The 72,089-nt window shown below is 44.4% G+C and overlaps 1 pseudogene; it reads right to left on the bottom strand.

Annotated features, from left to right (window-relative positions):
• Positions 1–15,029: 15,029 nt before the first annotated feature.
• On the bottom strand, positions 15,030–30,999 carry LOC123153541 (uncharacterized; annotated as a pseudogene).
• Between the last annotated feature and the right edge of the window lie 41,090 nt (positions 31,000–72,089).

The following is a 72,089-nucleotide window of genomic DNA, read 5'->3' on the forward strand; positions in this document are numbered from 1 at the left end:
AATTATAAACTTTCTCTTAGTGCCATTAGTTTTCAAATTTGAATAGTTAAAATTTGAATTCTTTGAAATTTGTGTGAATCACAAGTTTGTGATTAACTTTACTATAAAAATAGTTTTTTTCCTGTTTTCTTGTTTTGTTTTTTATTATTTATTTTCTTTTGTTTTTTGCTTTATTTTTTAATTCTTTTTGCTTTTAGGTCAGAAAAATTATAAACTTTCTGTTAGTGCCATCAGTTTTAGAAAAAATTATAAACTTTCTATTAGTGCCATTAGTTTTCAAATTTGGATAATTTAAATTTGAATAATGGTATTATGAGGGCCGAACCATAAGACATTAAAGCATTTCAAATGAACTCTGAAAAAGTTGAAAGTTGGCATGGTATCATAATTTCACCCACATAGCATATGCATGTACAAAACGGACAATGGTAGCATACTCGTGTGTTACAAAGTTGGCATGGTATCATCATAATAGTTGCGGGAGAAAGTCTTCACTTTTTATTCGCTTGTGTCATTTGCTTATTGCGCCATAACCATGGATAATCTTCATCGTTTATCAGTATGCTTGGGTCAGCCTTGACATTGAAGGGAGGAATTTCATGAAACTTTTCATAATCTTCAGACATGTCTATCTTGCTGTCCACTCCCAGGATGTCCCTTTTTCCTGAAAGAACTATGTGGCACTTTGGCTCATCGTATGATGTATTCGCTTCCTTATCTTTTCTTTTTCTCGGTTTGGTAGACATGTCCTTCACATAGATAACCTGTGCCACATCATTGGCTAGGACGAACAGTTTGTCAGTGTACCCAAGATTTTTCAGATCCACTGTTGTCATTCCGTACTGTGGGTCTACCTGTACCCCGCCGCCTGACAGATTGACCCATTTGCACTTAAACAAAGGGACCTTAAAATCAGGTCCGTAGTCAAGTTCCCATATGTCCACTATGTAACCATAATAAGTGTCCTTTCCGCTCTCGGTTGCTGCATCAAAGCGGACACCGCTGTTTTGGTTGGTGCTCTTTTGATCTTGGGCGATCGTGTAAAATGTATTCCCATTTATCTCGTATCCTTTGTAAGTCAATTCAGTCAAAGATGGTCCCCTAGACAACAAGTACAACTCATCACAAACAGTGTTGTCACCTCTGAGACGTGTTTCCAACCAACTGCTGAAAGTCCTGATGTGTTCACATGTAATCCAGTCGTTGCACTGCTCCGGGTGTTTGGAGCGCAGACTGTTCTTGTGTTCATCGACATACGGGGTCACCAAGGTAGAGTTCTTTAGAACTGTGTAGTGTGCTTGAGACCAAGAATATCCGTCCCTGCATATTATTGAGTCACTTCCAAGAGTGCCTTTTCCAACCAGTCTCCCCCCATACCGCGATTTAGGGAGACCTATCTTCTTAAGGCCAGGAATGAAGTCAACACAAAACCCGATAACATCCTCTGTTTGATGGCCCAGGGAGATGCTTCCTTCTGGCCTAGCGCGGTTACGGACATATTTTTTAAGGACTCCCATGAACCTCTCAAAGGGGAACATATTGTGTAGAAATACGGGCCCCAGGATGACAATCTCGTCGACTAGATGAACTAGGACGTGCGTCATGATATTGAAGAAGGATGGTGGGAACACCAGCTCGAAACTGACAAGACATTGCGCCACATCACTCCTTAGCCTTGGTACGATTTTTGGATCGATCACCTTCTGAGAGATTGCATTGAGGAATGCACATAGCTTCACAATGGCTAATCGGACGTTTTCCGGTAGAAGCCCGCTCAATGCAACCGGAAGCAGTTGCGTCATAATCACGTGGCAGTCATGAGACTTTAGGTTCTGAAACTTTTTCTCTGGCATATTTATTATTCCCTTTATATTCGATGAGAAGCCAGTTGTGACCTTCATACTGAGCAGGCATTCAAAGAAGATTTCTTTCTCTTCTTTCGTAAGAGCGTAGCTGGCAGGACCTTTATACTGCTTCGGAGGCATGCCGTCTTTTTCGTGCAAACGTTGTAGGTCCTCTCGTGCCTTAGGTGTATCTTTTGTCTTCCCATACACGCCCAAGAAGCCTAGCAGGTTCACGCAAAGGTTCTTCGTCACGTGCATCACGTTGATTGAAGAGCGGACCTCTAGGTGTTTCCAGTAGGGTAGGTCCCAAAATATGATTTCTTGTTCCACATGGGTGCGTGTCCCTCAGCGTCATTCGGAACAGCTAGTCCACCGGGACCCTTTCCAAAGATTACGTGTAAATCATTGACCATAGCAAGTACATGATCAGCGGTACGCATGGCGGGCTCCTTCCGGTGATCTGCCTCGCCTTTGAAATGCTTGCCTTTCTTTCAACATTGATGGTTGGTCAAAAGAAATCGACGATGGACCAGGTACATATTCTTCCTGCATTTGTCCAGGTATATACTTTCAGTGTCATCTAAACAGTGCGTGCATGTGTGGTATCCTTTGTTTGTCTGTCCTGAAAGGTTACTGAGAGCGGGCCAATCGTTGATGGTCACGAACAGCAACGCCTTAAGGTTAAATTCCTCCTGTCTGTGCTCATCCCACGTACGTACACCATTTCCATTCCACAACTGTAAAAGTTCTTCAACTAATGGCCTTAGGTACACATCAATGTCGTTGCCGGGTTGCTTAGGGCCTTGGATGAGAACTGGCATCATAATGAACTTCCGCTTCATGCACATCCAAGGAGGAAGGTTATACATACATAGAGTCACGGGCCAGGTGCTGTGATTGCTGCTCTGCTCCCCGAAAGGAGTAATGCCATCCACGCTTAAAGCAAACCATACATTCCTTGGGTCCTTTGCAAACTCATCCCAGTACTTTCTCTCAATTTTTCTCCACTAGGCCCCGTCAGCGGGTGCTCTCAACTTCCCATCTTTATTTTGGTTCTCACTGTGCCATCACATCAACTTGGCATGCTATTCGTTTCTGAACAGACGTTTTAACCGTGGTATTATAGGAGCATACCACATCACCTTCGCAGGAATCCTCTTCCTATGGGCTCGCCGTCAACATCACTAGGGTCATCTCGTCTGATCTTATACCGCAATGCACCGCATACCGGGCATGCGTTAAAATCCTTGTATGCACCGTGGTAGAGGATGCAGTCATTAGGGCATGCATGTATCTTCTCCACCTCCAATCCTAGAGGGCATACAACCTTCTTTGCTGCATATGTACTGTCGGGCAATTCGTTATCCTTTGGAAGCTTCTTCTTCAATATTTTCAGTAGCTTCTCAAATCCTTTGTCAGCCACAGCATTCTCTGCCTTCCACTGCAGCAATTCCAGTACGATACCGAGCTTTGTGTTGCCATCTTCGCAATTGGGGTACAACCCTTTTTTGTGATCCTCTAACATGCGATTGAACTTCAGCTTGTCCTTTTGACTTTCGCATTGCGTCCTTGCATCGACAATGACCCGGCGGAGATCATCATCATCGGGCACATCGTATGGTTCCTCTTGATCTTCAGCAGCTTCACCCGTTGCATCATCATTGGGCACATCTTCTGGTTCCTCTTGATCTTCACCAGCTCCCCCCGTTGCAGCATCACCGTATTCAGGGGGCACATAGTTTTCATCGTACTCTTCTTCTTCACCGTCTTCCATCATAACCCCTATTTCTCCGTGCCTCGTCCAAACATTATAGTGTGGCATGAAACCCTTGTAAAGTAGGTGGGAGTGAAGGATTTTTCGGTTAGAGTAAGACCTCGTATTCCCACATTCAGTGCATGGACAACACATAAAACCATTCTGCTTGTTTGCCTCAGCCGCATCGAGAAACTCATGCACGCCCTTAATGTACTCGCAGGTGTGTCTGTCACTGTAAGTGCATCTAGTGCCACCGCTAGTTGGTTTTGGAGTATTGACGACAAACCTAGTTGAGGGACTAATGTGTTTGTCAGAATTGCAGGATAACACAGGTAGAAGTCCCTCATTGATTCGGTTTTCCTACCAGAGATGACCCCTAAAAATGTATGAAGACATTGAAGTCAAAGGTGGTAAGTGAAGACATTCACCTTGAAGACTATGACAAGAGAAGACATCGCATGAAGACTATGGAGCGCGAAGACTTAGATCTTTCGTACTTCTTTTTCTTCTTTGTTGAGTCATAGGAACCACCGTACTGTTAAGTGGGGTCCAAGAAAACCAGTCAGAATGACTGAAGTGATGCTTAACCAAAATCCTATGTCTTCGAGTGAAGACTATGAGAGGGAATCTTGTTCAGAGTTGGACAAGTCAGCTTTGCTTGTAGCCCAAGTAAAGTTGCCGTGTGTGTTTGAAATCTGACCGTTGGAACACGTGTCAGTTCCTTAGTGACCCAGGGTCATTTCGGACAAATCAGGTCGGGTTGCCTAGTGGCTATAAATAGCCCACCCCCTACAACCATAAACGGTTGGCTGCTCAGAGTTAAAGTACGGCTTTTGTCGTTTGAGAGCAACCCACCTCGAAGCCTTTGAGAGAGAATTCCTTGAGAGGATAAAGCCCTAACCACCCAGAGCCAAAGAGTGTTAGGCATCACTTAAGTCTTCTTGTCTGTGTGATCTGAAGACTTATTACACTTGAGGACTGTGAATCCTCTAGCCGGTTAGGCGTCGCGTTCTGAGCATCCAAGAGTCATTGTGGATCGCCGGTGAACAAAGTCTGTGAAGGTTTGGAAGTTTACCTTGAAGACTTACCAGAGTGATTGGGCGAGGTCTGTGTGACCTTAGCTCAAGGGGAATACGGAGAGGACTAAGTGTTCTGAGCTGTGTGCTCAGGACTAAGTGTACGGGACTGAGTTTCCTCGGGTTTAAATACCTATCCGCCCTAACCAGACGTACAACTGTCACAGCAGTTGGAACTGGTCTACCAAACCTTTGTGTTCATCATGCACACTGGTTCTATCCTTCTCATCTCTTTATTTACAGTTGGCTCTTGTAATGTCAGTGCCTATTTGCTTTATCTATTTGTCTTCACTGTGTACCTGATCCTTACTGCCTAGCTACTATTAGTCAGTGTGGTTTCACTTCATTGAATGCTTGACTATTGTCTGTCTAGTGTAGTCTATCTTCCGCTGCATGGAAATAGGTTCATTTCTATCATTTGTCTTTGAAACTTCCATGTTTTGAAGACTTTCATAAAAATCGCCTATTCACCCCCCTCTAGTCGATATAACACACTTTCAATTGATATCAGAGCAAGGTACTCCCTTGTTCTGTGTGATTTTGGTTTAACCGCCTGGAGTTTTAGTTATGTCGACCACATGTATGAAGACTGTGTCTTGCCGCATCTTTGACGGTCACGAGTATCCCAAGTGGAAGGCCATGATGAAGAAGCGCCTCATGGCAACAAACAGCAAGCTGTGGACCGTCACTGAGATTTGTCTGACTGATCTGTGCAAAATGGCGGAAGCTGATGACATTCGCAAGTACACTCTTCTCAACCTCACGGCGAAGGACGTCATCTGCTCCTGTCTATCTCAAAATCAGTTTAGGAATGTCATGCATCTCGATCATGCAAAGCTCATCTGGGACCGTCTCTTGGAGGTCTATGAGGATCATCGAACTCGTCACGATCCTTGGTTCGAGGACTTTAAGGAGTCACTCAAAGCGATGACTTTCGAACCAGAATCATCATCTTCTGCATCATGCCTTATGGCAAATGATGCTAAGGTAATTGAATGCTATCTATCTGAATCCAGTGATGATGAATCTGGTGATGAATTTGGACCCAGCTATGCAAAACTTGCTTCCCTTGTCACTAAACAACAGAAAGCTATGGAACATATTCAAAAACTGTTAGACAAAAGCGATGACTTGTTGGACGCTGAAATGACTCGATCTCAGTCCTTAATTGAAGACATAAAAAATCTTCATATTAAGTATGAGGAGCTTGAAAGTCGTCATGAAACGCTCTCAACAACTCATGAAGAACTCGAGAAATTGAGAGCGGCTCATGAAGATCTTCAAAAGGAAAATGAGTCACTTCGCGCCGAACAGATCAGTTCAGCTCAGGAAGGATTTGAACCACCATGTCTTAAATGCATTGAGCGTGATAACGCTACTTCCTGTTGCTGAATGTTCTACTGCTGCTACTGTTGCAATATCTTCAACTGTTGATGTGGAAACTAACCCCTCTGCTGAGGACACCACTGCTATTGCTGATGAGAATGCTAGGTTGAAGACACTGCTTGAAACAGGGATGTACAAAAGTCTCAAAGGGCATCAGACACTATGTGATGTCCTCAAAAGGCAGATCCTGAACCGAAACCCTAGGAAAGAGGGTGTTGGGTTCGTAAGGAAAATGAATGCTGATGGCTCTTACTGGAAACCTGAGCAGTACCCCAAAACCACATGGGTTGCTGCAAAGGAACCTTCAGCAGATCCATCCACTCTATCTGGCTTCACTTGTGCTAACCCCATTGTTATTGATGAATCCTTTGATGCAAACTATAAACTGTTTAAGAATCAGAATGGTGAAGTGTTTGCCAGGTATATTGGTACTAACTGCAGGAATGGACCGCCTATGAAGAAGATCTGGGTGCCGAAAAGGTGTTTGGAGAATCTTCCTGTGAATGTCATCATGACACCACAGGTGAAGAAGACAAACCCCAGACCACAGGCCTCATACGGTCCAAAGGCTTCATACAGACAGAGGACTCACCTGAGTCACACTAACGCAAATGTTTTGCAGGGAAGCCATACTCAGGCCTATGAATATGAGCGCGGTTCATCAAACCGCCATGTTCATAAGACCAAGAACTATTCTGCTTATTCTTATGAATACTATTGTCCACCTGCAAGACTTTTTGCTAGGGCTCCAAAGCCAAAGTTCTCAGATGCTGCACTTAGACTTATTGCTTCGAAGCCACCCCTGAAGATGTGGGTGGCTAAGAAAGCTTAACTCTCTTTTGCAGGGAAAGGTCTCCAGCCGAAAACCAAAATCGTCTGACACTATTGCTGGGGACCTTAAACATCTTGTAGGGCGCAAGATCAAATGCCCAAATGGTCTTACTATGTACTTTGTTTCTGAATCGCTTGCAACTTGCCCTATCAGTCCTAATCTCGATCTAAGCTTTAATAATCCACTGGTTCGTCAAATGTTTTTGCTTCACAATTCTCTTCGTGAAGCCTATCCCCCTAACTGCACTGTAGGGTACGACACCAGCTGCTTCAGAATGGATTATTGATAGTGGGTGTACAAATCACATGACTGGCAAGCGAAGCCTTCTCATGGACTCAACTTTACGTCCATCAGACAAAAGTCACATCACATTTGCTGACACTGGTAAAAGCAAGGTATTGGGTCTAGGTAGAGTTGCAATCTCAAAGGATCAACACATGGATAAAGTCATGCTTGTTGAATCCCTTGGTTTCAACTTAATGTCTGTCTCAATGCTTTGTGATTTAAACATGATTGTGATGTTTGGAAAATATCGTTGCCTTGTACTAATGGAATCTGACAAGTCTCTAGTGTTTGAAGGGTATCGAAAAGATGATTTGTATGTTGTAGATTTCTCAGCAGGACCACAACTTGCAGTATGTCTTCTAGCAAAAGCTTCTGAATGCTGGCTCTGGCATCGAAGGCTAGGGCATGCTGGCATGAGGAACCTCCACACCCTTGCAAGGAAGAAGCATGTCATAGGCATCGAGGGCGTCAAGTTCAAGAAGGATCACTTATGCGGTGCCTGTGAAGCAGGAAAGATGACGAGGGCCAAGCATCCCTCGAAGACAATCATGACAACGACTCAACCCTTCGAACTGCTACACATGGATCTTTTCGGTCCCACTCATTACTCAACTCTTACTACTACTGCTTGTCTCTATGGCTTTGTCATTGTTGATGATTATTCAAGATATACTTGGGTGCATATAATCCTTTACAAGACTGAAGTGCAGGATGTCTTCAGACGCTTCGCCAATCGAGCAATGAACAACTATGGCGCCAAGATAAAGCACATCAGAAGTGACAATGGCACTGAATTCAAGAACACTGGCCTAGATACATATCTTGATACTTTGGGCATCACACATGAATTCTCAGCTCCGTACACGCCACAGCAGAATGGCGTCGTCGAACGCAAGAACAGAACACTTATTGAGATGGCTCGGACGATGCTTGATGAATACAAGACTCCAAGAAAATTCTGGCCTGAAGCCATTGACACTGCATGCCATATCATCAACCGTGTTTATCTTCACAAGCTTCTGAACAAGACATCCTATGAGCTCCTTACTGGCAAGAAGCCAAATGTCAGTTACTTCAGAGTATTTGGCGCCAAGTGCTGGATCAAGGATCCACATCACACTTCAAAATTTGCACCAAAAGCACATGAGGGTTTTATGCTTGGATATGGAAAGGATTCGCACTCCTACAGAGTCTTCAATCTCTTTCATTACAAAGTGGTTGAAACAGTGGATGTGCGGTTCGATGAAACTAACGGCTCACAAAGAGAGCACTTGCCAAATGTGCTAGATGAAGTTCCATCCAGTGAATCAATCAAACTTATGGGAACTGGAGAAATCATACCTTCTGAAGCTCAACCTGAAGAAGAACTTATCATCTCCGCACCTGATCAACCTGAAGACAATGCTCAGCCTGAAGACAATCCCTCTAACAATGACAATGATCAGCAAGAGCAAAATCTTCGTCCTGTACATCCTCGTGTTGCAAATGAAGTGCAGATTGAGAGAATAATCGATAGCATCAATGCACCAGGTCCACTCACTCGTTCAAGGGCAACACAGCTAGCAAATTTCTGTGGGCACTTCGCATTCGTCTCAATAACAGAACCCAAGAAAGTTGAAGAAGCCTTCATGGAACCTGAATGGATTCAAGCTATGCAAGAAGAGCTTCAACAGTTTGAGCTGAATAATGTATGGGAACTGGTTAAGCGTCCTGATCCTCGGAAGCACAATATAATAGGCACCAAATGGATATATCGCAACAAGCAAGATGAGCATGGTCAAGTTGTCAGAAACAAAGCTCGTCTCGTTGCTCAAGGATACACTCAAGTTGAAGGGATTGACTTCGATGAAACATTTGCTCCTGTGGCTAGACTTGAAGCCATACGCATACTGCTGGCCTATGCAAATCATCACAACATACTTCTATATCAAATGGATGTGAAGAGCGCTTTTCTCAATGGCAAGATTGAAGAAGAAGTGTATGTTGCACAACCGCCTGGCTTTGAAGATCCAAAACATCCTGACATGGTATACAAGCTCAACAAGGCACTGTATGGCCTCAAACAAGCCCCTCGGGCTTGGTATGACACACTCAAAGACTTCCTGAAGAGCAAAGGCTTCAAATCTGGTTCCCTCGACCCCACTCTCTTCACGAAGACATATGATGGTGAACTGTTTGTGTGCCAAATATATGTGGATGACATTATCTTCGGCTGCACCAATCAGAAATACAGTGAAGAGTTTGGATATATGATGCAAGAGCAATATCAGATGTCCATGATGGGTGAGCTGAAGTTCTTCCTTGGTCTTCAAATACGTCAGCAACGCAACGCATCTTTATATCTCAAGAGAAGTATCTCAAAGATTGCCTGAAGAAGTTTGGTATGCAAGACTGCAAAGGCTTCACGACGCCAATGCCAGCCAAACATCATCTGGGTCCCGACGACAATGGTAAAGAGTTCGATCAAAAGGTATACCGCTCCATGATTGGTTCTTTACTTTATCTATGTGCATCTAGGCCAGATATTATGCTTAGTGTTTGCATGTGTGCTCGATTCCAAGCGGCACCAAAGGAATCGCATCACTTAGCTGTGAAGCGAATTCTTCGATATTTGGCTTACACCCCAACTCTAGGATTATGGTATCCAAAGGGCTCAGAGTTTGATCTGGTTGGATTCTCGGATGCTGATTATGCTGGTGACAAGGTGGATCGCAAGTCTACATCAGGCACATGTCATTTTCTGGGACGATCACTTGTATGTTGGTCTTCAAAGAAGCAGAACTGTGTATCTCTCTCCACTGCTGAATCTGAATACATTGCTGCTGGATCTTGCTGCGCTCAGCTTCTGTGGATGAAGCAAACACTCAAAGACTATGGCATTCATCTGAAGCAAGTGCCACTCTACTGCGACAACGAAAGCGCCATCAAGATTGCCAACAACCCAGTTCAGCACTCGAAGACAAAGCACATTGAAATTCGTCATCACTTTCTCAGAGATCATGTTGTGAAGGAAGATATTGATATCATACACGTCAACACTGAAGAGCAATTGGCAGATATCTTCACCAAGCCCTTGGATGAGAAGAGATTTTGCAAGTTACGGTGTGAGCTAAATATCTTGGAATCCTCAAATGTCCTGTGATCAGGCACACATCCTAACACTTATGCATATTGATGACTTAGATGTGCAACACACGAAGTAAAGTATATCTTCAATCAATGAAGACATACATTCTAAGTGTGAATACATTAATGTGGAATTTGACTTCGGAGCGCCACGATAATTGTGCGCCGTGTCTGGGTCTAATACTTCCTATACGGTGGGTAACGCCACCACAAAATTCGTCTGTTTGAAGTGTTTTACCCATGGTGTTACATTTGCTGTGTCTTCACATTTGGTTTGGCTTCAATCTCAACATGTCTTCATGATTATCTTCATTATGTTGATCATATATATATACTAGTGTTCTGTCCTCTACAGCATTCACTTATAGCTATGTCTTCTTGTTGAATCTTTTGAACTAAGTGAATGTGATCGGACCCTAACCTCTCTATGCTTTCTATCTCAAACTCTATCTCTCCAAATCATATGCATTCTATTGAAACTGTCGAATATCTTCTCTGCGTCCTTGTCAGCAGAAGATACAGAGACAAACATTAAGTCCGTTTTCAATGCTAATTCCTTCACCTGAAACCCGGAGAAGTGGGAACGACCACCCGACAATCCAGGCGTGCGTGGGAACGTGGAACAACCTCCGATATGTTGCATGATGGCCATGTGTTCTTCAGATGTGAATCGCCAGGTGCACCTGTGTAATAACGCGGTGCCATCCCTGTCCCTATAAATACACGCCTTACCACAGTCATTATCCTTTCTTCCACTCTCGCACGAACCCTAGAGCCACCGCTAGCCCTTGACGATGCTGGCGACGAAGCGCTTAGCTGCCGCGACCTCTCCGACGCCGTCTTCACGCCGGCCGCGGACATCGTCTTCTCCGCCGTCGCCGTAGGTGTCCTCCGTCGCCAAGTTAGGGCACGGACGATCGAACTGCTCGGCCTCCTCTTCCACTCCGTCTAGCAGTTCCTTGTGTGGTAAATAAAACTTCCTTTTTACGGCCCCTTTGATCCTTTAGATTCTTCACTTTCTACCACAAGCAGTTTCTGTTCACACAAGTTGGATCCACTTCATACTGCATCTCATATTATGCCTAGTATGTTCACTTATGCTTCACAAAGTAGTTAGATTCCTCACTTGTACTGATCTGTGGATTCGTACAAATCTGGAACCAACTCCTTATCTATGAGTGAATGTCTTCGCACGATGAGGTCAATGTCTTCTAAACTGATTTATCTTCAAAATCTTCTGAGAATGCATATGACCTCTTCCCCTTCCCTCGCACCTTAATGCTGTCACAGGTACATGTCCGTGGGAGAATCCCTTGGTTCTCATAGTCTGCATTCATTTGCAGAATTCTTACAGCATCATATAAATTCTCCCGAAGCCAGTTCCTGTTTGTCCAGCAAGCGAAAGCCCTTGAAGCCTTTGAACGTATTGAAGCCATTCAGTTTAAAGTTCATGGCTGCAGAGAAATCAGCAAGGAAGGGTGGCAGAAAGCGTCGAGGTGAAACATCAAGAGATCTGCCCGATGACCTCTCAGAACTGTACAAGACAGATCCAGAAGAGGATTACAATCAGCGCAAGACACGAATCCAATGGATTCGACGATATTGGGCAGAACAGTGGTTCAAGTACAGGTTTGTGACAAAGGAATATGCTGAGAAGAATGCCATCAAGCGACCATGGGGAGACATCCTATATAGAAATCTTCAACCCAGGTCCAGAGATGAAGCCATTGAACAAGGCTTCTATCCCTGCATGGTCCGTGGACCACAGCCTGCGGATGCTGACCCATCATCACTGCTATGGTGTCGTGAAGACCATCTATTCAAGCGCAACTACCAGTTTGCCCAGAATTCGGCGAAGCAGAATAAGAAGTCATTGGGACTAGACTTCAACCCTAGTCCCTCTGCTCCCCGTGCCGATGGCACCCGCGAAGCTGAACCCAATCTTGTTGGGCCCTTCTATAACCTGGATGGCCTCATCACTCACATCTCAGTTCAAGGTGCCAAAGTGGATCATTCTGATGATGATGCTGACACTAATGAAGCCCCGGCTCCTACTCCAAAGCCGCAGAAGCCAAAGCTGCCTAAAGCTTCAAAGCCTGCCTCAGCACCAAAAATCTCACGGGCGAAGCCACTGGCTACTGCACCTCCTGAAGACAGTGTGCAGTCTGAAGATCTGTCACGCATCTCCAAGCCTCCGAGAGTCAAGATGCCTCTGCCACATACCAGCCAAGAACTGACTGCTGCTGCTATTCTGCGCAACGATGCCATTGATCTGTCTAGTGATGAAGATCTTGCAGATGACGCTCTTGAGCAACTGATCAAGAGCAAAGAAGAAGCAGAAATCTTCAACAATTTGCCTCTCTTCGACGTGGCAATCATCCACGACTTCATCGATGAGTGGTTTGACACGCCCAACCTCAGCTTTGAAGATCTGCAACTTCCCATTGGCCTCAGTGTTGCCTTCCATGGCGCCATTACTTCAGAGTTAGCTATAGCCCAGCGCATCGTTGAACTGAAGCAGAAGATTGACTTTGAGAAAGCTCAATTCAAGAAGCATATGGCCAAGCTCAGCGTGCAAGAGGTCAAGAACTTCAAGATCATGCTACACGGGCTCAAAAAAGCCTTTCTCAAGAAGTGTGAAGAAGCTCAAGGTTCTCGTGAGCGCATGAAGAGCCTGGCTGACAAGTGTGTGCAAGCCTACAATGAGGCTGAGAAGCGCAAGGCCCTTGGGCATCCTAGCATCGACCCCAGGATGGCTGCAAAGCAGCAGAAGAAGAAGCCCGCTATGGCTGATCCCGACGCACCAAGGCAGGAAGCACATCCCATTGTCTTCCCAACCAGCATGACTGGCTCGAAGCCAAAAGCCAGGTCTACCGCTTCAGAACTGAAGAAGACAAGGACTGCTGAGGCTGAAGCCAAAAAAAGGAAACATCCTGAAGCCTCTACTGCTTCTCCCTCCAAGAAGAAGCGGAAAGCCAAGAAGGAACGGGCTGCTCCCACAGAGCCCTTAATTGTTGAACCTATCTCCATGGTTCACCCTGCCGCTGAACATCAAGAGCGCCAACTGACTGTCCATGAGCCTGCTTTCACAGAGGCTCATGAAGCTGAAGACATTCCAGCAGCTGATCCCACCGCTGCTGAAGACATTGGCCACCATGACAATGTTGACGATGATGTAGTTCTTCCTCTGATCGAGCACCAACAGGTATCATCGCCTGTGCTTACGCACAGCGAACTCATCAGCATTGGTCATCCTCTGACGCCAATTGCTCAGGATGCATCATGGGCTGATCACCCACAACAACGAGTCACACCACCCCGGCAAGAAGAAGAAGATGACTTTGAGACCCATCCAACTCCATCTCCAAAAGCGTCACCAGCGTTACGCAGGCTTCGCAAAGGACCAAGGTCTCAAGTCAGCGAGTCTGAGGCTAAAGCTGCTGAAGACATTCCGGCTGCATCAGCCGATGACACCCAAGAATAAGAACGTGTCCCTACTCCCCCAACTACTGAAGAAGCTGTTCTCGAGGAGAACATGTCTGTGCCCGACCCTCCAGCTCATCAAGTGGAGGTAGAAAATCTTGAGGCTGCCACCACCAACACCAATGAAGCCACTGACGTTGTCATGGTTGAAGCAAATGTGGAGCCTACACCAACCCAAGAACCAAAAGTCAGCAAAGCCAATGATGCTACTCCTTCTGTTCCTGCACCTGCTGCTGGTCCTTAGTTTGACTATCATATTGAGCATAGGCCTCAGGTACAGAAGCCAATGCCAAGGTTGCCCAGGTTTCCAGGTCCTGCAACAGTACCTAGATCCTTCAATGTCAACGGCTTCAAAGCAGACAACACCTTCTTCAATAGCTCCAAGAACCCCTACTGAAGGGAATGAATATCTTCTGATCGGTTCTGGAGCTATCCGCAGTGAAGCTATTACTCCTGCATTCTGTACAATCAAGGTCGCATCTTCCCACATATGCGTCTTGACACCGAAGCAATAGCTGGTCTGCCCTGTTTGGAAGAAGCTCTGGATTGCTTCAAAGAGGTTGGATTGTTGCCTTTCATAACCAACCAAGAGCACTGGAACGAAGAGTTGCTGCTCCAATTTTATGCCACACTTCACATACGTGGTTACAACAGAGATCCGAAGACTTGGGTCCTTGAGTGGATGACAGGAAATGTTCATCACAAAGCCAAAGCCTTTGATATTATTGAGCTCACTGGTCTGCCCACTCCTAGAGATCTCTATGAACCTGGATGTCAACTTCACAGTGAGGCTATGGAGAGCATCTTTCAGAAAATAACTGCACCGAGCAATTTACTTCATGATTAAGCAAGCAAGTCGACATGGCATCAAGTCGAACACAAACATAAAAGATCTATCAATCTGCATCATCAGTAGAGCTACACTACAGCAGGGCATTTCAGCATTATTTAACCCTTCAAATATTTTGTCAGAGTACATGCCATGAGTCTACACTCTATAGTAAACACAGCTATAGCACAAATCTGGGGTACCAACCGTTCAAAAGGACAACAGAACCTCATCTAAACAGTAGGGTTCCAGAAATCACAATACAAAATTGTGCATCTCACAGCTAACTCACACATATTTAATCTCAATAAAACTGGACTAACTACCCAATAATCAACCTCTTTAGCTCCAGCATTTTCAAACTGACCAATTTAGCTCCAATAACTAACAAGAGGTACAATCTTGGCTCAATTTAGCTCCATATTTTCTCCAGTGGGACAGGCACAATTTGCAGAGTGTGCTCAAACAAGAGGTAGTTATTCATCTCATCAGCTACAATCTTGGCCACCTGATATACCAAGAACTAACGGTTGGTACCGCAACTCTCTCGGACGAGTACTAACTAGAAAGAGCACCGTGGGGACGGGGAGGGTTGGATGGAAATCTCACCAGGATGAGGTCGAAGATGAACCAGGAGGTGCCGAAGAGGAACACGGACAGGGACAGCAGGAACGGCATGAACTCTAGCCCTCTTCGACCAACCTCTGCACAAGCACAACCACACGCATGGCTCATGGCTCAGTAGTCAGCGCGTACACCAAACTGTTGACTGTGGATTTCAGACATGTGTGCGTGCGTACCGTGAAGACGGTGATCCGTGAAGCTGATCGAGACGTCGATGCAGGGCACGGCGATGGCGCCAAGCCGCGATGCCGCCGCCAAGGACGACGAGGGAGAGGACCAGGACCCCCGCTCGCAGTTGGTGGTGGCGACCATGTCCACAACGGCCTCCGTCTCAGGCCGCGGGATGAGCACGCCGTCCCGGACAGTGACCACCAGGTCCTTCCAGTGCTTGTTCCCGAGCGGTGCGCTGGACGGGGAAGGGGCGAAGGCGTCGACGAGGACCCAACGGAGATGGCGGTGGAGGTGCGGCGCCGAGGGTGGGACGAGCGCGGCGGCCCTGCGGCGGAGGGCGCCGACTGAGGCCTCCGGGACAGGCGGAGGAAGAGCGGCGGACGTCCTCCGGGAGGCGACGAGGAGCGGGTGGTGGCGCGCGGGCGCGGGCGGCGGGGTCGGATCTGAATCGGGATGTCACAGCCCTAGAATATTGTTTGTAAATAGTTGCATCTTCATCCAGGCATCATATTTAAATTTCTGAAACTTGAACTGAGGAATTTTGGAAGCCTCAAAAACCTAAATAAAAGAGGGGCAAAGAACCCTGGAAAATGCATTCAATGTTTTCAAAATGGCCTTAAATAATGTTGGTTATATTTTGGCAAGGGTTTTGCACCAAACCAAAAATAATGAACATTTTTGAGGAATATTTTGAGCACTGAATTTAAATCATTACTTTATTTGCATTTGGAACTATATTCATAACTTGTATAGAATATATTTCCAAATACCCTGAAACATTTTATGTGCTTTTGGAAAAGTCCATTAAGCAGCATAAATATTTTCAGAGGAGTTTTTGGCATTGTTTGAATTATTTTTAAATTCAAAATAGTGGCAAAACAGATTAAATAAAAGAAAACAGAACTGAAATAGAAATAAAAGAAAGAGAGAGAAGGAAGTTACCTGGCGCTTACCTGTCCAGCCAGCCGGCCCAGCTCCCCCACCTGGCCGGCCCAGCCCACCTCCTCCCCCTTGTCATCTTCCTCCTCGCGCCATGATCCGTTTCCCCCTATTACCGCACTCGATAGCGCTCCATAGTCGCGTATGTCGCCGAGCCCGAAAGCTCACCGCCGCCGGCCATGTCGCCGTCGTGGCTACAGACGCCGTAGCTCGTGCCTGGGCGCGTCATAGTACTCGGTTTGCTCCCAGGAGATGACCCCGACCACCAGCTGGACCTGCCATGCACCAGAACTCCGAACCCGCGCTCGCCCGAACTCCGGTCGCCGCCGCGGGCCCCGTTCCGGTGAGCTCGGGCCACCTCAGCCCCTGCCGTTTGCACAGATGGATACGGGCGACTCCCAGCTCCACGTAGACGCCCTCATCCGCCCCTTTGGTCGCCGGAGATGCAAACCCGAGCGTCTCCGCCGCTCTACTTGGTCGTCGGCGGCTAGCCGCCGGTGTGTCCGACGTGGCCGCGTAATTAGTGTTAATTACGGCCAGCTACCCCCCCCCCCCCAGAGCCACTGACAGCCGGGCCCCACGGCCTAACCAACCGGCTAACTAAAATAGATTAGGGTTAATCTAATTGCAGTGGCCCCACGCGTCAGTTTTGACCGCGCTGACGTGGCCGTTGACTGGGCCCACATGTCAGCGACACAAACCAGTCTGAGACACTGACGTGTGGACCCCACTAGCCAGGTTTGACCTGGACCAGCCACGTTGACCTGCTGACGTCACTAATACGTCATGCTGACGCAGTATTTGTTTCTGGAATTAAAATAAATCAAAAATGATTTATAAATTTCAGATAATAACCAAAACTTCTAAAATTCATAGAAAATTAACCGTAACTCCAAATTAAATAAATTATATATGAAAAATTATCAGAAAAATTCAAGGAATCCATCTGTACCATTTTCATGCATGTTAGAACAACTTATAGATGCTGTTTAGCACAAATCAATTAAATGGCATTTAAATAATCACATATGGAGTTTGAATTTGAATCTTGTATTCAAACCAACTTCATTTAATCTGTTGCTAGTTGCATTAGCTCAAAACACATTCATTTTGCCATGTCATGATCATGCATCATATTGTGCATTGCATTGATTGTGTTCCCTTCTGTGTTGCCGGTATTTGTCCCCTCTCGATAGACGTGATACCGATGATGTGATCGTTGACACTGATGAAGACTCAATGTTATCTTCAGAAGTGCCAGGCAAGCAAAACCCCCTTGTTCATTCCGATAAAATCCCACTCTCTCGCTCCTGCTCTCTTTTACTGCATTAGGACAACACCGATTCATCTGTTACTTGCTGCGGTAGCTGAACCCCTTTATCCTTTGCATGACCTGTCATTGCCACAGTAAATAGATGAAACCCACTAGCATGAGTAGGAGTTGTTTGAGCCCTGATTGTGCCTACTCATTCATGCTTGTTTGTCATGCCTGCTACTGCTTAGAGTTGAGTCAGGTCTGATTCATCGGGGATGAATCAGAGGTGTGTGAACATGTCCTACTGTGTGTGAGCTAAGTGTGTGAACACGATTTGGTAAAGGTAGCGGTGAGAGGCCATGTAGGAGTACATGGTGGGTTGTCTCATTGCAGCCGTCCTCAGGAACTGAGTTCTGTGTTTGTGATCCATGATTCAGCTACTACCACGCATTGGGCCCGAAACCAATGGACCCTCTCGGCTTCTTAATCACCCTTGTCCTCTGTCCAGGAGTTGCAAGTAGTTTCTGGTGTTTGTAGTATGCTGGAGGCCGTGCGCAGCGCTGACCGTAGGGGTGGGCTGTGATGCGGTAGGCACGTGGCCGGGTAACCGGGCGCCCGTTTGGTGTCACGGAACCCTGTTCACATCGTTTGGGGCTGTGAGCGAAACTCCGGCCGGATCTCCTCATGGATGGAACCCGAATAGGCGATAAACCTGGACTAGAGACTTGAGTGTTTAGGTAGGCCGTGGCCGACACCCACGTTGGGCTTCCGCTTGAAGGTTGCCGAGTACATGTCGTGTAAACGGCGGTAAGTGGTGAGAGCGTGTGTGAAGAAGTACACCCCTGCAGGGTTAACATCATCTATTCGAATAGCCGTGTCCGCGGAAAAGGACTTCTGGGTTGCTTATATCAGTTCATAGACAAGTGAAAGTGGATACTCTAAAATACGCAAGATAAGCGTGAGTGCTATGGATGGCGTTCTCGTAGGGAGACGGGAGCGGATCCATAGTGGTGTATTGATATGGTGAATATGTGGACTCGTGTGCGCCACCTCAAAAGAGTTACTTGCAGTCGTAGTTCAGGATAGCCACCGAGTCAAAGCTGGCTTGCTGCAGTTAAACCCCACCATCCCCTTTGTTGATAATGATGCATATGTAGTTAGTTCTGATGTAAGTCTTGCTGGGTACATTTGTACTCACGTTTGCCTATTTTATGTTTTTGCAGAGAGACTTCGGTCTCACTAGTAGTTCCGCGTGGACTTCGACGTTTAGCTTGTTACCTCAGCTACGATCTTGTGCCCTCGGCAGGATCTGGTAGATAGTCAGGCTTCTCAGCCTTTTTCATTTATAGATGTCTGTACTCAGACATGATAGCTTCCGCTTGTGCTTTGATTTGTATGCTCTGATTGTTGGGTCATGAGACCCATGTTTGTAATATCTCGCTCCTCGGAGCCTATTGAATAAATTACTTGAGTCGTAGAGTCATGTTGTGATGCCATGTTGTATTTGCACATATCGAGCATATTGTGTGTATGTTATTGAAATGCTTGGTATGTGTGGGATCTGACCATCTAGTTGTTTATCTTTAGTAGCCTCTCTTACCGGGAAATGTCTCCTAGTGTTTCCACTGAGCCATGGTAGCTTGCTACTGCTCCGGAACACTTAGGCTGGCCGGCATGTGTCCTTCTTCGTTCCTGTGTCTGTCCCTTCGGGGAAATGTCACGCGATGAATACCGGAGTCCTGTTAGCCCGCTACAGCCCGGTTCACCGGAGTCCTGCTAGCCCAGTGCTACAGCCTGGATTCACTCGCTGATGACCGACACGTTCGATGCTGGGTCATGGATGCCTGTCCCTGTAAGTCTGTGCCACTTTGGGTTTACGACTAGCCATGTCAGCCCGGGCTCCTTATCATATGGATGCTAGCGACACTGTCATATACGTGTGCCAAAAGGCGCAAACGGTCCCGGGCAAAGGTAAGGCGACACCCGTGGGAATACCGTGCGTGAGGCCGCAAAGTGATATGAGGTGTTACATGCTAGATCGATGTGGCATTGAGTCGGGGTCCTGACAACGTTGGTATCAGAGCTTGACTGCCTGTAGGATTACCAAGCCAAACTGGTCGAAGTTGAGTCTAGAAAGTCTTAGTTATATAAGGGAATTGATTGTGGGATGGAACGTAAGGCTCTTTTTACTCCTTATACCTCATGCCTTCTGATCTGAGTCATCATCTTCTCTTCTACGGGGATTAAGAACTAGGCTATCTCTTCTTTCTATTAGGATCACGTGTTACTAATCAGTGGACTTATAAGATTGTTGGAGTTAAGTCTCAGCTCAGTTCCTACTACTTCCGTATGTTAATTGTTGATCTCTTAACCTTGATATTGTGCTTCTGAGTGGTTATGCCACCATTTTTGAGAATGTATCAAACCTTTTCTGAGCATTTACAGCTGTTATGCTGTCCGAGTCATCCCGGGTTTCTAAGTAGTCTGATGCATTTGCAAATCCTTTCGTCCCGTTTCAATGTTCCCATGGGCCAGATTAACCACACTAATCAGTGAGTTGAGGTACTCCGTTACCCTGACATATATGTTGGAGATATTATTATAACCCTAGGTGTCTTAGGGGATCATCTAGTAATTTAGCCATGATTTCTGTTCCCAGTGTGATGATTCTGGCCATCATTCTCGGAAGCATCCCGTGATGCTACTTAGTAATAGGTATTCTGTTCCTGGGTTCTTGAACCCGAGATTCACTCTACCTACTTCATGTTGATAGTAGTTGCTAGTGCCTTTAGGATATTAGTAACCTTTGCGATAGTCCTTGAAGTCCGTGGTATCTTCTTCTTCCAAATACCATGAACTACTTATGGCAGAAGTTCCTCGTTGAACTGAAATATCACAACAGGATTATTCTTGATGAGTTCTCCATTATATATTGTGGCTCTGCTAGTTCTACCTTTCTGCATGGGTTATCTGGAAGAAATATGTTGAACTTCGTTCGACATGCTAATCTATGCATCCACAACTCAGAAAATTATATGTTCCTTTGAGTTGTCCCTCTTTAGTTGCCTACTGACCTTCGTCTATCAATTGATAGTCAAGAGTATGCATGCATTCGTTTATCAATGCCTATTACTCATGTGGTCCGACAAGCCATTCTGTCCTGAATGACTTGGAGAAACAAACTCCAGTACCTCATCCATATCTAGGATTGGGTCAAAGTAGTTGTATTCCGCAGATCAAATGCCAATCCAGCTTTTGGTTCTGTTCTACCTTGGAGTATTACCCCCTTTATGTCAGGATTTTCATGAGGATTGCACCGGCTCTTGAGAATTCTTGATGTAGTGATACTTCTCGCCATCATTATTCATCCCTCGGTTCCGTGTTGTCGCAACCGGAATGTCGACAAGTGAATCGTGATGTGTGAAATCAATACTCCTAGCAACCTTGTTGCTTGGTAGATAAATGGACAATAACCTCATTCTTAACGTGTTTGTTCTTGAATCATCATTCTAAGATTTATCGTGCTACCTTGTCCATCTTCCTGGTGCACATTTCGATTGATGAGTTAGGATTTTGTCAAGTCCTCGCTCATTTGATCATATCGTCTTGCCCTGAAAGGCAAGATTGTTCTCGAGCTTAGTAACATACCGGTGGTTCGTGACTTTCCAAATATCTTCTTGGAAGCGTTACCGGGTTATTTCCTGACTGTTATGTTGGGCTTGTGATCAAGTTGGTTTCTTGTGAACCACCCTTTCTCCAAGAATCTGTGTTGGATATCCCGGAGCTAGTTGGTTAAGCTAGACAACAACTTGGAGAGTTGGAAGATAAAAGCTTGCCTGACTTAGTTCATTCCAAAGGGATATTTTAGTGTAGTGTGTGTTGAAGAACGATGATATCTTCCTCGATTGGTCCCTATGATCAGTTGCTGGACCTATTGTCTTATCAATCCTTTGATTTGAGTGTGGGCTATCGTCAAATCAAATCAGTACCAATGATGCTCGTAATGTTGTCTTATTCGTGGTTGATCCCTCGAGCATACACCATTACATCTTTGGCCTGACCAATGCTATCACTTGTTCACTTAACTATGGAATTCCTTTTAAAAGGAAACCCAGATGAATTGTTGTTGAGCCCATTGACAACATCCTTATCTCCTCCATGATTTTGTTGGACATTAAGCTAGTGTTGGAAACTTTTGAAGCATTTTCTTCATGCTAGCTCATGAAGTATTTGTTTGATGAAAGGAGTGACTTCCTCTTATACACGTGCATTTGGTGAAAGTTGCCGCCGTGAATTTGAGAAAGTTAGTTTTGCTTCCTCTGGGATCATCCCAAGTCAGTCATGCATATGTGCGAAGTATTCTATGGTTTGGAGACTTGCAACCTTCATTCCATATGTGTTCCGAGCACACCAAGCCACTGATTGAGTTGTTCAAGGATAAAGGAGTCTGTCCAAGGTGAACTCTTTGGACTTCCACGCGTGGAGACTTCGATGTCATTAATGATGGTTCCCCACCTGAACTTGGTAGTGTTTTGTTGTAAGACTACCATGTGATAATGTTTGTCTGGGACAACATGTTCACATGTGTGTAGCAGAACCAGCTCATGTTTTGGAGCCTGCTATCGTAGTTCGCTCCCCGAGAATCTCGCGACGTCATCTCATCGATTTGTGTTGCAAACTTTCATTTTTCTTCCTAGACTCGATGAGTCTGGAATATCCTGACACCAACCAGATCTGAATCTCAGGCAGATATGATGGTTGGAACATTTCCCAAGAACTATAATATTGGTCCCTCGATAACCGGTAAGGTGGATGTCGTGGCCAACACACCCAGCCGGAAGACCTGTTATTATAACATCATGATTGAGGAAGTTGGCCACCTCCCCATGAGGACTTCGTAGGATTTACCTCCGTAGTTATTCCTTATGGATTCCTGTGTTCCCGAAGTCCGACCTTTTTTTACTTGATGTTCTAGATATCAAACCATATCTATGAATGGGTTACACTAGCACATCAAGGAGAACATTAGAAGCGGAGTGCTAAATGTCTCTCGGTCGATCATCCAGATTTTTTTCCCTTGGCCTCGCTAAGGTGAAATCTGAGAAAGTGTTATCCTCCTTTGCATCTGCATCGCCCATCGCTATTCATCATGGTAGTAAGTTGTGTTGCCAGGATCCTTGACACGGATATTGGTAAAACCTTGATGAATGTGGAAATGCTCAAGTTCTTGAGAGCACGCACAAGCGCTACGTGTTATCATCGGCACTAACTGGGTTTGCTCTCAGTTTCCTCGGCAATGCTATGACCTTTTCAAACAGTGAATTCACTCTCTATTGTTGAGCCTCTCCCCAGTTACCAGAATCATTCCCAGCATTTGCATTTTGTTCCCAGCTTGCACCGCCAATGTGCCATTCTACCATGGGTCTCTTCCATTTCCGGTGATAAGCAAAAATCATCCATTACGTTGTCTTCAACAAGGTAATCCACATCATCCAAGTCCGAGTATGCCATTCTACTGACCCCCTACAAACGATCGCTCGAGAATTGCCTTAGGCTGGCTTAAAGAGTTTCATAGATCTTTGAATCAAAGGTAATTCTTTTTGCCACTTAAGGGGATATTTCTACGAGTCACCTTCCCTAAGGTGCATCGTTATGGTATCATGGCAACTCAACTCCTCGCTACGTTGGCAATCGTTTACCACCTTCTTAGGTGTGGAATTGTTGTCTACCTAGTGAACCCTCGTCATCTGTTCCACTCCATCCCTCTAGAGGTGTGCTTCCTGTCTCAGCTCGAGAGATGTTGTTATGTCTCATTCCGTGGGTTAATCCTGAGTTGTTCGACCTTCGAGAAGAACAATTCTTTAGGGTCTTTCCTTTCCTCTCGTTGTCATGATAGTTGGAGTTCTCAAGGCAAGACTTCAAGACAATGATGGTGATCGAATCAACGTTTCTATGAAGTGCAACCTGGATCGTGAAGATTGTACTAGTTGCGTTCCCCTTTCACCTTACCCTACGCTTGAATCTCGGGACGAGATTTTTGTTTAGTGGGGGTGAGTTGTCACAGCCCTAGAATATTGTTTGTAAATAGTTGCATCTTCATCCAGGCATCATATTTAAATTTCTGAAACTTGAACTGAGGAATTTTGGAAGCCTCAAAAACCTAAATAAAAGAGGGGCAAAGAACCCTGGAAAATGCATTCAATGTTTTCAAAATGGCCTTAAATAATGTTGGTTATATTTTGGCAAGGGTTTTGCACCAAACCAAAAATAATGAACATTTTTGAGGAATATTTTGAGCACTGAATTTAAATCATTACTTTATTTGCATTTGGAACTATATTCATAACTTGTATAGAATATATTTCCAAATACCCTGAAACATTTTATGTGCTTTTGGAAAAGTCCATTAAGCAGCATAAATATTTTCAGAGGAGTTTTTGGCATTGTTTGAATTATTTTTAAATTCAAAATAGTGGCAAAACAAATTAAATAAAAGAAAACAGAACTGAAATAGAAATAAAAAAGAGAGAAGGACTTACCTGGCGCTTACCTGTCCAGCCCAGCCGGCCCAGCTCCCCCACCTGGCCGGCCCAGCCCACCTCCTCCCCCTTGTCATCTTCCTCCTCGCGCCAGTAGGCGCAGGCGCGTGGCCGGAGCGCGCGCGCACGCGCCCGAGCCACCTCCTGCTTGCCGCCCCGCCCCGGATCGGCTAAGGATGCCACGACACCCCCCTGGAACCCCCTCGTCCGCTCCCTTGCCTCCCTGCTCTCTCCCTCTCACTCCCCTGCTCTTTTCCCCTCATGGCCGAAGCCGCCATGGCCACTCCGCTGAGAAACACCGCGGCCAGCCACTCCCTCGCTCCCTCTCCGTGTTCCCGAGATCCGTATCGCCTCCAGCGTCATCCTCGCCAAACCAAGCATCACCGGAAGCCCTGCAATGCCGGCGCCATCATCTTCTTCTTCCTCGGGCACCGAAGGCCGTCATCGTCGATTCGTCGCCGTCGTCGCTTCCCCGAGCTCGTTGACCATCTCGACGTGACCACTGTGAGCTCATGATCCGTTTCCCCCTATTACCGCACTCGATAGCGCTCTATAGTCGCGTATGTCGCCGAGCCCGAAAGCTCACCGCCGCCGGCCATGTCGCCGTCGTGGCTACAGACGCCGTAGCTCGTGCCTGGGCGCGTCATAGTACTCGGTTTGCTCCCAGGAGATGACCCCGACCACCAGCTGGACCTGCCATGCACCAGAACTCCGAACCCGCGCTCGCCCGAACTCCGGTCGCCGCCGCGGGCCCCGTTCCGGTGAGCTCGGGCCACCTCAGCCCCTGCCGTTTGCACAGATGGATACGGGCGACTCCCAGCTCCACGTAGACGCCCTCATCCGCCCCTTTGGTCGCCGGAGATGCAAACCCGAGCGTCTCCGCCGCTCTGCTTGGTCGTCGGCGGCTAGCCGCCGGTGTGTCCGACGTGGCCGCGTGATTAGTGTTAATTACGGCCAGCTAACCCCCCCCCCCAGAGCCACTGACAGCCGGGCCCCACGGCCTAACCAACCGGCTAACTAAAATAGATTAGGGTTAATCTAATTGCAGTGGCCCCACGCGTCAGTTTTGACCGCGCTGACGTGGCCGTTGACTGGGCCCACATGTCAGCGACACAAACCAGTCTGAGACACTGACGTGTGGACCCTACTGGCCAGGTTTGACCTGGACCAGCCACGTTGACCTGCTGACGTCACTAATACGTCATGCTGACGCAGTATTTGTTTCTGGAATTAAAATAAATCAAAAATGATTTATAAATTTCAGATAATAACCAAAACTTCTAAAATTCATAGAAAATTAACCGTAACTCCAAATTAAATAATTATATATGAAAAATTATCAGAAAAATTCAAGGAATCCATCTGTACCATTTTCATGCATGTTAGAACAACTTATAGATGCTGTTTAGCACAAATCAATTAAAGGGCATTTAAATAATCACATATGGAGTTTGAATTTGAATCTTGTATTCAAACCAACTTCATTTAATCTGTTGCTAGTTGCATTAGCTCAAAACACATTCATTTTGCCATGTCATGATCATGCATCATATTGTGCATTGCATTGATTGTGTTCCCTTCTGTGTTGCCGGTATTTGTCCCCTCTCGATAGACGTGATACCGATGATGTGATCGTTGACACTGATGAAGACTCAATGTTATCTTCAGAAGTGCCAGGCAAGCAAAACCCCCTTGTTCATTCCGATAAAATCCCACTCTCTCGCTCCTGCTCTCTTTTACTGCATTAGGACAACACGATTCATCTGTTACTTGCTGCGGTAGCTGAACCCCTTTATCCTCTGCATGACCTGTCATTGCCACAGTAAATAGATGAAACCCACTAGCATGAGTAGGAGTTGTTTGAGCCCTGTTGTGCCTACTCATTCATGCTTGTTTGTCATGCCTGCTACTGCTTAGAGTTGAGTCAGGTCTGATTCATCGGGGATGAATCAGAGGTGTGTGAACATGTCCTACTGTGTGTGAGCTAAGTGTGTGAACACGATTTGGTAAAGGTAGCGGTGAGAGGCCATGTAGGAGTACATGGTGGGTTGTCTCATTGCAGCCGTCCTCAGGAACTGAGTTCTGTGTTTGTGATCCATGATTCAGCTACTACCACGCATTGGGCCCGAAACCAATGGACCCTCTCGGCTTCTTGATCACCCTTGTCCTCTGTCCAGGAGTTGCAAGTAGTTTCTGGTGTTTGTAGTATGCTGGAGGCCGTGCGCAGCGCTGACCGTAGGGGTGGGCTGTGATGCGGTAGGCACGTGGCCGGGTAAACCGGGCGCCCGTTTGGTGTCACGGAACCCTGTACACATCGTTTGGGGCTGTGAGCGAAACTCCGGCCGGATCTCCTCATGGATGGAACCCGAATAGGCGATAAACCTGGACTAGAGACTTGAGTGTTTAGGTAGGCCGTGGCCGACACCCACGTTGGGCTTCCGCTTGAAGGTTGCCGAGTACATGTCGTGTAAACGGCGGTAAGTGGTGAGAGCGTGTGTGAAGAAGTACACCCCTGCAGGGTTAACATCATCTATTCGAATAGCCGTGTCCGCGGAAAAGGACTTCTGGGTTGCTTATATCAGTTCATAGACAAGTGAAAGTGGATACTCTAAAATACGCAAGATAAGCGTGAGTGCTATGGATGGCGTTCTCGTAGGGAGACGGGAGCGGATCCATAGTGGTGTATTGATATGGTGAATATGTGGACTCGTGTGCGCCACCTCAAAAGAGTTACTTGCAGTCGTAGTTCAGGATAGCCACCGAGTCAAAGCTGGCTTGCTGCAGTTAAACCCCACCATCCCCTTTGTTGATAATGATGCATATGTAGTTAGTTCTGATGTAAGTCTTGCTGGGTACATTTGTACTCACGTTTGCCTATTTTATGTTTTTGCAGAGAGACTTCGGTCTCACTAGTAGTTCCGCGTGGACTTCGACGTTTAGCTTGTTACCTCAGCTACGATCTTGTGCCCTCGGCAGGATCTGGTAGATAGTCAGGCTTCTCAGCCTTTTTCATTTATAGATGTCTGTACTCAGACATGATAGCTTCCGCTTGTGCTTTGATTTGTATGCTCTGATTGTTGGGTCATGAGACCCATGTTTGTAATATCTCGCTCCTCGGAGCCTATTGAATAAATTACTTGAGTCGTAGAGTCATGTTGTGATGCCATGTTGTATTTGCACATATCGAGCATATTGTGTGTATGTTATTGAAATGCTTGGTATGTGTGGGATCTGACCATCTAGTTGTTTATCTTTAGTAGCCTCTCTTACGGGGAAATGTCTCCTAGTGTTTCACTGAGCCATGGTAGCTTGCTACTGCTCCGGAACACTTAGGCTGGCCGGCATGTGTCCTTCTTCGTTCCTGTGTCTGTCCCTTCGGGGAAATGTCACGCGATGAATACCGGAGTCCTGTTAGCCCGCTACAGCCCGGTTCACCGGAGTCCTGCTAGCCCAGTGCTACAGCCTGGATTCACTCGCTGATGACCGACACGTTCGATGCTGGGTCATGGATGCCTGTCCCTGTAAGTCTGTGCCACTTTGGGTTTACGACTAGCCATGTCAGCCCGGGCTCCTTATCATATGGATGCTAGCGACACTGTCATATACGTGTGCCAAAAGGCGCAAACGGTCCCGGGGAAAGGTAAGGCGACACCCGTGGGGATACCGTGCGTGAGGCCGCAAAGTGATATGATGTGTTACATGCTAGATCGATGTGGTACTGAGTCGGGGTCCTGACACGGGAGGGATGGGATCGGCAGGGTGGCGGCGGCGATGTGGGAGACGAGGGGAGGTATGGGGGAGAGGGAGCGCTAGGGTTCGTGGGGTGAGAGGGTGAGGGAGTTTTCTCTTTTCTTTTTTTGAGACAAAGATGGGGAGGGGGTGAGGGAGAAAGGGCTGCCGTCGGATCCGAGAGCATCCGACGGCGTTTGAGCACGATCCGCGTGACATGTCCATGGACCAATTAGAACCCAGTAGACGTTATGACCTTCTAAATTGGTCGTAATCGACTAAAAATAAGGTGTTGAGCCATATTTTTTCAAAAAAGGTGTTGAATCATATAAACAATTATATGATATGAGAAATTCAAAAAGAAACATTTTCATTGTGTCACCAAATGTTACATAGTTTTTATGAAAACTAACAAACTTGGAATTGGAATAAGACAAATATCTTTTAAAAATTGTTATGAGAAATGAGTTTTTAGGGGGGCAATCATTTTCTATTTTCGGAGTGCAAAAAATGTTTACAGCACCACTCCATTTTCCAAAACTATAAGACAACATTTTATGTACAGTTGACCTAATCTTTAGATGTAAAATGCTTTCGATCCACCTCTCATCAAAAAGACAAATTGTGTTTCAAAAAAGCATGTACCTCGACATTCTTTTGTTTTTCTTCTACTTTTTCACATGAAAAATTCAAATAAATGATCTTATATTGAGCAAAATGGTGCATCTTGGAATGGCAAACAATGTTACCTAAGAATGTTTTCATTTTCTTTGCACGGAAAATTCATTTTTCATTTTTCGAGTGCCCGAAAAGAGGCTTTTTTGTGAAGGACCTGCCAAATATTTGTTGCAAAATTGGACCAAATCATTTTTTAAAATACTAGGCCATATTTAATGCACAATTGACCAAATGGTTGGGTGTAAAAAGTTTTGATCCAGCTCTCATGAAAAAGACAAATGTTCGCCGATTCAGCTGGAAGCGGGTCAAATTTGAACTGTAGCTGCCTTGTAGTTTGCTCTTTATTTTTTTCAAAAATAATTTCTAGGTATATAAGTATCTATTTAATCAGAGAAACATCAAAAGGTTTCCAAGATTTAACCACTAGCTAGGAACCTTCATTCCCGCCGGTTTGACCGCATTTTGAAACGGGCATAAAAAATTCAAAAAAAAATCAAAAAATTCTGAAACGTTCGCATTGTGTCATTATATGTGGCCAAGTTCCCAGGAAAAATAATAAACTTGCAATACGGCAATTATTTTAAAAAAGTGTTCTCTGAAACAATATTGTGCAAATGATCAATGGCTTTCAAGGCAAATGATCAATCTTATGGCCACATTCTTGGCATAGTTTGTTTAAATGATCTCATATTGTGCAAAAGGGTGCATTTTGGAATGGCAAACAATATTTCCTAAGGAAGTTCTCATTTTCTTTGGACGAAAAAACCATTTTTCCATTTTTCGAGTGCCCGAAATGAGGTTTTTTTGTGAAGGAACTACCAAATAAATTTTGTAAAAATGGACAAAATCGATTTTATAAAATACTAGGACATGTTTAATGCACAATTGACACAATGGTTGGGTGTAAAAAGCCTTGATTCACCTCTAGTGAAAAAGACAAATTTCCGCTGATTCAGCTGGAAGCGGGTCAAATTTGAACTGTAGCTGCCTCGTAGTTTGCTCTTTATTTTTTTCGAAAATCATTTCTAGGTACATAAGTATCTATTTAATCATAGAAACGCCAAAAAAATTCCAAGATTCAACCACTAGCTAGGAACGGTCAAGCCCGCCGTTTTGACCGCATTTTGAAACGGGCGTAAAAAATTCAAATTTTTTTTGGAAAACCTTCACATTGCATCATTATATGTGACCAAGTTACCAGGAAAAATAATAAACTTGTAATACGACAATTATTTTAAAAAAGTGTTCTCAGAAACAAGCTATCTAGTGTGAAGATTCATGGCTTTCAAGCCAAATGATCAATCTTATGGCCACATTCATGGCAAAGTTTGTACAAATGATATCATATTGTGCACAATGTTGCATCTTGGAATTCTAAACAATGTTGCCTAAGGGAGTTTTCATTTTCTTTGCACGGAAAATACATTTTCCATTTTCCGAGTGCCCGAAATGAGTTTTTTTGTGAAGGACCTACCATATATTTGTTGCAAAATTGGACCAAATCGATTTTCTAAAATACTAGGACATATTTAATGCACAATTGACAAAATGGTTGGGTGTAAAAAGTTTTGATCCTCCTCTCGTGAAAAAGACAAATTTCCGTCGATTCAGTAGGAAGCGGGTCAAATTTGAACTGCAGCTGCCTCATAGTTTGCTATTTATTTTTTCCAAAAATCATTTCTAGTTACATAAGTACCTATTTAATCAGAGAAACACCAAAAAAACCCAAGATTCAACCACTAGCTAGGAACGGTCATTCTCGCCGTTTTGACCGCATTTTGAAACGGGCATAAAAAATTCAAAAAAAATCAAAAAATTGGGAAACCTTCGCATTGTGTCATTATTTGTGGCCAAGTTCCCAGGAAAAATAACAAACTTGTAATATGGCAATTATTTTAAAAAAGTGTTCTCAGAAACGAGCTATCACGTGTGGAGATCAATGGCTTTCAAGCCAAATGATCAATCTTATGGCCACATTCATGGCAAAGTTTGTTCAAATGATCTCATATTGTGCACAAGGGTGCATATTGGAATGGCAAACAATGTTGCCTAAGGAAGTTTTCATTTTCGTTGGACGAAAAAACCATTTTCCATTTTTTGAGTGCCCGAAAGGAGGTTTTTTCGTGAAGGAACTACCAAATAATTGTTGCAAAATTGGACCAAATCATTTTTATAAAATACTAGGCCATATTTAATGCACAATTGACAAAATGGTTGGGTGTAAATTTTTTTGATCCACCTCTTGTGAAAAAGACAAATTTCCACCGATTCAGTTGGAAGCGGGTCAAATTTGAACTGCAGCTGCCTCATAGTTTGCTATTTATTTTTTACAAAAATCATTTCTAGTTACATAAGGACCTATTTAATCATAAATACATGGTTTGGTGGCGATACGTCAAGGTTTGGGCGGTGGCCGAGGGCCTCAACTCTAGAGCGCGTAAACTCGCATGCCCGTCGCGTGGTCACCGCGTGACCGTAATGTTGCCATGTGTTCTGGGCGGCCTAGGCATGTCTAGTGGGCTGGGCACTCCCCAGGTTGGTGCTAGGAAGAAAATTACAACATAAGATTCTCACGAGGAGACCGATCGATGCTCAAACATGAATTAGCAGCCAAGTGTTTGATTAGCGGTACGGGAAATGCACATTGCCAATGGGCGTGAGTTTTGGCTGAGGATGATCATCTACTAAGGAGAATGTCTTCACAAATTTTTAGCTCAAAAGGAGGATCCTAGGTGGTACTTGCTTTGCAAAGTACCACGCTGGACTAAAATATGAATGTTGAAGCTGGGCTCAAAATAATGAATGGAGTGAGCTAAAATTTTGTGGAGGATGTTTATTTGGGCATAGGAAAGCATTGTAGAAAATTTATACCATTTGGACATGCCAAAGTAGTACTTCCTTCACAATGCTCTTCTATGGACAAAAACTTGGGAAAACTAGTGAGAGAGATTGGATGAATGAAATGAGCTCAAAATTGGTGTAGGTAAGTTACTTAGGTATGGTCATGCGCTGGTAAATTTTCAGATCATTTGGGTAAGCCTAGCTAGTACTTACTTGACAAAGCTTCTCTCGAGGTAGAAACTTTGGAAATTTCCCGAGAAAGATTTACTAGGAAAATTGAGCTGAATATTATCATGTGGCAATGATTTGGCTATGGAAGAGTGCCCGAAAAGTTTGAGGGTAATAGGAGGGGTCTATATAACACTTGCTTTGCAACGTGCCAATTTGGCCATAAAATATAAATTGAACCTGGGCTCACATAGATGATTTAACTGAGCTGCAATTTGGAGGAGGGTGATAATTTGGGCATATGAAGGAACTGTATAAATTTCATGTCATTTAGAGATATAAAAAAGGTACTTCACAATGCTTCTAGGTGGACAAAAACTTTGGAAATTTGCGGAGGAAGATTTGCCTGGCAAATGGAGCTGAATTTTGTCATGCGGTAATGATTTGGATAGGAAAGAGTGCCCAAAAATTCCGAGGGCAATCAATAATATATAAATAGCACTTCCTTCATAAAGTGTTGTTGTGAACAAAATAGGAAAATGAATATTGTTGAATTAGTTTTGAACTAGGTAAGGAAGTATTTTTACATATTTGATGAAGATATGCCCCAATGAATTTATGAGATTTTTTTGGGAATTTTGGCAATGATAGAAATATAGGTTGCTTCACAACCTAGGGCAAAAACTGCCACATGGACATGACACATAGGCAAAACAGATGAGATGGCGCCTAGTCATCACAACCCACCAAAATCTACAAGGCTATGACCATCTATATTGGTCATTAACAACTAGAAATAAGGCAGCGGACTAGCACTGTTTGCTTTGTGACCATTTCGTATAAGGAAATTACGACCTTTCTGACCAAAATGGTCGCAATGGTTTAGGGTTTGGAGCCCCCTGAACAGCATTTGACCAATTGGTCTAAAATGGTCATAAATTTATGACCAATTCTTCGAAGGTCATAAGTTGACATATTTCTTGTAGTGTCACTGGTCTGCCCACTCCTGGAGATCTCTATGAACCTGGCTGTCAGCTTCACAGTGAAGCTATGGAGAGCATCTTTCAGAAGCCTGAACCGAACATGAGTCAGATGCTCAGTATGATGAAGCCTTTGCCACAAGACGCTGCATATCCTAAGGAGTTCTTTGTTGAAGACCTGGAGTATCTTCCAAGGACCATCTATCACATTATAAGGCGAACTCTCTGGCCCATCAAAGGACATTCTCCACATGCAAAGCTGGAAGGTGCAATGAAGACTTTGGTCTTCTATATTCTTCATGGCAAATGCTTCAATGCACAAGACTTCTTCATCCGCCAACTTGCTGCATCAGGATCTGATCTTTTTGGCTTGAAGTTCTAAGCTCCACGGATAATGCGGCTGATTAAACTCCACTCAGCTATCTCATATCAGCCATCTGCTCGCAATCATCGGATCTTTCTGCCTTATGTGGATATGTCCGTTGAAGCCATTTATCCAGAGCCTGCCAAGGAACCTCTAAGTCTTCAGAATGCGGAGCATCAAAGTTTCACTCAGAACATTGAAGGAGTTGAAACAGTCACTCGTGTTTATCCTCTAGCTGGTACTACACATGCACCTCATCGTGCTCTTACTGAAGCCACTGAAAGCACTATTGCCCAACGACCCAAGAAGCGATCTCGTGTTCTCAATGACCGAGAGCTTCTGGTTGCTCTTCATCAGAAACAGGATAAGCATCATGACTGGATGAAGCGCCAAATGCAAAGCATCTTGGTGGATGTCAACCGCATTCGCAATCTTGCCACCAAGAATGCCTTTGTTGCCCATGAAACCTGTCGGCGTACATGGAAAGGGATGACGCTTATGTGTTCTCAGGATGATCTTCAAGAGGATGGCTTCTCTGAATGTTTCAAGTTTGACTCCACACCTCCTCGAAGGGCTGTGCTGCGACGAACTCCATCTCTTGAAGACTCTGAGTTCTCTTCCTCCACGGCAACTGTGAACCAGAGTGATCGAGGACGAAGATGATGCCACTTCACCGCCCCCTACTTCTGCACGTCTCGACACTGCCCCAAGTTCTTCTGCACCGCCGAACACCACCGACGACCCTGCTGCTTCACCTACTCTTCATGGAAACCAGTAGATGCTCTATGTCTTCAAACCTTTTTGGTCCTCACTGACAAAAAGGGGAGAAGCAAATGAGTTTGATAGTCTTCAAGCGGGTCCATATGGGCGGTTACTTTATGTTTTGCGTAGTGTTTACAACTCTCGTTTTGATACATTTGGTTCTTTCAGTTGTAACACTTAAACTCGATTGTCGTCTGCTACTTATTTGCTATTTTGTGATGCGATGATAAATCCCGCATGTGCGACGATAAATTCCGCACTTAGATCATTTTGCAGACGTCCATTTTTCATTATGCATGTCATTATATTCACATACCTTTCATGCATGATGAATTGTCATCATAAGTTGAAGAGGATCTCCACAAGTACAACCTGCCATGTGCATTTGCATTCCAAAAGCAAATTACTTATATGCACATCTTCAGGGGGAGCCCTTGCAGCTTATGAAGACAATTCCTTATCCTTTACAATTTCACATATTATATTCCCCGTTGAAAACTTCAACTAGTTTGTCATCAATCACCAAAAAGGGGGAGATTGTAAGTGCATCTAGTGCCACCCCTAGTTGGTTTTGGAGTATTGACGAAATACCTAGTTGAGGGACTAATGTGTTTGTGAGAATTACAGGATAACACAGGTAGAAGTCCCTCATTGATTCGGTTTTCCTACCAGAGATGACCCCTAAAAATGTATGAAGACATTGAAGTCAAAGGTGGTAAGTGAAGACATTCACCTTGAAGACTATGACAAGAGAAGACATTGCATGAAGACTATGGAGTACGAAGACTTAGATCTTTCGTAGTTCTTTTTCTTCTTTGTTGAGTCATAGGAACCACCGTACTGTTAAGTGGGGGTCCAAGAAAACCAGTCAGAATGACTGAAGTGATGCTTAACCAAAATCCTATGTCTTCGAGTGAAGACTATGAGAGGGAATCTTGTTCAGAGTTGGACAAGTCAGCTTTGCTTGTAGCCCAAGTAAAGTTGCCGTGTGTGTTTGAAATCTGACCATTGGAACACGTGTCAGTTCCTTAGTGACCTAGGGTCATTTTGGGCAAATCAGGTCGAGTTGCCTAGTGGCTATAAATAGCCCACCCCCTACAACCATAAACGGTTGGCTGCTCAGAGTTAAAGTACGGCTTTTGTGGTTCGAGAGCAACCCACCTCGAAGCCTTTGAGAGAGAATTCCTTGAGAGGATAAAGTCCTAACCACCCAGAGCCAAAGAGTGTTAGGCATCACTTAAGTCTTCTTGTCTATGTGATATGAAGACTTATTACACTTGAGGACTGTGAACCCTCCAGCCGGTTAGGCGTCGCGTTCTGAGCATCCAATAGTCATTGTGCATCGCCGGTGAACGAAGTCTGTGAAGGTTTGGAAGTTTACCTTGAAGACTTACCAGAGTGATTGGGCAAGGTCTATGTGACCTTAGCTCAAGGGGAATACGGAGAGGACTAAGTGTTCTGAGCTGTGTGCTCAGGACTAAGTGTCCGGGACTGAGTGTCCTCAGGTTTAAATACCTATCCGCCCTAACCAGACATACAACAGTCACAGCAGTTGGAACTGGTCTACCAAACCTTTGTCTTCGTCACCCACACTGGTTCTATCCTTCTCATCTCTTTATTTACAGTTGGCTCTTGTAAAGTTAGTGCCTATTTGCTTTATCTATTTGTCTTCACTATGTACCTGATCCTTACTGCCTAGCTACTATTAGTCAGTGTGGTTTCACTTCATTGAATGCTTGACTATTGTCTGTCTAGTGTAGTCTATCTTCTACTGCATGGAAATAGGTTCATTTCTATCATTTGTCTTCGAAACTTCCATGTTTTGAAGACTTTCATAAAAATCGCCTATTCACCCCCCTCTAGTCGATATAACACACTTTCAGTCACCGTACATCCATTGTCGGTTCATCTGCGTGCATTATATATAATTAAGTGTCCAAATTAATAGAAGTTCATCATCACATTAAAACCAAAGTGCATACATAGTTCTCATCTAACAACATATAGCTCTCCAGAGCATCTAATTAATTAAACCGTACATTGAAACTATGTAAAACATTTCAATGCGAAAACAAATGCGATCATAATCGCAAGCAAGGTAACAATTGATCCAACGACATAATGATGCCAAGCCTCGGTATGAATGGCATATTTTCTAATCTTTCTAATCTTCAAGCGCATTGCATCCATCTTGATCTTGTGATCATCGACGACATCCGCAACATGCAACTCCAATATCATCTTCTCCTCCTCAATTTTTTTATTTTTTTCCTTCAACAAATTGTTTTCTTCTTCAACTAAATTTAACCTCTCGACAATAGGGTCGGTTGGCATTTCCGATTCACATACATCCTACATAAATAAAATCTATGTCACATTGGTCGGCATAATTTTCATAAACAATAAATGAACCAATAGTTATAAAGATAATATATATACCACATCCGAATCATAGATAGGACGAGGGCCGACGGGGGCGGATACCAAAAGCATCGCACTATATAAGATGCAATAATAAAAGTATCTACGTAAACATACAAGTAAGAATATTTTTCCTTTCAGAAAGAAGATAAGAACAAGAGGCTCACCACGATGGTGCCGGCGATGAGCTCGGCGCTGGTGATCGATGGCGGTGAAGACGGGGACGGGCATGATGGACCGCTAAACCTAGACAAATATTGTGGAAAATGGAGCTTGGAGGTCGAGCTTGGAGAGGTGAAAGCTTAAGTAGTGTGGCTCGGGCATTCCATCGAACACCTTGTGTGCATAGGAGGTGAGCTAGAGCACCACCAAGCCCTCTCCCCCTCGGCCAGAAAAAAATAGAGCAGTGTGCTCTGCTCTTACGCGAGGGGGTATATATAGGCACCTCATTGGTCCCGGATGGTGGCATGAACTGGGACTAAAGGGGAGCCTTTGGTCCCGGTTCAAGCCACCAACCGGGACCAATGGTGGTGGGCCAGGAGCGAGGCCCATTGGTCCCGGTTCGTCCCACCAACCGGGACCAAAAGGTCCAGATGAACCGAGACCAATGGCCCACGTGGCCCGGCCGGCCCCCTGGGCTCACGAACCGGGACCAATGCCCCCATTGGTCCCGGTTCTGGACTAAACTAGGACTAATGGGCTGACCCGACCTGGACCAAAGCCCTGTTTTCTACTAGCTCGTCGTCGTCCACACAACGGCCCTGGTGCTCTCGGCGCGGCGTGGTCAACGTGGTCAACGACCGACTTCCATCGGAAGAGTACTGTACGTGGAGAGGCTGACAGCTGGGTCCAGGCAGCCGCAAGGAAGTTCCTCGTTATTACGCGCATTATAATTATTCCTCCACCTGATAGCAGGGACCCACCAGACGGGCCACCTTATTTCGCGAAAAAAACATTTTCCCCCTGACTGCTAGGACCCACCGGACGGGCCAGCGTATTTTGCAAAAAAAACGCTCCCCCCGCTGTCAGCTCGGACCCGCCCGAAGTGCCTCCTTATTACACACAAAAAAGTGAATACTCCCCCTGCTAGCTGGGACCCACCATGGTCGGAGGCTGACTTGTGGTCCTACTAAGTTGACTAGGACGAGGGCCTTTGTCAACTTTAGTCAATATGAACGATTCTAGCTCCAGTGACCATACGATGTCCATCCAACGGCCGTAGTGCTTATTCAACCTCTGGTCTTCTTGCTCCAGCCGCCCAAAGCAGTGCCAGTCATGCCGCATGCTCCTGCCTCCTATGGCCGGCTATGATGCAGCGGAGGCCTCACCGCCCCCTACTATTCCCACCGCTGGCCAGGCCCTGCGGCGACGGCAGCCTCACACCGTAGCCGAACCAGTGAACACTCGTACTCCTCTCCGCGTGGGTTTCCACTACCGCGTCTTCCCCGGCTCCCTGTCGTCCCCTTCCTAGGCCTCGCCGTTGTCCACCTCCCTGGTGCTCTCGGCGCGGCGGGGTCAACGTGGTCAAGGAACGACTTCCATCGGACGTGGACTGTACGTGGAGAAGCTGACAGCTGGGTCCACAGCCACAACAAGGAAGTGCCTCCTTATTATGTGGAAAATAATGATTCCTCGACCTGACAGCTGGGACCCACCGGACGGGCCACTGTATTTCGCGAAAAAACGTTTCCCCCTGACTGTTGGGACCCACCTGCTACATCTTCACACACAAGGAAGTGCGTCCGGGCAAAAAAAAAACGATTCGGCCCCCTGACTGCTGGGACCCACAAGCTACATCTTCGCAGGCAAGGAAGTGCCTGACAGTCGGGACCCACCTGGTCGAAGCGTACTAGCGTTATCATTCTGGTCGAGAACGTGACATACATATATACTGGTGGATATAGAGGCGCGCACGTGTCGTAGTAGAGGCGCGTACGTGTCATAGTAGAGGCGCGCATATAGCATGTACACGTACGTACAGTGGCCAGGGTGCAAGAAAGAAAATACAACCACGTATGTGTACATACGGGCGGGGTCTCGAACGCCTACTCGCGCATACGTACGGCCAGGGCTCGTGTACTTGGCTGGGTCGGAACGGAGAAATAGCGTCGTCGTCGTGTTCATGGGGAGGCAACGGAATGCGTCATGTTCATGGGGAGGCAACGGAATGCATCGTGTTCATTGGGAGGCAACGGAACGCGTGGGAGCCAACCGACTGGGTCGGAATGGAATGCGTGGTTGTGTTCATCAGGAGGGCTTGGACGGATCAGGCGTTGGAAACGAGGCTTGGCGTACCGCACAACGGAGGAAACGGACCTCATACGTTCGGAACAGGGTCCTGTTTATCGGGAGGGGTCTGGTGTACCGCAAAATGGAGGAAACGGACCTCCTACAATCAAACGGGGGTCCTATTGATCGGGAGGGGTGTGGCGTACCGCAAAACGGATGAAACGTACCTCCTATGGTCGAAACGGGGGTCCTGTTGATCGGGAGGGGTGTGGCGTAACACAAAACGGATGAAACGGACTTGAGTTGGAGCGCTACGGTCGAAACGGGGGTCCTGTTCATCGGGAGGGGTGTGGCGCGCGTACCGCAAAACGAGACTCCACGGGATACTGTTCATCTCCACCGTCGACCTCCTCCAGCCTCCACGGGCTACCGTCGACCTCCTCCAGCCTCCACGGGCTACCGTCGACCTCCTCCAGCCTCCACGGGCTCCTGTTCATCCAGCCTCCACCGCGCGCTACTCCAGCGGCTACTGTTCAACCACCCCTCCACGGGCACCCCTCCACAATCTACTATTCATCCAGCCCTCCACACCACGGGGTCCTGTTCAACCACCCCTCCACAGGCACCCCTCCACCGTCTACTGTTCATCCAGCCCTCCACCACACCATGGGGTCCTGTTCATCCAGAGGAAATGCCACCGCTCACTGTTCATCCAAACCCCCCGCAACGATCACTGTTCATCTGAGAGGCAGCATCGATCGGCTTCAGTTAGCAGCAGTAGTGAAGGAATCGCTCGATCGGGTTCAGTTAACAGCCATCGATCGATCGCTCGGGTTCAGTAACGCGTAGCCTGCAGTGCAATCGCTCGGGTTCAGTTAGAGCCCGACGCCTCGCTCGGGTTCAGTTAGAGCCAATGCCTCGCACACACACGCGTACGTGTACGAGAGAAACGCGCATCGCTCGGCCCTCGACCTCCCACCGTAACCGGGAACTCCCTGAAATTTTCCTCCCCCTTGCTTCTACCATGGTTTTTTCTGTCATGGACGGCCCAAAGAATGTCATGCAGCTGCATCTCCGGCCCGCCCAGGACGAAAAGCCCATTTTCTGTCATGATTTTTTGTCATAGAAGGGTTTTGTCACAATTATCGTCATAGAAGTGTCATATGTATGACATAAAAAAATTTCGTTCGGCCCAAAATGTCACCGATGTGTCTTTTTTTGTAGTGTTTACTTCTGCAATGAAGCTGCTAGAATTGCTAGACCTGATGCTAAAAATAAACATAGACATGTTGTAGGCATGCCTGTTATTTCTGTTAAAATACGAGATCATTGCTATCATGGCTTATGTGATATGGGTGCTAGTGCAAGTGCAATACCTCATTCCTTATACAAAGAAATTATGCATGATATTGCACTTGCTAAGATAGAAGAGATTGATGTTACAATTAAGCTTGCCAATAGAGATACTATTTCACCAGTTGGGATTGTTAGAGATGTTGAAGTCTTGTGTGGGAAAGTTAAATATCCTGCTGATTTTCTAGTTCTTGGTTCCCCACAAGATGACTTTTGTCCCATTATATTTGGTGGACCCTTCTTGAATACTGTTAATGCTAAGATAGACTGCAACAAGGATATTGTTTCTGTTGGTTTAGGGGATATGTCTCATGAGTTTAAGTTTGCTAAATAAAGTAGACAACCCCGTGATGATGAATTGCCTAGTAAAGATGAAATTATTTGTCTTACTTCTATTGTCGTGCCTCCTAGTGATCATTTAGAACAATATTTGCTAGACCATGAAAATGATATGTTTATGAATGAAAGAAGGGAAACAGATGAAGTGTTCTTTAAACAGGGACCTATTATGAAACACAACTTGCCCGTTGATATTCTAGGGGATCCTCCTCCACCCAAGGGTGATCCCGTGTTTGAGCTTAGACCATTGCCTAATAGTCTTAAATATTCTTATCTTGATGAAAAGAAGATATATGCTGTTATTATTAGCGCTAACCTTTCAGAGCATGAAGAAGAGAGATTATTTAAAACTCTGAAGAAGCATCGTGCTGCTATTGAATATACTCTTGATGATCTTAAGGGCATTAGTCCCACTCTATGTCAACACAAAATAAAATTGGAGAAAGACGCCAAACCAGTTATAGATCACCAACGATGGCTAAATAATAAGATGAAAGAAGTGGTAAGAAAGTAAATATTAAAGCTCCTTGAAGCAGGTATAATTTATGCCGTTGCTAATAGTCAGTGGGTAAGCCCTGTCCATTGTGTCCCTAAGAAGGGAGGTATTACTGTCGTTCCTAATGATAAAGATGAATTGATTCCGCAAAGAATTATTACAGGTTATAGGATGGTAATTGATTTCCATAAAATAAATAAAGCTACTAAAAAGATCATTACCCTTTGCCTTTCATTGATCAAATGCTAGAAAGATTATCCAAACATACACATTTTTGTTTTCTAGATGGTTACTCTGGTTTCTCTCAAATACCTGTGTCAGCTGAGGATCAAGAAAATACCACTTTTACTTACCTTTCGATACCTTTTCTTGTAGACGTCTGCCTTTTGGTTTATGTAATGCACCTGCTACCTTTCAAAGATGCATTATGGCTATATTCTCTGACTTTTGTGAAAAGATTTGTGAAGTTTTCATGGATGATTTCTCTATTTATGGATCCTCTTTTGATGATTGCTTGAGCAACATTGATCGAGTTTTGCAGAGATGTGAAGAAACTAAACTTGTATTAAATTGGGAGAAGTGCCACTTTATGGTTAATCAAGGTATTGTCTTGGGGCATAAAATTTCTGAAAGAGGTATTGAAGTTGACAAAGCTAAAGTTGATGCTATTCAAAAGATGTCGTGTCCCAAGGAAATCAAAGGTATAAGAAGTTTCCTTGGTCATGCCGGTTTTTATAGGAGGTTCATTAAGGACTTCTCAAAAATTTCCTGGTCTCTGACTAATCTATTACAAAAAGATATTACTTTTGTCTTTGATGATGATTGTGTAGAAGCATTTGAAATACTTAAGAAAGCCTTGATTTCCGCACCTATTTTTCAGCCACCTGATTGGAATTTACCATTTGAAATTATGTGTGATGCTAGGATAAAGAGTTGATAAAAAATTAAATGTTATTCAATATGATAGTAAAACTCTAGACAATGCCTAGAGAAATTATGCTACTACTGAAAAGGAGTTCTTAGCAGTTGTATTTGCTTGTGATAAGTTTAGACCTTATATTGTTGATTCTAAAGTAACTATTCACACTGATCATGCTGCTATTAAATATCTTATGGAAAAGAAAGATGCTAAACCTAGACTTATTAGATGGGTTCTCCTGCTACAAGAATTTTATTTGCATATTATTGATAGAAAGGGAGCTGAGAACCCCATTGCATACAACTTGTCCAGGTTAGAAAATGTTCTTGATGACCCACTAGCTATTGATGATAGATTTCCTGATGAACAATTAGTTGTCATAAATGCTTCTCGTACTACTCCTTGGTATGCTGATTATGCTAATTACATTGTTGCTATATTTATACCACCTAGTTTCACATACCAGCAAAAGAAAAAGTTCTTTTATGATTTAAGACATTACTTCTAGGATGACCCACACCTTTATAAATAAGGAGTAGATGGTGTTATTAGACATTGTGTACCTGAGCATGAACAGGAACAGATCCTACATAAGTGTCACTCCGAGGCTTATGGAGGACACCATGCTGGAGATAGAACTGCACATAAGGTATTGCAATCCGGTTTCTATTGGCCTACTCTCTTCAAGGATGCCCACAGTTTGTATTGTCTTGTGATGAATGTCAAAGAACTGGTAATATTAGTAGACGTCAAGAAATGCCTATGAATTACTCACTTGTTATTGAACCATTTGATGTTTGGGGCTTTGATTATATGGGACCTTTTCCTTCCTCTAATGGGTATACACATATTTTAGTTGCTGTTGATTACGTTACTAAGTGGGTAGAATCTATTCCAACTAGTTGTGCTGATCATAACACCTCTATTAAGATGCTTCAAGAAGTTATTTTTCCGGGGTTTGGACTCCCTAGATATTTAATGACTGGTGGTGGTTCACATTTTATTCATGGTGCCTTTCGCAAAATGTTTGCTAAGTATTATGTTAATCATAGAATTGCATCTCCATATCATCCACGGTCTAGTGGTCAAGTAGAACTTAGCAATAGAGAGCTTAAATTAATTTTGCAAAAGACTGTTAATAGATCTAGAAAGAATTGGTCCAAGAAACTTGATGATGCATTATTGGCTTACAGAACTGCATATAAAAATCCGATGGGTATGTCTCCGTATAAAATGGTTTATGGAAAAGCATGTCACTTACCTCTCGAATTAAAACATAAGGCATATTGGTCCATTAAATAGCTGAACTATGACTTCAAACTTGACGGTGAGAAGAGGTTATTTGACATTAGCTCACTTGATGAATGGAGAACCCAGGCTTATGAGAATGCCAAGTTGTTTAAAGAAAAAGTTAAAAGATGGCATGATAAAAGGATACAAAAGCGTGAGTTTAATGTAGGTGATTATGTATTGTTATACAACTCTTGTTTAAGATTTTTTGCAGGCAAACTTCTCTCTAAATGGGAAGGTCCTTACGTTATCGAGGAGGTCTATCGTTCCGGTGCCATAAAAATCAACAACTTCGAAGGCACAAATCCGAGGCTGATTAACGGTCAAAGAATCAAACATTATATCTCAGGTAATCCTATAAATGTTGGAACTAATGTTATTGAAACCGTAACCCCGGAAGAATACATAAGAGACACTTTCCAGAACATTTTAGACTCCGAAAATGAATAGGTATGTGGTACAATAAGTAAATTGATTCCAAAACAGTTCTAATGGCAATTTTTCTCTGTTTTGGAATATTTAAGAAAAATAGGAAAATAAGAAGCATACCAGAAAGGACACGAGGCTTCCACGAGGGTGGAGGGCACGCCCTTCCCCCTGGGAGCGCCCCCTGCCTCGTGGGCACCTCGTGCGCTCTCCGGACTTCCTTTTCTTGCATGATACTTCTTTTGGTCGGTAAAAAATCAATATATAATCTCCCGAAGGTTTTGACCACCGTATCACGCAAAGATCTCATGTCTTTGTTTCGAGCTGTTTTTCTGACATATCTAGGTCGCCATGTCGTCTTCATGTGCCCCAAAGACAAGTTCTTCGATAAGGTCATCAACCCCAACCTCGCGGGGGTGCTGCAGCACCCTCAAACCATTGAGATGCATGAGGGGTTGTTTCACATCCGCGATGTTGAGGGACCAAGGAGGACCGGAAGCACGAAGACAAGGCTTGAGGCATTGGAGCAACAAGTTTTCAAGTGTCAGGAGATGGTGGAGCGTGGACTCGACTCCAATCACATAATGATCACGGAGTTCACCAACAACCACAAGCTGGACGCCCAGGACATTTGGGAGGCCATCTTCAAGCTTCATGAGAAAATCGAGCACCTCCAAGCCCAGAACTATGACCTGCAAAACCAAAACTGTGAGTATGAATATAGATTCAAGAGGATGAGTTTGGCTGCAGATTTGAGGATCCCGGAGACTCGATCATCCTTCTATGATGGTGAGCCTATGCCTTGGAAGATGGACGACAAGCCTACATCATCAACAACTACTTCATCACCACCTCCGAGGAAGGAAATATAATCACATGGGTATCGGCCCTCCCCTTGGCAATCGCCAAGATTGGGGGAGTTCCCCGGTATCGTATCACCATCACTTTTATCTTTACCGTTTTTCTTAGTTCGGTCCTTTTGATAATATCTTGATATAGTAGAATAAAGTTTTAGCATGATCTAGTTGTGAGTTTTGCTTTATGATCTTCTATGTAATCGAGTCCGTGAGCTATATATATTAAAGTAGTTGAGTTAAGGGCTTGATTATTTTGCTATGATCTTGAGGGAATAAAATAAAAGAGAAGAAATAAAAAGAAATAAATAGATCATATGGATCTTATGGAGAGTAATGAGCTCACATATAAAGAGTATGATGAATAAAAGTTGTGGAGAGTTGACAAACATAGTTTTGGTCATCGTTGCAATTAATAGGAAATAATAAAGAAAGAGAGGTTTTCACATATAAATATACTATCTTGGACATCTTTTTATAATTGTGAGCACTCATTAAAATATGACATGCTAAAGAGTTGACATTGGACAAGGAAGACAACGTAATGGGTTATGTTTTCTTACATGTGAGATAAATTATATTGTCATGGATCATCCAATATGTTGAGCTTGCCCTCCCCTCTCTTGCTAGCCAATTTCTTTGCACCAAGTAGATATACTACTTGTGCTTCCAAATATCCCTAAACCCAGTTTTGCCATGAGAGTCCACCATATCTACCTAAGGATTGAGTAAGATCCATCAAGTAAGTTGTCATCGCTCCATGCAATAAAAATTGCCCTCTAAATATGTATGACTTATTAGTGTGGAGAAAATAAGCTTTATACGATCATGTGATATGGAAGAAATAAAAGCAACGGACTGCATAATAAAGGTCCATATCACAAGTGGCAATATAAAGTGACGTTCTTTTGCATTAAGATTTTGTGCATACAACCATAAAAGCGCATGACAACCTCTGCTTCCCTCTGCGAAGGGCCTATCTTTTATTCTTCTCTTTTACTTCATGCAAAGAGTCATGGTGATATTCACCTTTCCTTTTTACATTTTATCCTTTGGCAAGCACAATGCATTGGAAAGATCCTGATATATATAGCTAATTGGATGTGAGTTTTCATGAACTATAAGCCCCTATCTTGACATTACCCTTGAGGTAAAGCGTTCGGAGGCAAAACTATAAGCCCCTATCTTTCTCTGTGTCCGATTAAAACTTCATACCCATAAATATTGCGTGAGTGTTAGCAATGTGAAAGACTAAATGATAGTTGAGTATGTGGACTTGTTGAAAAGATCTTATATTGACTCTTTCCTATGTTATGATAAATTGCACTTGCCTCAATGACTGAGATTAGAGTTTGTTGGTTCTCAATGATGTTTATGATTCATACTTGAAATTGTGATTGAATTATTACTTTAGCATAAGAGATCATATGACAATATATATATATATATATATATATATATATATATATAATTTGTTGTTCTAATAATGCTCATGATGCCCTCATGTCCGTATTTTATTTTTATCGACACCTCTATCTCCAAACATGTGGACATATTTTTCGATTTTTGGCTTTGGCTTGAGGACAAGCGAGGTCTAAGCTTGGGGGAGTTGATACATCCATTTTGCATCATGCTTTTATATTGATATTTATCCCATTATGGGTTGTTATTACACATTATGTCACAATACTTATGCCTATTCTCTCTTATTTTACAAGGTTTACATGAAGAGGGGGAATGCCGGCAGCTGGAATTCTGGGCTAGAAAAGGAACAAATATTAGAGACCTATTACGCACATCTCCAAAAGTCCTAAAACTTCACGAGAGCATGCTTCAGAATATATAAAAGATATTGGGCAAAAGAAGTACCAAAGGGGGGCACCCACCGTCCACGAGGGTGGGGGGCGCGCCCTACCCCCCTGGGCACGCCCCCTGCCTCGTGGGCCCCTGGTGGCCCTCCGATGCCCATCTTTGGCTATATGGAGTATTTCGTTAAGGAAAAAATCATAAGCTAGCTCACGGGACGAAACTCCGCCGCCACGAGGCAGAACCTTGGCGGAACCAATCTAGGGCTCCAGCAGAGCTCTTCTGCCAGGGAAACTTCCTTCCGGGATGGGGAAATCATCATCATCGTCGTCACCAATGATCCTCTCATCGGGAGGGGGTCAATCTCCATCAACATCTTCACCAGCACCATCTCATCTCAAACCCTACTTCATCTCTTGTATCCAATCTTTGTATCCAAACCTCAGATTGGTACCTATGGGTTGCTAGTAGTGTTGATTACTCCTTGTAGTTGATGCTAGTTGGTTTACTTGGTGGAAGATCATATGTTCGGATCCATTATGCATATTAATACCCCTTTGATTATGAACATGAATATGCTTTGTGAGTAGTTACGTTTGTTCCTGAGGACATGGGAGAAGTCTTGCTATAAGTAGTCATGTGAATTTGGTATTCGTTCGATATTTTGATGAGATGTATGTTGTCATCCCTCTAGTGGTGTCATGTGAACATCGACTACATGGCACTTCACCATTGTTTGGGCCTAGAGGGAGGCATTGGGAAGTAATAAGTAGATGATGGGTTGCTAGAGTGACAGAAGCGTAAACCCTAGTTTATGCTTTGCTTCGTAAGGGGCTGATTTGGATCCATATGTTTCATGCTATGTTTAGGTTTACCTTAATACTTATGTTGTAGTGACGGATGCTTGCAATAGGGGTTAATCATAAGTGGGATGCTTTTCCAAGTAAGGACAATACCCAAGCACCGGTCCACCCACATATCAAATTATCAAAGTACCGAACGTGAATCATATGAACGTGACGAAAACTAGCTTGACGATAATTCCTATGTGTCCTCGGGAGCGCTTTCCTTCATATAAGAGTTTGTCCAGGCTTGTCCTTTTCAACAAAAATGATTGTGCCATCTCGCTGCACCTTATTTACTTTTATTACTTGCTACTCGTTACAAATTACCTTATCAAAAAACTATCTGTTACCGATAATTTCAGTGCTTGCAGAGAATACCTCACTGAAAACTGCTTATCATTTCCTTCTGCTCATCATTGGGTTCGACACTCTTACTCATTGAAAAGGCTACAATACATCCCCTACACTTGTGGGTCATCAAGACCACCTGGATAGTTGTGCTGGTTGTGTTTTCAGGGAAAGAACTATTGATATAGCTGAATTGCTATTGAATAATATGTTGAGTAATGAAAATGATTGGACACTTCCTGAACCAACTCCTAAGCCAACTCCGAAGAAAAGGGGTATTCTATTTCTCAGTCTTAAAGATATGCAAGAGGCAAAGAAATCTATGAAAGAAAAGGGTATTAAAGCTGAAGATGTTAAGAATTTAAGACCTATTGAAGAAATACATGGTCTTGAAAACCCGACACATGTAGTAAAGGTAAATTCTCTCTATAGATTTGATGAAGGGGATATTCCTCATAATAAGTCTGCTAGCCAATGCTTGGATGAGTTTGATAATTTCATTGTCAAACAAGAAAACTTCAGTGCTTATGTTGGTAGACAATTGGAACGTAATGCTTATATGATTGAACACTTGAGTGATTATATGTCTAGAGTTAAAGGTGAACTTAAACTTATTAGTAAACATGCTTATATGGTTACCACTTAAGTAGAACAAGTACTTAAAGCTCAGAATGATTTTCTCAATGAATTAGATAAAAAGAAAAATGATAATGATGTTAGAGTTGTGACTTGAGGGGGTAAAATGACTCATGAACCTTTGTATCCAGAGGGCCATCCTAAGAGAATTTAGCAAGATTCTCATAGAACTAATGTTGATGCACCTAGTTCTTCTAAGAAGAAGAAGAAAATGATAGGACTTTGCAAGCTTCTAGTGAACCAGTTGTTGACAGACATGAGAATCCCAATGATATTTCTATTTCTGATGCTGAAACACAATCTGGTAATGAACATGAACCTAGTGATAATGTTAATGATGATGTTCATGTTGATGCTCAACCTAGCAATAACAATGATGTAGAAAGTGAACCTACTATTGATCTTGATAACCCACAATCAAAGAATCAACGTTATGATAAGAGGGACTTCATTGCTAGGAAGCACAGTAAAGAAAGAGAACCATGGGTTCAGAAACCCATGCCTTTTCCTCCTAAACCATCCAAGAAAGAGGATGATGAGGATTTTGAGCGCTTTGCTGAAATGATTGGACATATCTTTTTGCGTATGCATTTGACTGATATGCTTAAAATGAATCCTTATGCTAAGTACATGAAAGATATTGTTACAAATAAAAGAAAGATACCGAAAGCTGAAATTTCCACCATGCTTGCTAATTATACTTTTAAGGGTTGAATACCAAAGAAACTTGGAGATCCAGGAGTACCAACTATACCATCCTCCATTAAAAGAAACTATGTTAAAACTGCCTTATGTGATCTTAGAGCTAGTGTTAGTGTTATGCCTCTCTCTTTATATCGTAGACTTGATTTGAATAAGTTGACACCTACTGAAATATCTTTGCAAATGGCTAATAAATCAACTGCTATACCTATCGGTATTTGTGAGGATGTGCCTGTTGTGGTTGCAAACATTACTATTTTAACAGACTTTGTTATTCTTGATATTCCCGAGGACGATAGTATGTCGATTATACTTGGTAGACCCTTTGTGAATACTATAGGGGCTATTATTTATTGCAACAAAGGCAATGTCACTTTTCATGTTAATGGTAATGAGCATATGGTACACTTTCAAAGGAAACAACCTCAAGTCCATACTATCAATTCTATTGGGAAAACTTCAACGATTATTATTGGAGGTTTTGAATTTCCTCTTCCTACTGTCAAGAAGAAATATGGTATTCTTATTTTTGGGGATGTGCATATCCCCATTGAGGTAACTTAGTGTTATTCGAAAATTCTTCGTTTTCATGTTATTCGAAAAGAGTTTGTTAACAAGACTTGATCAACCTTGTTAGTGGATTCCTTTTGATGAGCATGAGATGGATGAAGTTAGAAAGCACAACTCTCTGTACCGCCCGCTTACGTTTTGTTATTTAGACTAAATAAAAAAAAATAGTATTTTCTGTTTGTTTTCTGAATTATCCTTGCAATAGAAAATACCCCGAAAATAAAAGTTCTCCGAATGCCCTGAAAAATTAAGAATTATTGGCACTTAGAACACACCAGGGGGCCACCCCACCTGGCCATGAGGGTCGAGGGCCCCTGCCTCATGGACCCCACATGCACTACTAGGGAAAAGCCTAGTAGTAGCGCGGGTTTTGGGTGTATCAGTAGTGCGGGTGCCCGCGCTACTGATACGGTGCCACAACTAACTTGTAGCAGTAGCGCGTGTTGACACGCGCTACTGCTATACATAGTTAGCTGTAGCGTGCGTTGCAGTACAACGCTATTGCTAATTATCTATAGCGGGTCTTATACCTCGCGCTACTACTACTACTTTCAAAAGCAAAATAATATCTCGATCCCGTGCGTGTTGTCAATGGCAGCAGTTGTTCGATCCAGCAATGGTTGGGGTCGCCAGAAGCATGAACGAGCAGCAGCAGACCAGATCCGACAGTGGCTGTTGGAGGAGGGCCTGTTTCCATGGAAGAGGAAGGCAGCGGCATGGGGCTCCTCTTCCCGACCATGCCAGATATGGTCGTCCATGGTGACTACCTGCACAGGCATGGACATGGGATTGTGAGTCAAACCAGAGGGCGAGAGAGAGAGAGAGAGAGAGAGAGAGAGAGAAAGAAAACCAAGGGAGAGAGGAAGGAGATGGAGGGAGTAGCGGGGTTGGTCACCGGTGGTTAGGTCTCCGGCGTGGTGGCGCGAGGCGGCAGCCTCCTAGACGCCGATGGAAGACCGGCGAGCTCCTAGACGCCGGAGGCGCGAGGCGGCGCCCTCTTTCGGTGCCATGGGGGAGGAGGGGCGCATGGGAAAGTGGTCAATGTGAGAACTTATGGAGAGAGAGAGGAGGGAGTGGCGGAAGAGAGGAGGGATTTGGGGGAGGGGGAGGACAGGTGGGGAAAAGGTGGTGGGTGTGGATTAGCAGTAGCACGGTACGTAAAACGCACTGCTGCTAAGAAAGTAGCAGCAGCGCGCTTTCGGTACAAGGGCTACTGCTAACCGGGACCAAAAGTGTGACTGATTTGAAAATTAGCAGCAGCGACCTTAGAAAAACCGCACTACTGCTACAGCTATTGCAGTAGCGTGGCTCGCGGCACCGCGCTGCTACTAAATGGAGTTGGGTGGGCACTGTCGGTCGATATTTGTAGCAGCGCGGGTTACGCTGAGCGCGCTACTGCTAAGCACTTGTCAGTAGCGGGTTTTCCACACCCACGCTACTTCTAATTAGCAGCAGCGCTCCTTTTTGAGCCGCGCTGCTGTTAAGATTCTGTGTATAGGGTTTTCCCTAGTAGTGGTGGTCCCCCTCCACTTATTCTTGCACCCACACACTCCGTCTTCCTCAAGAAAAAAATCATCCACCAGCTCAAACCCGAGTTCTAGCTCATCTTGCTGCCGCTTTCGATCTCCTTGCTCAAAGCTCCATTCACAAAACTGCTTTGGGGGATTGTTCTTTGGTATGTGACTCCTCCAATGGTCCAACTAGTTTTTATTCTAGTGCTTTATTTATTACAATTTTTTGCTGCTTAGGTGACCCTGTTCTTGAGCTTGCATGTCAAATTTATGTGCTCAAAAGTAGTTCTAATGCATGATATGGCCTCTAGGCACTTGTAGGAGTAGTTGCTATCAATCTCGTTGAGTTTGGTTCACTTTTATTTTGAGTCACTAAAAATTTCAGAAATTTTTCAGAGGAAGCAATATGTTTAGGAAAATGTACCAATGTGGTTCCTCAAGGAAGCAAGGCCCAAGGCTCGTGATACGTGAGCCGGACAATGAACTACCAAGGGAAGCTCAAGTGCGGTCTTCTGAATGGCCGCCAGAGGAGTTCATGGTTCAGGCAGGCATCAAGGATGAATTAGACGCGTACATGCGTAATGCTAATCTTGAGGACTTCGTGCCAGATAAGTGCCTGCAATAGCACTATCTAAATGATTCCTTTGTCAGAAGGTTTAAATTTACATCCTCGCGCAATTCTCACACTGTTTTATTTGATCTTTATGATAAATCATATACCATGGACCTAGAAGATTTTAATACTGCTTGTAAACTCCCGCACTGGGGAAATGTTAGTGAACCTCACAAATCTGAATATGAATACTTTCTTGCTAGTATTACTATGGGGGAATCTAGGGAAATCACACAAGCTACCATAGGGAGCATTCATTTCCCTTCCATACATTATTTTGCTCTCTTCATTGGTAGATGCATTAACGGGAAAGATGAGTCTTGTCACATGTGCATTCTAGATCTTAGTGTCCTCAAGAGTGCGATATTAGGTGATAAACAATATAACTTGGTGGCTATTGTTGCACGTAGGTTGCATCACAACAGTATAAGTGGAGATTTGTTTGGTGGAATTTACGCAACTCGTGTAGCTAACTATCTTGATATACCCATACATGGAAATGATATTGAGTTGCCTCTTGCTTATCTAGATTATGAGGCTATGGTTTGCCACCAGTTTCTTGAGAGGAACGATCAGTTCCTCCAGTACCGACTAATCTTTGACAGATGGTGCACCGTCCATGTTGTACTCCCTGCTCCTACTTTCTTTGACTTTCAGGCAAAAAGGAGATATGTTATAACTAGGAAGGAGGCGAACAAGTACGAGAGGAGGACGGAGGCAGCTCACCTCCAATCCGCAGCTCGTCAGGTAGTAGCTGCTGCATCTCACTATGACCCCAGTTACAACTTTGGATATCCACTAGGCCAGCTGTGGCTCTAGACCAACTTATGCCAAAAGCCTAAGCTTGGGGGAGTACGTATTTCTCGCCGACATTACATTCATGTTCACATGCTCATTCCAGTTGTCGGTGCTCATACTTTTTCATTGTATTATCCATGCTAGTTTATTTTCTTTTTAAGCCTTCTTCTTGTGTGTTTGAAAAACCTTAACAAAAACCAAAAAAAATTAGTTGTAGCTTTTAGCTACTTTACTTTCCATGCCTGTAGTAGTAATAATTAAAATAAAACTCAAAAAGATTTCTCGTTCTTATTTTGCTTGTTGGGAGCTTTCCCATGTAAATAGTTTTGTTTTTCTTTTCTTTGCTTTTGGGGTCGAGAGGAGAAGACCATGATGAAAATGTTGAGTGGCTCTCATATGGATTATTGTTGATCTAACAAAGAGCCCATATTAACTTATCTCCTCCCTTGTATTGAGTGCTTGCAGATTCTAGCTTTGTCCAATGCACGTGCACTATTATTATTATCCACGCCGTTCGGTTGTGCAAGTGAAAGGCAATAATGACGATATATGATGGACTGATTGAGATGAGAGAAGCTGGTATGAACTCGACCTATCTTGTTTTTTAAATATGATTAGTTCATCGTTCCTGATTCAGCATATTATGAATGCAACATGTTTGTAATGACAATTAGAGATTATAGTTGCTCATGCCATGCTTAATTAGCTAGGAGTTTATAATGGTTTACCTTGTGTGCCAACATGCTATTAAAATGGCTGTGATGTGGTATGATAGGGTGGTATCTTGCTTTGAACGATTCGAGCGGCTTGACTTGGAACATGTTCACACATGTAGTTGAAACAAAATCAACATAGCCTCAATGCTATTTATGTTCATGGTGAATTATATCCTACTCATGCTTGCATTCAGTGTTGATTAATTTTAATGCATGTTCATGACTGGTGTCGCTCTCTAGCTGTTCGCTTCCCAGTCTGTTTCTAGCCTTCACTTGTACTAAGCGGGAATACTACTTGTGCATCCACTTCCATAAACCCCAAAAGTTATTCCATATGAGTCCACCATACCTTCCTATATATGGTATCTACCCGCCGTTCCAAGTAAATTTGTATGTGCGAAACTCTAAACCTTGAAATGAAATTCTGTTTTTTATGCTCGAATAGCTCATGTATCAACTAGGGTTGTCTCAAGAGGAGTGGACTCCGCTCCTCATTCACGAGAAAATGGCTGGTAACTAGGATGCCTAGTCCCATGCTTAACTTAAAATATTTGCAAACAAAACTCACCCAGGATTGCTGTTAGTTGGAGGCACCCGTTGTTTCGGACAAGCCATGGATTGATGTTTGTTGGTGATGGGGAGTATAAACTTTACCATTCTACTTGGGAACCACCTATAATGTGTGTAGATGGAAGATATCAAGACCTCTCGGTTGTTATGTTGATAATGAAAGTATACCAGTCAAAATAATATTCATCTCTTTCAAAATTGAGCTCTGGCACCTCTACAAATCCCTGCTTCCCTCTGAGAAGGGCCTATCTATTAACTTTTATGTCGAGTCATCATCCTCTTATTAAAAGGCACAAGTTGGAGAGCATCGTTGTCTTTTACATGTATTAGTATTAGTTTACATTGAGTATAACTGTGACTGGATCTCTTTTACCATGAATTACAATGCTTAGTCAGTCCTTGATCTTCAGAGGTGCTCTGCATTTATGTTTTACGGTCTCAGAAAGGGCTAGCGAGATACCATCTTTTTATATTATATGATGATTGTTTCGAGAAAGTGTTATCATTCGAGATATACTATTATTACTTGCTAGTTGATTATGCCATTGATACGAGTAAACATGAGACCTAAATGTTATTTTTTGAATATGGTTAGTTCATAATCTTTGCTGAAAACTTGAATGCTGGCTTTACATATTTACAACAACAAGATCAAACAGAGTTTGTAAAAGTTTTTTTCTTTATCACTTTTAGTTTGTCAACTGAATTGTTTGAGGACAAGCAAAGGTTTAAGCTTGGGGGAGTTGATATGTCTCCATCCTATCTACTTTTCCAAAAAAATGACCTTGTTTTGGCTTGCATGATTTGAATGGAACTAACCCGGACTGACGTTATTTTCAGCAGAATTACCATGGTGTTATTTTTGTGCAGAAATAAAAGTTCTCGGAATGACCTAAAACTTCGCAGAGAATATTTTTGGAATTTATAAAAAATACTAGCGAAAGAATCAACACTAGGGGGCCCACACCCTGTCCACAAGGGTGGGGGCGCGCCCCCTGTCTCGTGGCCCCCCTGAGGCTCCACCGACCTCAACTCCAACTCTATATATTCATGTTCGGGGAGCAAATAATCAGGGAGAAGGATTCATCGCGTTTTATGATACGGAGCCGCCGCCAAGCCCTAATCTCTCTCGGGGGGCTGATCCGGAGTACGTTTGGGGCTCCGGAGAGGGTAATTCGTCGCCATGGTCATCATCAACCTTCCTCCATCACCAATTTCATGATGCTCACCGCCGTGCGTGAGTAATTCCATCGTAGGCTTGCTGGACGCTGATGGGTTGGATGAGATTTATCATGTGATCGAGTTAGTTTTGTTAGGGTTTGATCCCTAGTATCCATTATGTTCTGAGATTGATGTTGCTATGACTTTGCTATGCTTAATGCTTGTCACTAGGGCCCGAGTGCCATGATTTCAGATCTGAACCTATTATGTTTCCATGAATATATGTGAGTTCTTGATCCTATTTTGCAAGTTAATAGTCACCTACTATGTGTTATGATCCGGTAACCCCGAAGTGACTATAATAAGGACCACTCTCGGTGATGACTATAGTTTGAGGAGTTCATGTATTCACTAAGTGTTAATGCTTTGTTCTGGTAGTCTATTAAAAGGAGGCCTTAATATCCCTTAGTATCCAATAGGACCCCACTGCCATGGGAGGGTAGGACAAAAGATGTCACGCAAGTTCTTTTCCATAAGCATGTATGACTATAATCAGAATTACATGCCTATATTACATTGATGAACTGGAGCTAGTTCTGTGTCACCCTATGTTATGACTGTTGCATGAGGAATTGCATCCGACATAATTATCCATCACTGATCCAATGCCTATGAGCTTTTCACATATTGATCTTTGCTTATTTACTTTTCCGTTGCCATTGTTACAATCACTACAAAACCAATACTGATACCTTTGCCACTGTTACTGTTACTTCCATATTACTGTGCTACTCAATACTTTGCTGCAGATATTAAGTCTTTCGGGTGTGGTTGAATTGACAACTCAACTGTTACTACTTGAGAATATTCTTTGGCTCCCCTGTGTCGAATTAATAAATTTGGGTTGAATACTCTACCCTCGAAAACTATTATGATCCCCTATACTTGTGGGTTATCAGCGTCACACGTGAGTGTCCTAGCTAGGATATGCGTGTGGCCCAAAAAGGTGTTGTGTGATGTTTTGAATAACCAATTTCACAATTTTGATGTGGCACGTGCCTCGAAAACCAAACAGTCCCAACACTGAGTGAGGTGTACTTGTTCACGGACGCGTACATATAGTATATATGCTAGTCCCTCCCACCTCTTCGACGCGTACTATATACCACCATAACACAAAAAAATTGTACCTTGCTGGTCAAATTAACCTCATTGCCGGCTGTTCGTCAAGGTGATGGATGACGACCTCGCGGGCCCACAGAAAGTGTCACACGCGAGTATCGAGTGTCGTGTAGGACAACCATCGACTACATGTGGCCAAAACATTTATGTATGATAGGTTTGTGTACTGTTTTAAATAACAATTTCACGACTCTGATGTGGCACTAGCCTGCCTAACAAAACCTCCAACCCACACGGTGGCTCACAAATCGTAGTGTACTGCGAGCCACCCGCCACCCCAGACGCACACACCAACACACACACCACGAATCTACCGCAACTACGATGCATGTTAAATTAATTATCCCGTGGTGAACATACATGGTACCAAAGGAGGGACGTTTTAATTTCAAAAAAATCACAGAGATCATTAAGACGTTTTAGTACATTGATTGATTTTCTACGGGTATAATGTGCAAAAATCAAATTTGAGCTACATGCACACGTGACAGTGCACCTAAATGGATTGCAAAAACACATGTGTCTCACTGGGTGCATGTTTACTCCCCGTGCAACCAATTTCAAACATTGAGAATCTTGATTTTAAAATTCTTGTACATCCAAAACTTATTTGAAGTTCATGAAACTTATCGTGTTGTCATATGGACACCAATACAATGTTGCATTGTACTTTTTTGTTAAATTTGAGACTAGTTTTGATGTAATCTTTATCTAATTACAGACAAGACATTATTAATAATTCGGAACCAATATCCCAAACGGATTATTTATTCGAACCGTGAGTGTTAGACCAACAATGGATATGTGCCATGCTTCGGTTAATCAATAAAGCGACAACATTAATCATCCAAATAGAAAAACAATATACGTGCCGCCGCGCAACCCGTGTGGCGTGTGAGCAGGCGTGAGTTGACAGGACGTGTCCACCCCGTAGGCAGATGGGGAGGCGTGCGTGCAGGTGTGTGAATTGACAGAGGCGTGCTCGTTCCGCAGTGTCATCGAGAGGCGTGCGAGTAGTTGTGTGAAACTTTGGTAGGCATGCCAGCAGTCTGTGGTGCAGGCCCACCGGGAGGTGAGCCATCGGTTTGAGCGCCGCCCACCTCTCTCCCACAACTCCCACTACATATTAATGGTGCGCTCGAGCAGTTGCACACCCATCCTCTCTACTCACACACAATCCTCTCTATCCGCTTGCATCCTCGACGCCGCTCTTAGTCCTCAAAGCCGTTAGTTTATGAGGATGCCACCGAAGCGCCTCATCGGAGGGAGTGGCGACGCTGGGGCTGCTAAAGCACCGGAGCACGGCATGGAGATGGAGACAGACGTTGCGGTCACCATCGGCGAGTTATCGCTGCACCCTGACATCGTCGACGACATCGAGCTTCGACAGCCGAAGGCAGAGTTCCACACTGACTCCAATGACCACTCCGGCAACGACTCCGACGACCACTCCGGTGACGATGACGGACAGCTGGTAAGTCATCTGTAACCATTTATGTGTCAAATAGATCATAGGGTTTCTCTGGTTACTCCTGCCTCCCCCTTTTTGGAATAGAAATCCTATGGTTATGTTCTCCCAATCCATGAAATCTGAGTAAGTTTCGTTAGATCCGTGTAGTGTATTCATCGTTTGAATGGTACAGGTGATAAGTGATTAATTGTTTCATCTATGCAAATGATTTTTGCTAGTAATCCGACTAGGGTTAGTGTTTGTGCTAATAATTCCTAGCCAGGGCTTGACAATTGATTTTCAATGACCTACATATGTTTGTGCCATTATTTTCTTCAAGATTAGTCGGTACATAGATGACTGCGCTTAAAAATCAAACCATAATCTCTGGATATGTATAAATAAATAGCCATAAATTCCTAATCCTACTTCACGGCATGTAATCACCGATTTGAAGCCAAATTTGATTCACTATTTGTATAGGTGCTGTCTGACGATGTGGACAGCGAGGATGAAGATGTCCAGAGGAGGTATAACAGGCAAATCCTGCGGGAGCTTTATGCGGGAATGCATAACAGGTGTATTAGGACCTAGAACGGTGGCTATGGATGCCCATTTTGCAACCAGAAGCTTCATGACGCGTATCTTAGTGTTCTGGCACATGCAAGAGGATGGGCCGTTGGCTCCTTCAAGTAGAACTATTCTCGCAGGGTGGCGGACGGCGCGTACGCCAAGTACCTGGAGAAGCTTTAGGATCGTGCTGGCCTATGAGTCAGATGTGGGATGGATGGAACTATATATCTACGCTTGAGTATGCTTAATACTGCTGAACTATGTACTACTTATGGTTGAACTATGCTTATCTACGTGTACGCTTATTATCTATGTTGGACTATGTAAATATTTCACCAAATTATGGTAAAAATTACAGCGGGGGACCAATAAACCAGGATGGAGGTAGTACGTTAATCACACACGGTTCCCAAAATTGGAACTATGTGCAATGACATTCATTCTGCTTGCTGTGTCAATCACACATGGTTCACTCTAGCAAACCGTTGCCCCCAAAATTCTGTGGGGCAGAAAACCCTCACCACCTAATTCAAAAAAGAAAAAAGAAAACCCTCACCATCCCCATGTCACAAAACCCCCCCCCACCCGCCACCCCCTTGGCCCCTCCGGTACATTCCCCATTCTCACCTGCACAAGCTGCTACGCGTCTATGACATGGCATCGCCTATCACGGCGTTAACACTTAGCTCGATGCCTGCCGCCGCCGCCAGGCTGCCAGCAAAGCCCACCGCATTTCGCCACTTCCGCTTGCCGCCGCCTATCGCCAATAAATTTCTCGGCCCTGCTCGCGGTCGACCCAGCTCCACTTGGTTGGGGAATCTGCCGTACTGAGGGTTCTTTCTCATGGACGAAAAGGTAACTAGTTTAACGAGATATTATCTCATCTCTTATCCCAGTTCATCTGCCTCCTTTAATCACCCGGCGGAAATCACCGTGAATTCATTTTTATTCGATCTGTTGAGGGTTTTCTTTCATTCATAGAATGTACAGTGCGCCGACACTTCAGGACTTTGCGACAGCCGCCAGAGATTCCATCTCTGCGTACCAGATAACTTGAGTACGCGAGCGGTATGTTAAATCTCACCCTAAATCAGTTGGCATGGCCTACTTTCCTAAACATATTCTAAATATTGCTACATTTGGATTTTCCCCTCTTCTTTCTATATTAGGAAAGTTAATGATGTATTGTTCTTTCGATTACTCTCATTTTCCGATGACATCATGTTTACCCTATCAATTTGGGCCCATATTTGCATGTTACCATATTTTCTTTAACAATCCTACCATTTCCTGCAGAACATCCCTCGCTATGCAACAGATTATGTAGTGCACAATTTTTCCCTTTACATACATCAAGGCTCCACGGATGTCATACTACACACAAACCATGGATTTACAATCGTTGCTACTGTAAGACTTGATGAACGCGGTGACTCCTATTTTGGCACTGGCTTTTGGAATGAAATTGCAAAGTTTTATGTACTGAAAGCTGAACTAAAATTGCACTGCACACAAACGGGCCTTGTCATGAGATATATGCTAACTTCCCCGACAAAATCATCCGTCCAGACTTTGTTCGAAGTAAGTTTTCTTTTCAACTATCTGCATATGTTGACTTACCCCATAATGTCAAATGAATTGTGTAGTATTTAAGCAACCAATTGTTATTCCCTTTTCTTACTATATTCCTACCTAATAACTTCTAGTTACCAATACACTTTTCTATTGCCCTGTTTTAACTAAGTATTCCCTGAACTCCCATTTCTATCAGAAAAGTGCCGCTGACAAGGAGACTCCGGAGGTGGAGAACGGGGCTGCCAACAAGCGGAGGCGGGGTGAGATAGAACCGCAAGGGACTCCAGCAGGCCTAGAATTAATTAGCATCCTCCCTGATGATATGTTGACAGTCATCATCTCCCTCCTCCCAATCAAATATGGGGCGCGGACAACCCTCCTTTCCCGACGGTGGCGCCCCCTATGGAACTCCAGCCCTCTTAACCTCATAGACACCCATGAGCTCTACCATGGCTATCGCAAAAGCTTGGATGCATTCTCCAAGATCCTTGGCAGTCACCTTGGCCCAACCAAAGTCCTTAGAATGGGCAAGTTCCGTTCCAACTGTAAGGACCGAGCCAAGCTTGACGAATGGTTCCGATCCCCCGCCCTAGATCAGCTCAAGGAGCTCACTTTTGATGATGGGCATATGCGGTCGCTGCCAATGTCTGCACTCCGCCTCGCGCCCACGCTGCGCATCGCCAAGTTCAGTAACTTCCATTTCCCGCCCCTTAATGATGCGCCCGCTCTTATTCTACCACGACTGAAGCACCTCAAGCTCGTCGCTGTCTGCCTCTCAAAGGGTGACATGGAGCGCCTGCTCCATGGCTGTACTCCACTCGAGTACCTTCATCTTCAGGCGATCAATGGGTTGATTACCTTCCACAACACCTCCATGACTCTTCGGGCTATTTATGTGTGTTGCTGGTGCGGTAGGAAGACATCACAACATGTGTACCACGGTATGGTCATCCAGGACACACCTGCACTTGAGAGATTACTAGTAGTTGATCAAGAAGGTCCAACAAGAATCAATGTCATTTCTGCGCCGAAATTGATAGTGGTGGGCAATTCGTCTGACAAATGCTCAAAACTTGTTATTGGATCCACACCCGTTCAGGTACAACAGCTGCCTTCTACCTCTCCTTCTACAAGTTAACATTATTTCTAATTTTGAAGATGTTTGTTCTTCTGTCATTCAGAAAATGATTCCGACAAGCTTGACCCCGAAACTGCGCACAGTGAAGGTCTTGGCACTAGAATCTATCGGGCCCGACCTGGACCAAGTTGTCAATTTCCTAAGATGCTTTTCGTGCCTGGAGAAGCTATATATCAAGGTGATGTTCCTTTCCTATTAAATGTTAACCATAAGGGAGTTCAATTTGTGACACGTTTTTCCAAGTTTACAATGACAATGTACTACGATTTATAAAGGTTCTTTTGGACGATTTTAGTACATAAATACCCCCCCATATTGGTTGCTTGATCCATATGGTTACAATCAATGAGCACTCCTTTGGATTCATCTGTAATAGTTTTCTTAGGGAACTTTTCATCCACTCCAACCTCTTGTGAAGAAGGCTACATTTTCTAAAATGTAATCAAATGCCCATGTTAATCATGTAAGATTGAAGATGGCATGTTAGTGCATTTTACAAATCCTGCAAACCAAATAGCTAGGCCTGTAGTAATGTTCAAAACTGCATGTAGGCACTAACACATTTTCTTCTTTTGCAGATAAGATTAGGCCCAGTGGTGGATAATATGATACAATATAACAATCACGTCGAATGCCTAAATCTGCATCTCTTAGAAATTACTTTGAACTCCTACCGAGGGACCTTACCGAAGATTATATTCGCCAGGTTCTTCATTCTCAGAGCAAGGGTGCTGAAGGAAATGAGGTTTGCCCTACATTCTCAGCAAAATGAATGGTTTGTTGATCAGCCCCTGCGCCTGCGGTAGAATGGAGTAGGCTCCAAAAATGCTGAATTTCATTTTGGAACTTCAGGTGACAGAGTAATCGGAAGTCATCGTGTCAACCCCATACATGACTTCTTAGTGGCTGACCCCTTTGCAAAAATTGTGAGGTTTCGAAGCCAGACTTAGAAGCGGTGATATTAGTTTGAACCTTTCTCCTATCCATGTTTAGCGGATCAGCGTGAGCGTTTGCAGCTGATGAGCTGAATTTCATTTCTAATATCAGTTTGAACCTTGTAATCTTCGAATTTGAGCCATATAACTCTGGAATTTGAACCTTGTAACATTTCGAGCTTTTGTGGTACAATCATTGAAATGGCATCATATGAGACTCGTATATTGCTAGAACTATTTTGACCTTAATATGCAATGGTCTTAGATTTTATTAACCATTCTTGAATTAGTTTACCTTGTCGATCTCACAGCACACGATCTGTATAGCTAACTCGACTGCGATCTTCGACATTATTGCACATAGTTGGTTTCTTCCACCATGTGCACTGTAGAGCACAGAATTAATTATCGCACTCGAGTGTCCATCATCACCCTTCTGTGTAACTTTGACCTCATCACTCAAGGGTAAACTTATAACCAAAGTCATTCCACACACTTTGTTTTTACAAAGCTTTTTGACAATAAAGTCACAGCACACGATTTGTTTTTACAAAGCCGGACGGGTAGCTTGCACGGTAAATAGCGCGGTAGCGCGGGAACAGGCTCACCGACGATGCATTTGGCGCCTCTTCGAGCCCACGCGTGCGGTGCGGTGTTGTCAAGCGTGCACTGGAATCCTCCGCTATGAACGCATGACAAGACGTGACGATTACAGGTCGGCCGACCCCATTTATTATAGGGGCCATTTAACCTACCCTTGTGTCTCTTCAACCTTTCGATCGCGCCCCACCATTGCAAGAAGCACACCCACCACGAGAAATTCTTAGAGGGTATCCCGCGCGGCTCCAATGGCGCTCCGAGCGGCTGCCGATGATGAGCAGTAGTTCACCATGCGTGCCGTGGTGGACACCCACAGAAGGTTCAAGGACCTCTGGTGGTGTACACCAACGACCCGGTCTGGGTGGAGCACTCCATCCACATCATGGAGTTGTTGCTTGCCATGGAGAAGTACAAGGTGATCGGGTTCGACCTCGAGTACACCCGCGCTCGTGCCAGGTCTTGTTCCATGGTCATCGTCACCCAGATGTGCGTGCGCCACCACGTCCTCGTCTACCACTACTGCCTAGCCAGGCCTTGCGAGCGTTTCGCCAGGTTGGTCAACAACCCCCACTACATGTTCGCTATGGTGGACATCACCAATGATGTAAAGGCACTCGAGAATTCGGGCATCGCCTGCCAAAATCTTGTCGACATCCAGGGCTAATACAATATCTGGGGCAGCAAGGACCATGAGAAGGACTCGCTGGTTCACCTCGTCGAGGCCATCATCGACCCCTAATATAGAGACATGAAGGATTCGTGCACTAAGGACAAGCGTGCCTGTCACTCGGCCTGGATGGAGAAACTCAACAAATCTCACGTTGTGTACGCGCCCAAGGATGCGTACACGAGCTAGGACATGTACAGGCGGATCGTTGACATGCGGAAGTGCCTCCTTCCCCAAAACGGCCAGGGATCCAGCCGGAAGCAGAGAAATGTCAAGCGTCGTCGCAACAATAAGTAGATGATTAGATCCTCATTTCTCCTACTTTACTATGCATGTAATTGCTTTCTTTGGTGTGTGCAAAAGTTATGTGTGTATGAAAGTGCATTAAGTCGACTAGAGGGGGGTGAATAGGCGATTTTTATAAATTCTTCACTGAGGAATTTCAGGTTGAGGAAATTCCTAAGTGAAGAACTACTTGCAGCGGAATAAGTACTCAGATGCAGGCATGACATAACATAAGCATGGACATCATGCTGGATTGGAAACAAAAAACAGAGTACAGAAAGCATAAGCACATGATAAAACATGATGAAGACAAACAGACTGAAGAAATTGAACTGAGGAAATTGAGAAAGTCTTCAGTCAAAGCCTTCAAACAGATATGAACAAGCACACAACACAGTAATGAGGAAATGAAGGGGTTGAGGAAGTAGAACAAGTAAGCTTGGTGAAGACAATGATTTGGTAGACCAGTTCGAACTGCTGTTACAGTTGTACGTCTGGTTAGGGTGGCTAGGTATTTAAACATGAGGACACACAGTCCCGGACACCTTGTCCTCACTGTATTCTCCTTGAACTAAGGTCACACAGACCCCCCAATCACTCATGGTAAGTCTTCAGGTGACTTCCAAACCGTCACAAACTTGGTCACTCGGTGATCCACAATTTCCTCTTAGATGCTCTAGACCATGATGCCTAACCGTATGGAGGATGCACAGTACTCAAATGTAACAAGCGTAGGTTCCACATAGGAAGAATCTCTTCAGCGATGCTCAATCACTTTGGATTTGTAGGTGTTTGGTTTGGGGTTTGGGGTTTTTCAGCATGCGTGACTGATGTGATTCAGCATGCGCGCATTAACATATATGAGGAAATAGCATGCAGAAGAACACGGCAAAAGTACCAGACCACCATCGGGTACAACTTGGTCCAATAAATCTTCAGAAGAACGAGAGTTGTAACTTAGAATAAAATGCCTATATATAGAGACCCGCTTGAAGACCAACTCAAATTTCTCCCCTTTTTTCATCGAATGACCAAAAGGGATGAAAAGTGAGGACTAACGCCACTAAAGAATATCATCACTAAGTCAATGAAGGAGCGCCAGCATTGTTGGGGTCGGTTGTTGAGGTAGGGCCTGTCGCAGTGTCGTCCAAATCTTCATGCTCATCAGTCGCGCGCGATGAAGAATATGAGGTGGCAACCAAGGAAGGAACTTTGGTCTTCTTGAATTTCTTCGCTGGTGGTTGTGACCATTCAAAGTCCTGCTTGAAACCCATTTGCTTTAGATCTTCTTTGCCATAGAGATGAGACAGAACAGCCTAGGTACGATTGAATACTTCATGGACGTAGAGTGGTTTTTCTTCATTGCATTGTGTGTAGAAGTCATGTTGTAAAGAATAGAACCAAACAAACACTTAACCCATTTGTGGTTGAGATCGACCTTCTGGTGAAGACTAAGGAGAAGCTCACGATCAGTCATCACCCTTGGAGCTATGGCTTGAGGATTTTGCTTTGAGGCATTGGCGGCAGAGTCATCATTGGTGGAATATGATGCAGCTTTGCGGAACTAACCATCCAATGGATGAATGCCTTCATCAATTATAGCAGTAGCCTTGCCCTTTTTCTCAGATGAGGAAAATGTCTGCTTGAGGACTTCTATTGGGGGCAAGTAACTGACATGATTCTGCAAATCAGCCTTGTAGTTGATTGAAGACCTTGATATGAGGAATCTCATAATCCAGGGAGCATAAGGCTTCAATTCAAAGGGAGAAAATGCAACATTGGCCAGAGTCCTCATGAAGAAATCATGGTAATTGACTGGGATGCCATGAATGATGTTGAATAGAAGATTCTTCATGGTACCAACGACCTCTTCTTCATTAGAGTCGTGGCCATTGATAGGACTCAGAGTCTTGGACAAGATGCCATAGACAGTCCGTGGTAGATACAACAATTCCTTCAGGAGGAATTTGGTCCTTGAGGCTTGACAGGCCTTCAGCGGCTTCATCAATACTTGCATATAATGGTCAGTAAGTTAAGTTCAGGTTCATGATATATGCAATGTGCACCGTCAAGGGGAGGACTGACAGGCAGGGCATGAAGCAATTTAGAGGCCGGTGCTTTGAAGTGAGTATTCTCTGTCATCCAGTGCAATACCCAAGAGTTCACATCTTTAGCATTTCCTGTGATGTGCAGCGTTGCATAGAACTGAAGAATTATTTCTTCATTCCAATCACATATATTAGTGCAGAAGTTGAGAAGTCCAGCATCATGAAGAACACTGAGGACTGGCATGAAGCAAGGTAGTGATTCCATGTCCACATGAGGAATATTTGCATGGTCAAAAACTTTGTCCTTATAAAAAAGCAGTGAAGAATAGAAGTTGGCTTGGCTGACAGTCCAGAAACGCTTCCTTCTAAGATGAGCAGAGTCATACGGGTTGTAATCTGTGAAGAAAACATGCTCATGGAAGAAGTCAGCACCCTTGAATTTTTGCTTCTTGGAGAAGGGATTCTTCGGCTTGAGCTGAGGAGTGTTAGTCAAAGTCATCACAGCCTCAGGAATCATGTTCTCAGGAACCATAGGCTGAGGAATTTCGGTTTGAATGGCAGCCTGGTTCTTCCTTTCTTAAGCAACTTTTTCATCAGCACTAGTGGCTGGAATTTCTTCAGTAGCAGTTTCATCAGCGCTAGTGGCTGGAATTGCTCCAGCAGCATTTTCATTAGCGCTAGTGGCTGGAATTTCTTCAGAAATACGAGGTTCTTCAGAGCCTGTAATAACTTCAGTGTGCACAGGGGACTAAGGGATTTTTTGTAGTGGGGTGAAGATTGGGGAGTTGGGTTCCTGACTATCCCAATAGTCATCATTTAGCATTGGAGTGGAGCACCCAATATCCATGTCTTCATCTTCTTCATTTAGTTCTTCAACGCCTGCCTCTTCAGCTGTGAACTGAGGCATAGGCGATGAGATGATTGGAGTTGAAGGGATATCATCCGCTTCAATTTCTTCGTCCATCTGCTCTATAGAACCAGCAGAAGGAAGGTCTTCATTCGATCCACTTGGGATCTCATAATCTTCACCAAAAGGAACGAGTTCCTTTGATGGCCTACTTGAAACTGGAATAGCATCAATCAGATTCTCAAAAGAGCTTGTCAGTTTCTTCATCTTCTTTGGTGCTAAAGACTGTATGAAGTAGATGATTTCCTTTTCTTGACTTCTACTCGCTCCGCAACCTTGGTTTTCTTCACTTCTGATGCACAAGGAAGAACTGGACTTGGTGTTGGTGTAGGAGGAGCGGAGGACATTGGTTCAGTAACCTCAGGTGCAACTAATGCAGTTGCCCTGACATTTTCAGTTTCTTGAGGCACAACAGTTGAAGCTTTAGCTGGCCTAGCTTGTTCTTCAAGCGAAACACTAGTGGTTGCCATGGCAATATCATTAGCGACTGGAATGCAGTCATCAGCCCTGGTACTCTCATTTTCTTCAGTAGCCTGATTTTCACCAGCGGTGCTGGCATGTTCTTCAGTTGTCTGAGCAGATGCTTCAGCTTGAGGAACTTCAATGTGCGTTTGAGTAGCAACATTGGGGGTGAATGTCTTCGCCAATTTCACAAATCTGACTTTGGCGCCCTTCCAGTCAGCATGGTAGGCATCAAGTTCATCAGTTGTCATCTTGACAACGTTGTTCTTCAGATAGCGCTCTTTCTTGTAATGCACTTTCTTCAGCTGCCTGGCCTTCTCAAACTTCCATTTTTCTTCACCTATGAAGGCGGTCGGCATATGACTTTGGCCAGAAGTCAGCTTGAAGTCTGGCATAGGAGTGTTGGGGTCCTTGTGCCATATATCAATGTATTCAAGGATCAACTTTGGATCTAGTAGGAGAGGAACTTCCCTTCCTTTGGCTCTAGCGACCCTCTGTTGTCTGTCTCTGATGATTTTAGCGAGTTCAGCATCATCAGCTTCGTCATCAGAGGATGGTACTTGAAAGGCGACCTGCTTCTTTTGAGGACTGGGTCTAGTGCCTCGTCCAGCAGTGGCGTTGGTCTTCAGCAATGTGGGGCCAGTTGACGAATGCAGAGGAGCTGAAGAACTTGCAGAGGCTCCTAAGGCAATGGATTTTCTTGTGGTCCTTTGGCACGAGGCGAGATGCACAGGTGCTGAGGACTTTGCCGGAGGAGCTGAGGGTTTTGGAACTTGAGGAACTGGGGTAGCTTGAGGAATTTGCCGTGAGGGCTTAGCAGAAGAGCTTGGCCATGAGGACATTGAAGAAGAAGTGCCTGGCTTATGTGCGGGCTTCTTAGGCATGGCCTTCTTAGGCTTGCTAGCAGTGGCAGCAACAGAGTCTTCATTGATTTTCCTCACTACTTCTTTATCCATTTTGGCTAGTTTTGCTTGGTGCTGGCACATTCATCAGGATACTCCTCACCGCGCTTGAGTCTGGTGGGATCAGCTTCTTGGCCAAGTGCCAGTGGAGGTCTTGGGCAAGGAGGGTGAAGAGCGAATTTCTTCATGTACTTTGGAGTTACATACCTATACTCCCTCCATTCCCGTGCCCATATCCTCTCTATCCGTTGTATGCGCACCTTGTGCTGATTTTTGTCCTCCTTTCCATGTGTGGCCTCATCAGGAGTGCAATAATCCTTGTAAATATCATCAGGGATCTCAAAAGCCGTGTTGACTTCCAACTTCTTTCCTCCCTTCTGAGGTTTCTTTCCATAAGCCATTTTCTTTAGCTGAGTATTTTGAACAGTTGAATTCTCTGAAGAGGTATGCAATTTTTCTTTGAGGAACGCTGCAAATGAGTTAAGTTGATGAGAACCTAGTGATTTAGCAGCAGACATGTTTACCTATGAACAAAGTATAGGTCCGAAGAAAAAGTTTTTGCAAAAAGAACAAGTTTGAGGAATTTGACCAGATGTGTCTTGAGGAATTTCACTAATCGTTCTTTGACTTAGGTTCCAGAGTTTTGTAGATTGAAAATCCACACAATTGAGGAATCTTGAAGAAAAACATGGCTTGGGAAACAGATCAAGAACAGATGTCTGTGTGAGGTGTTTAGAGTGTCAAGATTGAAGAATAAACACCTTTTGAAGATTTTGACGAAATCATTGGAATCAATAAGGGCAGTGAAAGTGACTTTTAATTACCCTTGATGAAGAACACGAAGAACTGGGAGTGTAGATTCGAAATTCGTCAGTCCAGATCTTCCACACCTTAACTTGGCAGAGGAAGATAGCTACGACGGCGGCGGAGTGAAGAAATCTGCGGCCGGCGCGAGTACGACGGCGACGAGGTCGAGGAAGCGAAGCTCTTCTTCACCGGCGACGATGGAAGTAGTGGCGGCGCTAGGTTTTGATAGCTCGAGCGAGGGAGTGAAGTCGAGCAAAATAAAAACAGACTGAGGAAGGGAAGGGGTATATATAGCCATGGTGAAAAAACTACTTGTCCGAGGAAATGGACGAACGTGCCCCTGACCTTTCTCATCTGTGTGACATGTGTCACCCATGTACTATGAGGTGGAGATCGTGTGAGATCGTGGGTGAATAGAGGTATTATTGTGGAATGTGGAATGGTTTGGGCGGCAAAAAGCCGAAAATTCGAATATGAAAATTTTAATGTTTCGTTTGCAAATACTTCAGCCGACGAGGACATAGTGATGATTTTGAACGGGTTTCAAATAGAACGCATATGAGGAATTTGTGAACAGACTGGGCTGAGTTTAGCATAGAGGGGGAAGGGTCCGATCACATTCACTTAGCAGGAAAAACATCTTGAAGCAATAGCAATAAGTGAATGTTGTAGAGGACATAAACTCATGTATTTATATAGCCAATGAAGAAAACCGATGGAAGCAGTGAAGACTTGCAAACTTGAAGAATTTGAACAACTGAGGAATTTCAAAAATGAAGAAAAACTCAAATTGAAGATTTTCAACTTTTGTTGGTGGCGTGACCCACCGTATAAGTATGATGATTTCAGACGCCGCGTACAATTGTTGTAAGGCTCTGAGAATCAAATCCTTCGTTAATTTCTTCACACTTAGATGGTTAATCTTCATTGATTGAAGAAAAATGTTACTTCGTGTGTTGCACATCTAAGTCATCAAATTTTGCATAAGTGTTAGGATGTGTGTCTTTTCAAAGCACATCCAAAGATTCTAAGATATTTAGCTCACACCGCAACTTGCTAAATCTCTTCCCATCCAACGGATTTGTAAAGATATCGGCTAGATGTTCTTCAGTCTTCACGTGCTTGATGGAGATGTCGCCCTTCAACACATGATCACGAAGAAAATGATGACGGATCTGAATGTGCTTTGTCTTCAAGTGCCGAACTGGGTTATGAGAAATCTTGATGGCACTCCCATTGTCACAATAGAGTGGCACATTCTTCACATTGATGCCGTAGTCCTTGAGAGTTTGCTTCATCCATAGCAATTGAGCACAACACGATCCAGCAGCAATGTACTCACTTCAGCATTAGAAAGTGATACACAGTTCTGTTTCTTCGAAGACCAACAGACCAAGGATCGTCCGTGGAAATGGCACGTGCCTGATGTTGACTTGCGGTCCACACGATCACCAGCATCGTCCGAGTCTGAATATCCAATGAGATCAAAAGCCAAGCCCTTGGGATACCATAATCCAAGTGTTGGAGTGTGAGCTAGATATCGAAGGATATGCTTCAGAGCCTTATGGTGTGATTCCTTCGGTGTAGCTTGAAAAAGGGCACACATGCAAACACTAAGCATAATATCTGGCCTAGATGCACATAAATACAATAAGGAACCAATCATGGAGCGGTATACCTTTTGATCAAAGTCAATACCGTTTTCATCAGTGCATAGATGGCCATTTGTGGGCATAGGGATTTTGACTCCTTTGCACTCTTGCATGCCGAATTTACTCAATACATCCTTGAGGTATTTTTCCTGAGATATGAATATGCCATTGCGTTGTTGACGAATCTGAAGACCTAAGAAGAATTTCAATACTCCCATCATAGACATTTGATATTCTTCACTCATCACGTAGGCAAATTCATCACTGTAACGTTGATCAGTATAGCCAAAGATGATATCATCAACATATATTTGGCACACGAATAATTCATCATAAGAAGCTTTGGTGAAAAGAGTTGGGTCAAGTGAACCAGGTTTGAAGCCTTTCTTCATGAGGAATTCCTTCAAAGTATCATACCACGCACGAGGGGCCTACTTGCACTACTAGGAAAAGGGCTATAGATAATATGGACACTAATGGCGCACCAGACATGTGGTGCGCCACTACTATATAGCAGTGGCGCACCATGTGCTGGTGCGTCATTAGTGTCTATCACACTAATGGCGCACCACACCAATGGTGCGCCACTACTAACATATTTTTTCCAAAAATACTAATGGCGCACTAGGGCAGAGTGCGCCATTACTAATTTTAACTACTAATGGCGCACCACTCACCCCATGAGCCATTAGTAACATTTTTTTTCAAAACTAGTAATGGCGCACCTTGGTACAGTGCACCATTACTATTCTTCCCCCCTCTATCCCTTTTGCCCTCGCGGCCCCCCGCGCCAGATCCCCCTCCATCTCGATCCCCCTCGCCGCCGATGACCCCCCGCTCCACCGCCGCCGCCGACCACCCGCACCCTCCCCCGCTCCAACCTAGGTTAGTCTAGGTCACGTCGCGCCCCCCAAACCCATTCGCCGCAGCCGCAGCCGCCCAGCCCACCCCACCCCACCGGAAGCTGCACCTTGTTCCGCCATCGTGATGAAGAAGCCGGAGCCCAGAGGTGGATACTTCGGCGGGGCTACTCGCAGTCCATCGACGACTGACAATGAACGCCGACGTGAAGCGACGAGGCTGGCCCACGACCACGACCACGACCGGCGTCCTCCTCCTTTCTACGGTCTGCATCTCCGATGCGATGCCAACCACCGCCTCGTCAACGGATGTAAATGCTCCCTCCCTCCCTCCCTCCTCTACTCCTCTCCTCTATATGGTGTAATAATTTTTATCAATAAAAAATAATTAAAAAAAGTTACTAATGGCGCACCGGGAGAGGGTGCGCCATTGTTATCAATAAAAAAAGTTACTTATGGCGCACCCCGCGGTGGTGCACCATTGCTATAGATGTACTTATGGCACACTCCTGGGAGGTGCGCCATTGCTATCCCTCCCCCCTGCCTCCATCCCTTTCCCCCTCGACCCCTGCGCGCACGCCAGATCCCTTTCCCCCTCGCCATCGCCGACCCCTTTCCCCCTCGCCGCCGACGACCCCTTTCCAGCGCGCCACGCCCCCACCTCCAGCACTCCTCCACCCATCACCACCGTAGCTCTTCCACCCTTCACCACCGCAAGCCGCCACCACCCCCGAGCATCCCTCTAGTAGCCACTGCCGCCGTCGACGCCTTCTTTGTTCGGCCACCCACATGTCGTCACCCCAACCGCTGCTCTTGCCCGTCCCCGGCCTCGTCGAGCTCTCCTCCGGCCCTCCCCATGGTGAGCCTCCTCCACCCCCCCATTCCCTCCTCTGTCGCATGCACCCATCACCCCCGTCGGCCGCCCCTTCCCCCTGTTGCTCCCATCGCCGACGGTTCTGGTCCCCTACTTTTTTTGTTTTGAAAAAGACGATAGATGAAATGTGAGAATTCTTATAGTAGCTTGGTCGTGCCAAGAAAATGTTGCACATTTGGTACTTGAAAGGTTTATGCTGATTCAGCAAATCCATGTGGCCTATTGAAAATTTAGAACTTGTGATCAGGAGATGTTTGGGAAAAAGGAGTGTAGGTACTGTTCTTGTGTTGGGATAATTTTGTAGATTTTTAGGAGCTAGGGGAAATAGGGTTGTAGTTGTAAACTTGATAGGAATTTGTTTTTGGGGTAAATTCTATTATGAAGGACATTAAAAAAAATATTCCTAGCCAAATAGACTTCAGAAGTCAAACCTACATCAGTCAGTCAAATTTATTCCTGGAATCCAATTTTAAGTGTTGAATGAACACAGAAAGAGAGTGCTAAGTGATTTCAATATATGAAGTTTCAAAATAATATATAGGATTGTTGGTTTTTAACCTTGGTTGCCATTGTTTCTATTTGTAACAGTCTGAAGAATGACTCATGTTGTTTGTGCTATCGGCTACCTAACAATCTCTAAGTGAAAGCAACTAGCTGGAGTAGATTTGTGCACACAATAATCCTTCCAAGACAATTTGCTTCCAAGGAGTAGTTTCAGTTTGCTTGCAAGGAGTAGTTTCAGTAAAGTTCCAGCATGGTTTCAGTATAGTTTCAGTAGCCGATTTGCTATTCACTTTGTGCTATTACTTTGCTTCCATCTTTGTGCCCACACTGAAGAGTATTTGTATATGCTTGGAATTAAATAGAATTATACAATGAACTTCTGCAGGCTGATCTGAGTT

This window comes from Triticum aestivum, chromosome 7A (assembly GCF_018294505.1).
Source record: "Triticum aestivum cultivar Chinese Spring chromosome 7A, IWGSC CS RefSeq v2.1, whole genome shotgun sequence".
NCBI classification, from domain to species: Eukaryota; Viridiplantae; Streptophyta; class Magnoliopsida; order Poales; family Poaceae; genus Triticum; species Triticum aestivum.